The sequence below is a fragment of the Cricetulus griseus genome, chromosome 2 (assembly GCF_003668045.3).
Source record: "Cricetulus griseus strain 17A/GY chromosome 2, alternate assembly CriGri-PICRH-1.0, whole genome shotgun sequence".
NCBI lineage: Eukaryota > Metazoa > Chordata > Mammalia > Rodentia > Cricetidae > Cricetulus > Cricetulus griseus.
In genome coordinates, this window is record NC_048595.1 from 254733535 (window position 1) to 254805623 (window position 72089).

The window sequence follows — 72089 nt, forward strand, 5'->3', positions numbered from 1 at the left end:
TCTTCTTGATATTCAAAACCACAGCATGCAGTGGTCATGGATAAGACAACTCTAAGAGATAGCCTAGAAGGCTTAGTATAACTCTTTGATTAATTAACCAGTCTCTTAAAAAAGCCACGATGGTTTCTAGCCTGTGCACAACATGCAGATGTTTCCTAGGATGGAATAGAGTAAGCAATACAGGAGTCTGAGTGGGCAGTGGGGTTAACAAGACTCTGAGCCCTAGAACTCCAGGGACAAAAGGCCAGCCCCTTGCCTCTGAAACCTCACTTCCCATGTCACCCCAACTGGACCCTGACCTCCAGGGCTCTGACCCAGACCAGCAGGTAACCTAGATTTTGCTTTGTTATAGCTGACTATGAGTCCTGACTCTGATTAGCCTGGAAACTGCAAATCTAGAGCAAGTGCCTGTTGCCTCTGTGCTCATGCCAAAATTAGCCATAGAACTTTGGGTCTTGAGGACAAATCATTATACAAATCACAATGTAAATTTTTATGTAATTTATTAAAAAATGTGTGTTCTTATAAATTGTACTGGTTTGCCAAATCATCAACAGTAAGGTTAGCACAAAGTTCTTTGTATGTAAATAAGGTTTCAGTTCTTAGATCTCACTCTACAAAGCCCCCAGACACACAAAATATGGCTAGTGTATTCTTGATTTTATATTCTTTTAATTAAGATTTAATATTTAAAGCTGATATCCATCTCAGTTATTAAAAAATTAAGAATTTCTAGAACTGAAGTTCTTTTAATTACTACTCTGTTGTCTGTGCAATGAAGTATAAAGGCAGAAAAATATTTCTAATATTAGTAAATAAGTCATAATATTCTGGAAGTATAAAATACATACTGGATTTTGCACATTTCATGAGCATGGTGTCTCCTTAATATTTGGGGATTGTTTACATTTTTAAGTGCTACAACTTTGAATATAATGGGTAAAATAAAAAGTAACAGATATATATATATATATATATATATATATATATATATATATACATACACTCATTGGGGCAGGGCATCTGCCATAGTGGTATGTGTGTATGTAAATCCAGATAATTTGCAAGAGTTGATTCTGTCTTATCATATGCATTCTGGAGACTGAACTCAGGTCACCAGGCTTGACAGCAAGTATTTTGACCTGTTGAATCATCTTAATGGCTATATTTCTATTTATTTTTGTTGTTTTCTCTATTAGATAACATTAAATTACATATCTGACTAGAATTATACTTCTGTTACTCATTGCTGACTTACAGAAATTATAGTAATAAAATAATTTTACAAGTCCCCCATCATTGTGTGTGTCTCTCTCTCCTCTCCCCCTAATCTGTTCCTATCTCTCTCCTTCATTGTGCCTCTCTCAATACTCTGTGATTCTCTCCCTCTTTCTTTCTGTCTCTCTGTCTATGTCTCTCTCTGCCTACCTCCCCCATATATTCTTTATATATATTCTCCCCCTTATATTCTTTGGTTCCTATAGAAAATACTGTGGGAAATTTTCTGACTTCCTATAGCAACACTGGCTGAGCTATGCAAAGCAAAACATGAAGAATTACTCAGGCTCACTTCCCGTCTCAGAAATTTGCATCCAATAATGCATTCCCAGCATCATTTCTTCAACTTCTACTGTCACTGAAGCTCACTGCTGAAAATCCTCCTGAGTGAAATGAAGAGAGCAGATGAATGAACAGAGCAGATTAGGACGCTATTTTCTTCCTCTTTTGTTCTTTGCAAAAGCACCATATGGACACATCACAATGTGCTACAGAAATCTGAATCTCTGGCAAACTTTGTTTTTTAAGAATGACATAAAGTACTCCTGATGAATGAACTTTGAGCAGTAAGTGATGAATGAGTTTTGAAAAGCCATCTTTTTAGAAGTTATATCAATTTTCTAGCAGCATAAGCATCTAAGTTCTGTTTAAGTGGCTCATACTTCAGGTTCCTGAGTAAATCTAATGCTGCCATAAAATCTCAGAGTGGAGCAAAGTTTGCACAGGCCAGTGTTTAATTATGGACATGTTTCAAAGATTTACAAATTAACATTTTAATCAACTGTCAGCCTTTTGTTTTTACTTTGGTTTAAAAAATAACAGCATCATAACATATTTTAATGAGTGTTGCCATTCCTTAAAGACACTGCTAAGCAACATTTCTATAAGCTTGTGGAAGATACTAATTGATGAAATAATATGTTGGTTAAACAATTTATTGAGAGACATTTTTGTTAACTGTGAACACATACATAGGTGAATTTTTAATTATTTTTGTTCCTTGGATATTTTCAGGAATAGGCAATACAAGCAGAAGACACCACTGTATTAGCATTGGAAGGCTTTACACAAACAAGAAGTGTATAGACGTGGTCAATGTGGGCTAAGGTGAGTGGCAGTAAATAAACCTCAAACACTGAAAAAATAGCAGGAATATACTTCAAATAGAATCAATGAGAGTTGAGGCCCTATTTCATTCCTATAATATATTATGTGCAACAGCATTTTGTTGAAAAGTAATTATTCTCTGGGATATAATAAATATGTTAAATATTCTTTAAAAAAACAATAGCTGACTTGACTGAGAGCAACTCTCAAGATATATACGTGTGTGTGTGTGTGTGTGTGTGTGTGTGTGTGTGTGTGTGTGTATGTGTGTATACAAACCCAGAGCAGTAGAGAAGATACTGGAATCACTTTTTAAATTTAGGTCATTTCCTTATTAGCTAGGTAGAATGGGTCCATTTTCTTTTTTTTTCTTTTTTTATGAATCAATGAGTTTGTTTTATTGTGTTACTAATAGGAGCATACATAAAATTGACAGTGTACTACACAATTTACATATTTTATTATTTTTAAATTACTAACAAGCTTGCTTTACATGTCAATCCCAGCTCCCTCTCCCTCTGCTCTTCAACATCCCCCCACTAACCCTCCATAGACACCCTTTGGGTGAGGTTTCAGGTTCAGATATCATCTCTTATAAGGTAAAGGAGAGGCTGGCTTGTGTTCTCTTGGGTTGCAGTGAGAGGATCCAAAGGACAGAGACTGCATCTTCTGAAGCAGAAAGACAGCAGCGGTTATTTACTCTTATCAGTGTAAGTGTTTCCCTAATAAATACCTAATTATCATTTATCTTGGGTCTGGTTGCTTCATTTAAACCCAGCCTTCAAATCACCTCTAAAGAAACTGCTATCATCGCAGAAAAACCCAGTTTCAGGTTTGGGACTACCAGGACAGGGACATCATTACTGACATGCAGTACAGGAACATAGAACTCAGCACCCCTTTCCAGGAGGGCATTTTCACACCCACACCACAAGAGCACTGTGCTGAATGTGTGTAAATGGAAAGTGTTTGTGATGAGGTCCCACATAGCCCAAACTTGCCTTGTATTCCCTCTGTCTTCCTGTCTTTATCCCCTGAGACTGAGACTGCATACATATAGGGTACCACACTCAACTATAAGCATCTTTTAAGTTAGACCATAAAAGTGTGATGGGCAAAGTATATTTTAAATCAATCAAACATAACTCTGTAAGAGAAATGTAAAAACACTCACATAGGTTCAATAACAAAAGAATGAGGGGAGAGAGACTTTATGAACTTGATGTCAGGAAGGAAGAAATGATTCACACATGACGATTGCACAGAAAGATGGAGCAAGGAAGCAAGAGTAAGAGATCTGAACAGTGGAAGCTATGAAATGTTACCCACTTCCACTTAGACTCCTACAGAGAAGCACTGAGAGCAAATAGTTAAAAGAAGGGGCGCTGAAATTTTTCCAGGACCACTCAGGCTCTCTAATCCATGGAATCCAAAAGTCCAACAAGACACATGCATAGGTCATAGGATCCTCAGGAAGAAATTATGTTATAAGCAGCCAAAGAGAAAACACTTACCTGCAAAGGAACTGGCATCTCATCTGCAATTATGGAAACCTTAAAAGTAGGTATGTAGTTGATGCACAGAAAGAAAATTATAAACATGTGTACCTACCAAAATATCTGTTAAGAACAAGGCAAAATTTTTATGATATTCTCATAAAAACGAGTTTATGTTCAGCTGCTCTTCAGTGAAAGAACTTGGAAATGTGGATTTCAGAAAGAAGGCAACTGGTCGCAACAGACATGAGCTCAAGATGCAATGGAGGAAATGGCCAGATGTGTGACAGCTGTCACTGTGCTGAAAGAGCAAAACAGAATGAAAAAAACTAGTGAACTAGTATCAGGGTTTCTAGAGTCAACAGGTCTGAAATAATTTATGTTGTTTGAGAAAAGCAAACAAGGCGTTATGAAATTTAGAATCCTATGTTAAACACACATCATATCATAAAAGCAAACATGGAGTACACACTTTTGGCTGACCTCTGCACCATGCATTCCATATATGGATTCAACCATTGATGGATCAAATGTAATTAGGTTTGCGAGAGATGCATTTGCACTGAAAATACAGAGTCTTCTGTCACCATTTTCTAAGTAATATGGTGTAACTACTCTTTACTTACCATTTACATTGTATTAGGTCTCAATTATGCAGAAATGATTTAAAGTGCACAAGAAAATTGCCTGGATAATATGCAAATACTAGATCATTTTTTATAAGGATGCTGAATATCTGTGGACTTTGTATCCACGGGGGCCCCAGTGCACACTTTAGATCCCCTGTGGATTCTATGCACAACTCCTGCACATCACGCTGTCACACAGATGCATCTGAGAACTTGATGCATGGCAAACCCAAGTCCTACTTTCTGGAAGCTTCTGAAAACATTGTTCCGAGTATCTTCTGTCTATGGTTGGTTGAACCCCCAATTACTTAACCCACATATAAGGAGGAACAAACAATAGATACATGGTTGTATTGGTAAAAGAATTAAATGTGAAAGGACTAAATCTGTTCCTTTACACAATATACTGACAACACAAGTTTTCATAGAAACAAATGCTAAATTTTGTTTATGAAAAACAAACTGACTCTTCCAGGAAGATGGAGCAACCATACTTTCCCCCACTTCTCCTACTAAATGTAGCTATGCAGTCTGGGCATATGTAAACAGAATATAAATATAAGATGACTCTGAAATGAGAGGAACAGACATGGTAGGAACCACCAGCCTTCCTAAACAACAGGACTGAGATTTCCTTATGTTTCCCCTTTGCTTCATGCATTTAAGCATGAAGATGACAAACTGGAAATGTCAAAGGTGAACAAAAAGCAAACCCCAAAGTGGTTTTGAGGATGTACTTAAAGTGCTTGTTTAACATGTGCAAGGCCCTGGGTTTGATCAAGCACCAGAAAAGCAAAAGCAAACAGAAATAAATAAATCTGTTCTCTCTAGCATATGACCAAGAAAGGAACAGCCAAGCAAGAAAAACAAACCCAAAGATAAAACTTTAATTTTAGACAATAGATGTTCACCTCTAAGCAGACACTTGGGGATGATCACCCTATCCATGCCATAAAAAGGCCAAGTGGTGAGCCTCATCTTTAACTCTTATGAGATTCTGCTGAAGTGAACTCCCTGCCTAAAGAAGGGGAGTTAGAAAGTCCAGTAGGGAGTGAGCTTGCCCCCATTCCTGTATGGTCAGCAGAGATCAATGGAAAGACCATAATTACACCCCACTATTTAGTAACCTGTCTTCTCCTCCAGCTGAGTGTTGTCAGAGGAGACCTGCTGCAGAGACAGGTTTTCACAAGTGCTCATTAGCTTAAGAGGATTGCTCCCAGGTAGCAGCAAGTCCTGGAAAGGGAATGATTGCAAATAGTATTCGGGATCTCAGACAGAAATCTTGCCACACCAAGAACCAAGATATTACAATGAACAAAGGACACACCTAAAAATAAAAATATACAAAGTTCAATGCTAAAAGACACAGAAAATAATACCTAAAAACATTGGTTTGTCTATGCAAACTACACAAATACAAACTAGACAAAAAGTAGTAACCTGAGCCAGATGGTGGTGGTACACACCTTTAATCCTGGCACTTGGGAGACAGAGACAGGTGAATTTCAGTGAGTTTGAGGCCAGCCTGGTCTACAAAGTGAGCCCCAGGACAGTCAGGGCTACACAGAGAAACCCTGTCTCAAAAAAAAAAAAAAAGAACCCAAAATCAATTTTAAAAACAAGTAGTAACCTGAATTTGGCCTAAGGTAGTTCACTGAATGGAAAATTCTGAGTTGATCAGAAACCCAAAATTTTAGTCTTCCTAATAATATATCCTCAAAAGTTACAGATATTGTCAAATCCAGAGAGGAGGATAAAAGGTGAGTCTATTTGCTACTGTAGCCTAGTGTAACTTACACTAAAATTTCACAATGGCATGTGTTAAGTCATATGGGAACATTGCTAACTTCTGTAGAAAATGAGTGATTAAGTAATAAATTAATGAAGAAGCTCTTTCTCAAAAAGGTATGGGGGGGCTGGAGAGGTGACTTGCAGGTGAAGAGCACAGGCCACCTGTAACCCCCAAATCCTATGCCCTCTTATCCCTCCAAAGGCATTGCATGCACATGGAACACAGGTACCCAGCAGGGTAAAACATCCATAAAACACACAAAATAAAAAAATAATCTTAAAAGACATGTATATTCACACCAGTCATATTTACACCTCTTTTATTTCTCTTGTCTTCTAGGGGAGGATTTCGAGGTTCACACTGACAGCAGCCTTTCTTTCAGGGATGCAGAGATGGGAGGTATGGGCCTGAAAAAGTGAAGCAAGGAAGCAGGCTATGCCCCATGCTTGTCTGCAGAGTTCGTTGGCGTCATGGTGGGACTTAGCAAATCTTGAAAAATAACATTGGATGTTTCTATGAATATGAATAACATCTGTTAAGATTATGGCATTTTCCTCAGAAAGCACAACAGTTATGATTACAAAATGCTTCCATTAGAATCCCCCATGAATCGGTCACTCAGAAGCAAAACAAAGCTTGAACACCCAAAGTTAATATAACATAACACATTATCCATTATTACGGCTCCCCAGTATTACACCCCGCCAAGGCTGCCTAGACTCCCTTGCCAGCACTAATAAAAACATCCTAACGGGACTCATCACTCTTTCTCTTTCAGGGAGAAGGTAAATGACCATGTTAGAGAATCCAGGGTGAGGCTGTCTTCACCCATCTCCAGTCATTGAAGAACAGCAGCTACAAGCCAAGAGTTCCCACACCTGTTCTCAACTCATTTCAAACATACAAACCCAACAATAACTTCCATTTAACTATCCATCACTTGTTAACACAGACAATAGCTCACGCAGGACATCAACATGATTATCCTCCATGTTCCCACCTCCTGGATGTAGATTTAAGAAAATATTGAGTGGTCAGTACACTGCAGCTCCCAATCACCACCAACAGGGGCACCCAGTTGTCAGGACCTTGGAACTGGAGTCAGGGCCTCTCAAGAGCAATTCTTCACAATAATCCACAGAAACTCAGTTCACAAAGGACTTTACAAAACAGTGACAATAGGAGGGGTGGACCATCGCTTTCAGGACCCCAGAGCCTGGCAGCTGACCTGGCAAGCGTGTTCCTCTCTCCCACCATCATTTCCAGGACACAGAGGGAGAACAGCTCTATTGTTAAAGGGTTTTGTTTTATTTTAAGCCTAAAATATCAATCACACGGAATGTATGTAGTCTTCCTTACCCAAAGACCTTTTATTCCAGGCTATAATCTTAAAGAACTAAAATTCCACTGCCTGCACGGCTGGAAGCTTTTCCATTGAACAACAGTTTTTAAAAAATACCTCTGCATTTTGGTTTTCATCTCCTCAGCAGAGCAAATTACCCTATCAGCCAGTAGAGAAGTGGGAGGTTATTGTTCATGAAACTATGAAAGAGCATAACACAACAATGCAAATGAGAAGCTTGAAGTCAGTTTCACTTGGTAAAGCTTAGCCTAGAAAATACTCACTCTCAGAGAGAAGAAAGGGGAAGATCCTATAGCCTCATTATAGAAAGTTTTAAAAAGAATATTAGCCCCCCCCCTTTTTTTTGAGGAAAGTGAGAAGTGGCTATTCAGCTCTGTTCCCTTCCACCATTCCATGGCTACTTCTTAAGGATGTTTTGTTATCATGAGGCAGAAAGGGTATTTTCTGCCTGTCAATGCCCATTTCTATACCTTCTGCCTGGAACATACTGAGTAAAGGCTGCAAAAAATGCTGACAGATGTTTGCTGCCCAGCATGCAGAGAGGCTCAAACTTTCCTGTTCAGCTCCCTGGCAGACAGTCATGACATCACATTCACTCTTGGCAGCAGTGTCTCCGGTTACAGGTGTAGCGCAGGATCATCTGGAGGGTATGGGGAGAGCCATTCTAATATTTCTGGGTAAGCTCTGGGTGTTCAATGAATTCACCCTAGTTTAAAAAAATAGTGAGTAGTTCAGCTGAGTTTCGATGATGGCCTTGGGTAGATTTTACCTGGAATACTTGAGCTTTCTGGTAACTAGTAAATAGTTTCGAGATATCAAAGCATAAAAGAGATCTTCGCCTTTGAGACCATGTCTACTCCCAGGAGCTTTGTGAGTTCAGGCAGCTTTGAACTCATGAGCTGTTACAAGGATCAAGGACAAAGTCATCCAAGACAACAGCAGAGGTACAGGAGGCTGAGATGTATCCTAGGACATTGTAAGTATATCTCTGAGGTTTTTTCCTACCTCCCCTGCAGTATTATCATAGTCCTTAATATCTGATAGTGTAATGATGTCTTCAATTGTGTTTCCCCCCATAGGAATTTGACTCTTAAAGGGTGGACTCTTGGACTCACTTTTGCTTATATCCCAATAGCTTAGTACAGGCATTAATACTCAGCAAGTGTCTGGAGAATAAATTAAAGCTAGTTTTGTGGATCCTCAACATGGAGGAAACAGAGTATCTATTCTTACTCCCAGGTTGCTTGACCTGGCTGATGAATAATCACATACACAAATTAAATCCAGTCTAAACATAGTTCCCAGCCTCAGTGGGCTTCTGGTAAAACCCAGCAGTTTCATCACTTTTCCTATTCCATGTTATACACTATGCCTCATGAGGCTGTTTGAAGCCTTGAATCTCCTCCTAAAGCTCAACTTTCTTCTCCATCTCCTTGCTTTCTTACATAACTACACTCTCACCTTTTTCTGGTTTCTCAGAGGAAACTGGCATGTTTCTTTCAATTGTGAACTACTTACATATATAAAGATCTCTTCTTCAACAACCTGCAGGATTCTTCTCCATCAATTAGCCACCTAACTGTATTATATGTATGTAGATGTTCATGTGTGTGCATGTACATAAAGAGGCCAGAGGCCAACATTGACTGCTCAATAATTTATCCACGTTTTGTTGTGAGACAAGATTTATTATGGAGCATGGAACTCACTGATTTAATTAGTCTGGCCATTGAACTCCTTCAGTCCTCCTATCTACTTCCCTCCTACTGGGGATACAGAAATATACCTTTGAGCCTGGCTTTGTATGCTGGTTCTGGAAATCGAACTCAGTTCTTCATAATCACATGCATAGCAATCCCTTGTTTTTATACTATAATTTTCTCTATATCCACAGAAAGACCTTTGAAACAAGCATGTTTTCCCAGTGATAACAATTTTTTGGTGTGCCACCATGACTATCTAACACCAGTTTTCTCTTTCAAAGAATGGGAACAGTAATCTATGTCTTAAAAAAAATTTAAGAGAGAATTAAATTATATAGTGTATATAAAGTGCTCAGCCTCAATCTTGGCCACTTAATAAATATAATTTCATTTTCTTTATGTCTTCTCCATCCAAAATTAAAAGACTCTCAAGGCATCTGTTTGCTATTTTTGACTACAACATTCTTTCCTTTTCAATCCTGAACTGTGCATTCAGAGTTCTCCTGACATTGGTCCCTCAGCCCACTGCAATCTGCTCCTCCCTCTTTCCTCTGCTGAAATGTCTCAAGGAAATGAAGCTAAGGCTCTCAAGTACTCTGAATTTCACAGGATTATGTTGTTTTCTAAGAAAGCTGCAGAATGAATCATGGAGAAGTAGACTACATGAATCTATGAATCGATGATATTCCTCCTGCTCTTTTTTTCCACTTTCATGGATTTTACTTTTACCCTTATCACCTAAAATTCAAAGTACCTTGGGAACTCTCTTCTTACACAACTTCCAACATTCCTAAGAGCGTTCTAGGTCCCATTATGAGCCATATTATGGAGCAGAAGCAAAGATTTAGGCAAGAATCTGCCTGTTACTACAGTAGACCCTTCCAGTATGTCTGGCCCTTTGAATTCACTTTTATTTATGAGCTCTCAGAAGTAGTCAGTGACAGTAACTAATCTACATACAAAGGGACTCACAAGAACAGGGAGGGAGCCCTTATTCACTGCTGGTGTGAGTATAAACTATATAGCCACTGAGGAAATCAGTATGTAAATTTATCATTGAACTAAAAAATAGAGCTTCCATGTGATCCAGCTATGCCACTCCTGGCATCCATACACCCAAACAACTCTATATCATATCACAAAGACATTTGCACATGCATGTTTCTTGCATCCCTATTCATAACACAAAAGAAATGGAACCACCCTAGTTGTCTACCAATTGTTGAGGAATTGTCTACCAATTCCTGCGTAGAGCCCAGGAAACTGGACAGGGGACTACTGAGTTGGGGAGAAAAGATTTTTTTAAGGTGGGGAGAGAGGGAGCATAATATAAGTCATGGGACATAAAAATGGAAGAAAAAATACTAGGGATAGAAGGTTTAAGTGTGAGGAGAGGAGATGGGGAATAAGAAAGTGTTAAGTAGCACTAATACAAAATGATAAAACCCATAAGGAATACTTGATAAGCTAGTTCCACATAAAAGCATTTGAACAGAGAATGTGAGTGAATAAAGTTGTACCTGGAAACCAAAAGTCATTAAACAAGAAATCCCAGTGTCAGGGATGGGCAACATCCCCAAGGATTATTGGTAATGGGGGTCTCTATGAGCACCCCACAAAAAGTACAATGGCCACTGTTATTGGTTGCCCACCAAAACTTGGCTATGATACAGAGAAATCATGTTAGAACTAGGTGGGAAGCTTTTTTCCTGTTGGGCAGTCTATATGGTAGTGCAAGATGCCATGCAGCCTGCTAAGAGAGAATTATCCTAAACACATTTAATCGTCAGTGGGCCCTGTGTGTAACAGTTCCAACTGTCTAGGCAAGAAGAGCTCATTTATGTATAGTGGCAAATTTTTTACTGAGGTAACCAAGTATTTTTTTTTACTGGGTTTGACATCCATTTTGTTAGCATAAAAGTAGTTAAGAGTGCTTGTCTGAAAGCTTATAAGCTTCAGTGGTGAAGTTACTGCTGTTGTTTTTAAAAATGTACATCACACCCTGTCAAACTGACTTTTTAAATAACTATGTTTATGCCCATAGACTAGTACTACTGTCAGCTTTGGTCAGAGAAGTTTCATTTTCAAAGTCAGCAGTGACTGCAGAGACTTAAACTGGCCAAAGAACTGAGAATAAATGACTGTTGAATGCCAAGCCATAAAAAGTACATCTATTTCACCAATTCCAAGGCTCAACGGGCATTCATTGCAGAATATGGAAGAGAAAGAGTGTAAAAACAGAGAAAGGTACAGAATATTGACTTCTGGGCATGACATGGCTATTGCATTCTTAACCCATAGCATTTGTGACTGCCTGCACAAGACTGGCCCTGTTGTAGAAAGATGAAGAGCAAACAGGGCCACAGCCCCTCCCTGAGTCTCAACATAAGCAATCTCTGTGTAGTTAACAGTTGATGTAGCAGAAAAAAGAAAGATATTCTCTTTAGGAGTGTACTCAGTGGTAATGTGCCATGTTTCTGTAACAAATTCTCACTCATGGTCCGCTCAAAAACTCCAATGTAACAAACTGTCATAAAATACAAAAATCCAACAAAACACAAAACCCCAGGGCTTCAAAGTGGGGAGGCTAGTTGGGGAAAGAAGGGGCATGGGGAGCGGGTTCCGGTGGTAAAGGACAGAAAGGTAATAGGTGAAGGTGATTGAAAATATTATTTAGACATATGAAGATGTCATAATTAAACCCACTATTATGTATATATTAACCTACCTAATAAATGCATTAAAAATGTCTCATGTTGCTAATCAGAATACTGGAAAGTAGGAGTTTTTCTGGTTGTTACTATGAATCTAGGATTTACTCACCCACAGTACAACCACAGGAACTTAAACGTTAAGGCAAATGTCTTTGCCTTTGGGTTTCGTGTGTGTGTGTGTGTGTGTGTGTGTGTGTGTGTGTGTGTGTGTGTGTGTGTGTGTGTGTTGAAAAAAAAAGTTGATATTCTAGTTTGCTTCTTTGTTGCTGTGATAAAAGACTAACCAAATGCAACTTGGGGGAAGAAAAGTTTATTTCGCTTACATGTTATAGTCCATCAAGGGAGGAATTTGAAGCAGAAGATTGAAAAACAAACCACAGTAGAATGTTACTTACTAGCTTGCTTCCACTTTCACATTCACCTATGAATACTCTATCTCCCAGGCCCTCCTGGCCAAGGCTGGTACTACCAAAGGTGAGCTGCGCATCAGCCCACTTAGCAGTTTGGAAAATGTCCCAGACACCCCTACAAGTCAATCTGATGGGAGAAGTGCCTCAGCTGAGCTTCCCTCTTCCCAAGTGGTTCTACTGTGTATCCGAATGACAAGAACTAACCAGTACAATATAAACGACATAATTCTATATATTATTTATAGCTATAAATAATGCATAACTATAAATAATTATATTTATATATCATATTTTAAAAATCTCATAAATTCAAGTGAGTTGATAGGAAAATACATAAAAATATAATGCATAAATATGCAAGCACTGCAAATAAGTTAAAGCAGAAAATATCTAAGTAAGACATGGAAAATATTCATTTTCACTATTAATGGGAGAATTGGTAAATGAAAGCAATAATAATGTTTTTCTTTCTTGTCATACTAAAGATTTTTAAATGAAAGCCTACAAAGATATTGAATGAGCTAGATTCCCCAATGTGTTTCTTGTAGGAGGAAAAATTGGTACAACCACCCCTGAAAGTAATAAATGGCACCATGGATTGAGTCTCATAATTGCTCATTTCCTCTTTTCCAAGTAATTACTCTTCTGTGAAAATGCCCCAAGGACATAACCAGAAATATAAACACATTTCTATAAAACAAAAGATCATTTATTATATTTTTTTAATAATAGTCCAAATAAAACCCAGAAACAATATGAAGACGCATCATTAAGGAACTGATTACATCTATTGGTGAAATATTGTGAAAGATATTAAGAAACCAAGTTTATGAAGCTTCTTCCACAGAATGAGAAAACAAATGTATTGTTTTCTTTAAAAGACACAATTCATATTTTGATATACTATAAATAAAACCATGAAAACATTCTCCAGAAAATTGAGAAGTTAAAATAACGAGACTTGTTCACATAGAAGTATGAAATTATGAGGGTTGAACAGGAAAAATAATTATGGCCACTAAAATATTCTGAAACTGTCTCTACAAAGGTTTGGCAAAATAAATGCCAGGTATGATGACCGATGCCAACAGGAAATTCAAAAGGAAATACTGACTCAAGCATTTTCATCTGCTCCTCAGAAAAGGTGTTAAGGAATTTGAAAAAAATGAAGAAAAATATTAGTAAATGAAGTAAATATTTCATGGAATTAGAATTTCATATTTTCTTCTCATACTTTCCTTTGCTACTATGTGCACACTGTGTAGCAATTATATAATAAAATAATTAATATACATTGTATAACTAATACATTGTGTATGTTTCCTAGGGCTACCATAACAAAGACCAAGTGGCTTAGCACAAAAATATTCATTTCATTCTACAGGCTACAAAGCCAAGTCCAAGGTGTCAGCAGACCAAGCCTCTCCTCTTGTCTCTGGAGAAGCATACTTCCTTTACTTCTCTAGTTTCTGGTACGACAAGGGGCATTTCAGAAATTTTTCATACCTGATGCCTCTCAGATGTCCATCTTTCTTTTCTGAATCTTCAGACCATGTTTCTTCCAGGTACTGCCATCTCTGTCCAAATCTCCCCTTTCAGTAAAGATGCCAGCCACTGTGTATTTTAATAACCTTGATTGTGTCTATAATAAATTTGAAGCCTTAGGAAGTAAAATGTAAACACATCCCTTGAAGGAAGAAAAAACTCTATTTCAACCCATGATACTTTACAGGCTCCAATAGGAATGTTTTATGTTCAACTATAATTAAGATAAAGTATAATAAAAGCTAAAATTCTTATCTTAAATTTTCTTTTCAACTTATTTCATCATTTTCATTCTGGTGACATTTACAATATTGCATTGCCCACACTTAAACTCCCATCATTCTCCAGTCTCTCCCAGGGCTACCACAATAGTGTCCTTATGATTCTCCACACTTCTGGGGAATCTCCCTCCCAGTCAGATTCTCTTAAACTTGTTACTCTTCTGCCTCATATAGTTGCAGTTCCCAAGATTAGATCTCAACTTCTTGAACTTGGATTCATAATGTAATACATTTTCAGCATTATTGACCATAAATTTGTTCCCACAACTCAGTCTTTCCTAAATCCTATATGTCTGGAGCCATGACCTATTCCATTATGGCAATATGAATATTCCAATCTCACATCTTGGTTCTTGGGCCTCCCATGCCTTTGAATTCATTTGTTAAATTACGCAACAAGCAGATTTATTAGACACCTACCATGTGTCAAGCGTTGTACCAAATACTGACCATTTAAAGTTAAATCACTTCCTTTAACTTTCAGAAATGCAATATAATGGGGTAAATGAAATGTGTACATAGCAAACTCTGAGCTGCTATGCAGGGTCTTTGTGGGCAAAACTATGAAGTGGCCAGTTTTATTGAAAGTTTATGAAAGAGTTCTTGGAACAGGTACCCCAAGACCTAAAAAATATGATCAAGTGTTCTAGAACAATGTCCTGTCTCCTTTAGATATTCGGCACGAATAATAAAAACCTAGAGAGAGACATTAGGGGAGAAAGCTAAAAGATCAGAGAAGCAAAGCAGTAAATTTACTAGAGAATTCTTACCTCTACCAAAGCTCAGACCAAAAGGGCGCCCTGTGCTCAGCAGGACTGCAGACTGAATACACTGTGCTCCTGCCTGTCTCCACCCACTTTATATTCCTCTCTAGTGCTGGGATTAAAGGAATGAACCACCACTGCTCAGCTTCTTTGACTAACTAGTGTAGCTGCTGGGATTAAAGGTGTGTGCCAGCACTGTCTGCCTTGTATGGATGAATAGTGTGGCCAGCTTTGCAATCTGATCTTCAGGCTAGCTTTATTTGTTAGAACATAAACAAAATATCAACACATTATATCCAATAAAATTCTGTCGTTCTATAAATACTAATCTTTCCAGACCTCAGAACACTATTCCCTGTAGTTTTTCCATGAGTGGATGTTTCAGAACATGTTACTGGTGGGTTTTTGTCATTTCTGTGGGTCTATGTCAGTCAATAGTTCTCATTTCAGATGAGTGTACTTGGATTTATGCACAGCTGGAGGTCTTCCTAAGTCCCTGTTGAGATTTGAAAGCTTGGGTATCCCTAAAATTCATAGTCACAAACCTAATCACCAAGATGATGGCAGTAGAAATTTGAGCACTGGGGAAATAACTAGATCATATGGGGTCTGCCCTAATGAATGAGATAAGAACTGTTACAGCAGAGGCTGCTGAGGGCTCACTCCCTTGATCTCCCCCTTGTGTACACATTGAAGGTGCTATCTGTGAGGAACAAGCTCTAACTAGGCCCAGAATCTGCAGGAGCACTGATTTAGAATGTCTAGCAGCTAGAACCATTAAAAAATATTGTTTTAATTCTCTAATGTAGTTCAGTGTGTGATAGATATCTTTTCCAAGGCATTTCATCACAATACTTTCCTTTACTCACAAGATGACTCTGAATCAGGAATATGTGATCATAGCCATCTACAGGCAAGAGACCTCTAGGAATACTGTGTGGACCTGCTTCATGCTCCAAAGGGTAGGATCCCCTAGAGTGTGTGATCAAAGAGCACACAAAGATGTCCCCTTAAAGGTGACTTCTGGGCCTTCAGAATTACATGTGTTAAATTAGCATGCTTCTAGCTTTCTCCAAACCATGTTTCAGGCTAGTTTTTTGCCATATAAACAAACAACCTCTCCTGTGGTGTCAAATACCTTACACACATGACACAACCCAGAAGACAAAGGTCAGTAGTAAAGATCCCAGACTCTCCACTGCCCCATCTGTGATTAGTTCAAGCCCTCTATGACTTGTTCACCTGATGAACTTCTCCAAGCTGCTGATAATATTTGGAGGGTAATCAGCAATTTATTATTATACCACACTTCAGGAACAATTACCTCTCCAATAGTCATTTTTGTGCCTATCAATATTTTTTTGTCTTTCACTGCAGCTATTTTCCATTACAAAACACAAATAGAAATCAATATTATGATCTTTCTCTAATAGTACTCAGTCCTCCCGACTGTCACTTAATAAGTGATCTTTAGTAAATCCAATAAAATCTGTTGTTTCTTAAGACCACATAGATAAATGCCGCACTTAGAAGATACTTAAAATTTAGAAGTGAGCCAATGCACTTCCCAAGGCTGTGTTTACAGTGTGAAACACAGTGTCATGTGTCCCAGCCACACCTATCGAACTTGCTAAATAAAGCTAATCTCACCTTTCCCTTTTTAAATCAGACAGACCCATCTAATTATTTTCTCATGAGTTGTTTCCTTTGCCAAAATCAGCTCCAAAAGTTGTCTTGAGACTAAAACAAAGCACGTTCCCTTGGCACCTGTCTGGGGGCATTTTACACCTTGAAATACACACAATTGAGCCAAGTCTGAAAATATCACAAAGATCCTGATTTGGGAGTGTCAAGAGGTCATTTGTGTTGAAAGCTTTGTCCCAGACATCTGCAGAAGGGAAAGGACAGTTCCCGAGGCAGAATAGGAAAGGAGTCAAGGGCAAAGTGAGTGGCAGGCCAAGCTTGAAACTGGGTTAGCATATGGGGTGAGCTAGTGAACACGTTACAACACAATAGCAATAAGCTGGGCTCTATAGAGTATTCCATAACATGAGAGAGAGAGAGAGAGAGAGAGAGAGAGAGAGAGAGAGAGAGATGAGCTGTGAGATGGAGCTGCCAGTTGTCCAAGCTTCTTAACCTGCCCAGGATCTTCCAGTTGTGTGGCTAAGGAGTCATCGGTAGGATTGTAAATCCCTCCCAGGATTGCTGCCTTCTGGAATGCCTTCTTGGAAGTTAACCTAGACTTCTCTCTGTCTTTCCACCCTGCCGCCTTCACCCTCCCCAGCACCATTTTATTCCCCTTCAGTAGCAAGCAAGCATAGCTAGCCCTGCACCATGAAAATGTTTCTCTCCATGAACAGGCAAGTCTTCTATAGGCCTTTGCATGTCCTGGAGAAGCCAGTAGGTCTCAGCAACTAGGAAAAGGAGGGGACAAGGAGAAAATGCATGCATGGTGCAGGCACAAACAGTTTAACATGACTTCCCTCTGCACACATTGTATGTCACATGCTGCCCATACCTCCCTCCCCGGGGGAATCTGATCACAACCCTGTGTCATAAAGGGGCATTCTGGAGCTGCCCATTTTGCCTCCCTTTCCCACCACTGCATGAGGCTGGCATCAATCCAGGCCAGCACACATAGCTCTAAGCTGAAGGTTCTATCTTCTTTGTACTTTGCTGACCCTCAATACCCAGTGACATACACTATGAAGGTTGTGCCTGCCAAATCCCGAGAAGCTAAAATACTGCGTGCAGTAGGATGCTCTCTACCTCCTTTGCAAGGTGCCCAGTTACTTCTCACAGTCATTGCACGGATGGTGTTGAATTCCCAGCTGCTGCCCTTCATCAGCCTATTACAAGATCAATATCTAGTCATGCTGCATGAAACTGTCCTACTCCTTTGACAGGAAATTAGTACATTTTGATTTCGTTGTCTCCCCTGTTTTGATGTCTGGGCAATACAATCAGAACACAGCTGAGGAATAATGATTCCTCCCCTCCCTAAGTGCATCACCAGGATGGATAACCACTCCCCAAACCCCTCAAAAGCAATCTGGTTTAGGCAAAAGCGGTCTGCAGAAATGACTGCATTGTTATTATGTGACAACAACAGAGACCATGCCTGCCTAATGCAGCAAGTGCTGGCAGGTGAGGCAGAAGCTCTGTGTCCTCTGCTCCAGGGAACCTGGATTTAAGGAGACTTCCAAGTCATGAGTAAAAGCTATTTCACAAACAATTGATGTGCAGCGCAAGTTCCGTGTCCTCCTGAGGTCATTGCTGCCCCATGTTTATTGATGAGCATGCTCCACTCTAATCAGTATTCAAATCAGAGTGTTTGCCTTATTCTCAACTCAATTTTACATATACTGTGGTTTCAGGAGTTGTTTTAAAAGATGAAACCTTTGCTAACAGTGGGGGAGAAAACAAGCATGCAGGAACATGAGGTTCTGCAAAGACTCTAAGAAAATGGGGGGAAATGCCAGTGATTACTCAGGAAAAAAATTCATTGCAAAACAGCCTGTGCAAACAATTTCTGCTGATGTGTCACTCCTTGCAAGTTTTCTATGAGGCATCCGTGTCTCTTTAAAGAAACATTTGTCAGGAAGGGTGAGTTCAAGATGTGTCATCTTAATTATTACATGAGTAACCTTCAGATTCAAGATGAGATTTTGATTCACCCACTGACTAAAATACTTAAAAGCTAACCAAACTCCTTTTTTAATATTACTGAGATTTTCTGCTCCTGTGACTTCCAATCCAAATAGCCTAGCAACACCAGTGCAGAGATAAGTCTAATAGTTAAACGCCATTCTCTGAACCATGAAAAAAATCAATAAAAAAGTGTTGCTAGCTTGATGAGAGTGAAGATATGACTGTCACCTGTGCTGGTGTCACAGACAGGCAGGTTAAGCCTCTTGTGGGTATCTGTAATCATGGAAGAACTCTGATGCTCTTCAAGGCTTCACAGGGTTTAGCAATCTACTAGAGCAGGACTGTGCAGAAATACTGGTAGCATCTTCTATTTGTTTTTTCCGACTACTGTGACCTCTAACTCACCAAGATGCTTGTTAGTATCTATGAATCATATTGAAAGGCAATATGAGTTAGATACTATTATGGTTTGGATATGAGGATTCTAATTTTATCAATGGATTCATCCACTGATAAATTTATAGCTTGATGGCCCAATTGGAAATGAGGCTTGCATGAACCAAGTAGGTCACTAGAAGATTGCCTTTGAAGGGTCTCCTAGATCTCCTGTCATTCTTTCTTCTTCATGGCCACCATAAGGTGAGCAGCTTTGTTGGACCATGCCCCTCAGTCATGATATTTTGCCTCACCACATAACGGGCCTACCAATAATGGAACAAAGTGAATACGGACTGAAATTATGAGTCAAAACAAGTCATTACTATAAGTTCTCTTGAGTGTTTTGCCACAACAAGGAGAAACTAAGTATCACATCTATCTATTTGCATATTTGCTCATTTGAGTTAATATACTACAATGGGAGCCCAGAAAGAGCAGTCACTCAGATTCAGTACTGAAATGAGGAGATCCAACAGAGGAGTCTCCACAGAGGATGCTCTGAGAACAGGACAGTTGACAGAAAGTCAATGTAAGGGAGAGTACAGAAGAGTCAGTCAAGTATGAGTAAGAAATTCCACAGAAAACTAGATTGAACTGCTGTATTCTAGAAAGAAGAATCCATCCAACCCAAGACTCTGTACACTCTTCTATTATATCCATTTAAGGAGAGAAAAGAGTGAACCTAAATGCCTACCACAATCCAGGTGTAGACAAGAGCACTGGAAATTAAGACTTTGGTTCTATTAGCAAAAAACTCCAAATATCTTTGAGTTCTCCAGTTTCACCACTAAAAATTCAACAGAAATATGTAAAACATCCTGATACAAATTCTGTTTGTTGTAATTTGAAACTTTCCCCCCATATATAAAATGTTGCATGCTTATCCACTGTGTACTGAGAAGACAACTGTGTTAATCTGAGTGACTGGCCTTCAACCTAATTTGTCTTGAACTTTAAGACCTACAGAATTAAAGTCTACAATGTAGGGTCCTGGAATCCTATATTTTCTTAACAAGCACTTCAATTGACTCTAAGAATCATGAGAGTTTAGGAAATGGTTAACAGAAAAACATGCAAGATGTTTGTATCAACAAGAGACTACTTGGAGCCTAGACAGAGGTCTCATCAATTAAGAGATATTTCTGCTCTTACAGTGTTCCCATGGCTGAGTTCTAATAGTTATGCTAGGCAGTTCATAGTGGCCTGTAACTCCAACTCTGAGAGATTCAACACCCTTTTCTGACTTCTACAGGTATCTCTTTTCTACAAATGTCTAACTATATGCATGATACAGATATAAATTTGATACAGATATAAACTTGCTTTTTAAAATCAATGGAAACATTTTAGGAAACAAACTGGTTATATGAAATTTCCACCAGGAGAACTCCATGTTATATTATATAATTTTGACTTGTGTTCTATGGGTCTTTATAAGGTAAAAATATTATTGTGTTTTTATATGAGTTTAGTTTGTTTGTGTGTGTATATGGGTAAGTTATATTTGTGTGTGTATACAGGGAGAGTTGTGTTTGTGTGTGTATGTATATGGGGTGAATTGTGTTTGTGTGTGTATATGGGGGAGAGTTGTATTTGTGTGTATATGTGAGGTTAGTTGTGTTTGTGTATGTGGAGGTGAGTCTAATTTGCATATGGGGTGAGTTGAGTTAGCGTGTGACTCAGGGACTGAGTTTTGAAGACTTCACAACACACTCTTTTCAGAGCATCTTACAAATAAGAAAAGTACTTATCAAAGAAGAAAGCATATATTCTGCTCCCATGGAAGAAGTCGTTTCCCAATTCTGCTGGCCAGACATCTTCCTAGGAAACATCTTCTCTTAAATGTTGGTTGGCCATTGCAATAACAAATTTGTTCATTTGTTTTCATTTATTTTGACACCACCAACATGACTAAAAACCAATGGTACCAATGTTTATTCATTTTTAAAACAATTGAACAAACAAGATTTATGCTTGAGTAGGCTGTGGAGAGACTGAGATGGAGCCCATCTGCTTTGAGCCCTTCCATCTCTTCTACTTTGGTTACCATGTCATCTTAGGTCTCACAAGTTTACATCTGATCGTCCTGCTCACCTAACTTTGACATACTTTCTCCACTTTCGTCTTTAACATATATTTTCACCTTCTTCTTGCACAACTAACAGCCATAGTCTTGGCCTTCCCAGTCCTCAATATCATCATTCCCTCCCCACTCTTCCACTCTCTGCTCCCCATGAAAATCAATGTGACAATGACACTGAGAAATGTCACATGACAATGACATGATACCAAGTAGCTTTCAGGATGCCTGAAGCCATGACATGGGACCTCTCCTGGCATATTCACAGCAGTACCTTTTATCTTCACAGCTCAAGAAAAAGACAGAGGGAAATTGACCAGTTTTTGAATATACAGATGTTGCTCTAATTTTCATGACTCTTCATACCCCAAAAATGTCAGAAATTCGGTTCTAAATGAGAAGTTTTGTTTGTGAAAGCTGTCTTTGTGTAAATGGCTCATTAAGGAACAAAGTGAATGAGATCCTTGCTAGCAGTGACTGTGCATACATTAAGAGAGGAAGAAAGGCCCAAAAGCATTCCAGATGCTGCCACATTCTCACTTCTCTCAGAATGACAAATTCCTAGTTTCCATTGAGATTGGGCATTTCACAGGTTCTGTTTCACCAGAATCATCTGGAAATATTAATTTTAAAAGTTCTGTTTGAGATTCTATGATCAAGACCTAGAGATGGACCACTGAATTGCTGTGATTTTAGAAGAAGAATGAAAACCTAGGTCAATAAACCTCTCGAAAACTTATAAGCTTATAGGCAACTCAGAGATGATCATTACATAAGCATTATCTAATCTATTAATTTATTCATTCAATCACCAGGAAGTCATTCAACTAATACTTGTTTCACAAACTCTTCCTTACTATTCTCTTAACAATCATTATTTGATGACTTTAAGTTTTCAAGAATTATTAAAACTGATTAGTATGATAATACTGGTACTTCATGTTATGTGACTACCAGGAGGGCAAAGTGGAAAGCTGATGGGTTTAAAGAAGAAAGGAACAATAGATAAGGGCAAGGAGGCTGCAAACAAGCAAAGAAATGAGAAAGAAAATCAATGTTTATTTAGCTACCATGTTCCAAGAATTGTAGAAGGCAGTGACGTGGGTTCAAGCCCTTGTTCTGCAAGCTAATGGCCAAATGACTTGAAATTGGCTCAGATCCTCTTTGTCTTCAGCTCCAAAGCAAAAATAAAGAAATTGCCTATTTTTGCAAAACTGCAGTGAAGACTAAATGAGACAGTTCATTTTAAAAGTGTTTTATAAACTGTGACAGTAAATAAATGTTAATTGTGGTTTTTATTACATGCAGTTGCTTTCTCTTATGTGAGTTTGAAATTAAAGAGCAGGAAAAAAATGCTGAAAATCCCCATTGCATAGACAGAACACTCTGAAGTGGCTGACTGATTTGATTGGTGAGGGAACAACATCAAACAGAGCTTGTCCTGAGAAAAGGAAATAAGACTAGAGAGAGGGCCACCTTCACCTATAGGCAAATACCATGTGCCCATTTGCTAGAAGGATGTGACAGCCTTGATGAGTGTCAATAACTATTTCTATGTTTTGGATCCAAGGCTATCCCCCACCCCCGACAGAATGGCTCAGCCTTTAAAGGTTAGGCTCACAAGCAAAAATATAAGAATCTCTTTCACTGGCTAGCTATCTTACCGTTGCTTATCTCAATCATTCACATAAAGAATTGGAAAGAATCTCAGTGGATAATGGACCCTAGAACACACACTGTCTTTTAGAAAACACAAGGAGAAGCCGGCAGTGGTGGTGCATGACTTTAATCCCAGCACTCAGGAGGCAGAGGCAGGCAGATCCCTGAGAGTTCGAGACCAGCATGGTCTACAAGAGCTAGTTCCAGGACAGCCTCCAAGCCACAGAGAAACCCTGTCTGGAAAAAGAAAAGAAAAGAAAGAAAACAAGGAGACTGACTCACTGGCTGGGCTGGTCACCAAGAAAATCAGGTGTGGTCTGCATGGCGCTGCTAAAACTATTTTCTATCACTCCTTTCCCTGAATTGTAGTGATAGCTTTGAGTTTTGATACTTCTAGAGACTTCTCGAATGAAGCTGTATTTACTTAGAGTTTGTGTGAGACATAGACAATAATTCTCTGAGCAAGTGGAAGCTCAAGGGAACAAGCATAAGACTGAACCAGGCACTCTGAACGTGAGTGTCAGTTGGGGAGCTTGGGCAGTCTATAGTTCCCTAGCTATCAGTCTGGAGTCATTGAGTTCCCACTTACTCAGGTCAGCTGTTTCTGTGGGGTTTTGCAGCATGCCAAGGTTTGTTTTTATTACCCATTTAGCATTAAAGGAATGCCTCACTATCCTCATCTGCAAAATGGAGGCAACTGCATGTCTTCACATACCTACTGTGAAGTTTATATGCAATAGTTCTTACAAAATGTGAAAAGCACACCTGTATTTCCACAAACTTTAGGTAACAGCATTATTGGTTTTTATTGTTACAAAATGGGAAGAAGGTGAATTGCTGAGTGCAAAGCCTCACAGAATGGAAGTGAAAACATCTCATAGAACAGCTACTTAGCTTCTGCACTCATGTGAAGAGAAGAAGAAAAAAATATCTCTACCATATCTTGAAGTCTGAAAACCATATTTCAAATTGACAGGCTCAATCATGCACTCCTCCAACTATTCAGGGAGGAACAAAAGGAGAATTTTAAACACAAGTTTAAGGCAGGAAACACGCCAACCACATTAAATTCTTTGAAAACTGTGAAAAGTTCCATGTGTTGATAATTATGGAAATCTCATAGATCTAATTGTGTCAGATGAGAATGCCTGAAGGTTAGTTAGCCTATGTGGTTTCCAATATTATCAGAATTAACAAGCGTCTCTCTGGTGTCCTGAAATGACCACAGGAACTGAGGAGTCCATGGAGTATTTTCATTGATAAATAAGATTTATGAATTAAAACTACCCCCAAACCATCTTCAGAGCACAAATGCTGTAAGATGGTCTTTGCAAGGAATACAGACCAGAGCAGTATTTTCATGCTGTGAGAATATCTCACTCTGAATCGAAGACCTCAGCAATCCACTAGAGGACCAGATATATGGTTTGCAGAAAGTTTAAAGTGAACCTTTTGCTCAATTGTCTTTATAGCCTATTCTGTTCATCAGAACATGTTTAATACCAGAGTCCATTTATTTCAGTTCCCCTGAGACATACTAAGGACTTTTCCCTTCCTTTCTCTTACCCATTTGCTAACTTAGTTAGTTATATCACCAAATAAGCTTTTTTTTTTTAACTTTCCCATGCTCCCCATTGACATTTCTCTGGCTCATTTGGAGTAATATATAATGTGTAAGGATACAAGAACAAAGGCCATGTTCAGATTGCAGTCCTGTCAAGTCTTGCATTAGGATCCATTGAACATATGAGCTTGAGCTTGGCTGCTCCTTGCTCAAAATCCTCCAAATCCTTTATTTGCAATAAAGAGCAAATTGCTTAGCATAACAGCTAAGGTTATCACCTGCCACACCTCACCCCGACTATTTCTTCACAATTCATTTTATAGTTAATACTGGTGTTTCCAATACAGCAATGTACACTGTTGACCCCCACCTCATCTATGTTACAGTACATATAATTCCCTGTCTGAGATTTCTGTGCAAAAGCTCCTACTCACTTACCCTTCTAATTCTAGTTCAAATTTAATCTTTTCTTACCTGATCTTTCTCTTTGCTTGAATTTCACATTCAGATCTGTCCATGTGAGCTGCTCGTCTTCAATGTTTTGCTAGTGTGGAGCATAAGTACTCTGTGAAATCCTCCATTCCCCAAGTAATAGTGTATGCATTTTCCTTGTATATCTACAGTTGGTGGCCTAAAGGAATTCAAAGAAGAAAACAGAACACAAGCAGGAAGATAAGTCGACAGAGTAAGGGAAGGGAACTGGGGAGCTTCAAGCAAAATTTGCAGATCATTCTTTTCAAAGGCAGCTTCTTGGATTTAATGCTCATGGTCTTCTGTTAACTATCATTTTATTGACATTTCAGGCTTTACTCAGTGGAAACTTCTAAGACCTCATACATTGGTGTTGTGTGATATAAGTGTTCTGACAAATAAAGCTTGCCTGGAGATCAGAGGGTGGAGCTGGTTTTTCTGGTCCGACAACTCAGAGAGGTAGGAAGTCTCTGGTGGCTGCTGAACTGCTTCTCTGATCTTTCAGCTTTTACCCCTGCTATCTGACTGCCAGTTTTTATTGATTAAGAGTAATTAGATTATCGATTCACATTGGTTTTGATCTCTTGGGGAGAGCAATTTAAGAACGGAAGAGACATTAAAAATAGCGAACATTGCTCAAAGGTGCCTTAAAATGTCAATAAAGCAGATTATATTTTACTGAACCTAAGTAAATAAAATTTAACAGGTTTAACAGCATATAGTTTGATAACCTAATGATCTTCATTTTTGTTAATTATCTTGCCTGTCCTTATTGTTTTAAGATGAGATTTGAAAAAGACAAGACATGAGGATTTCATTTCTTCACAAGTCCAGATCGTGGACTAACAATTCTGTTGAATAAAACTAGCCTGTTTTGTAAAGGTACATTGCCAGTAAAAATGATTTTCTTTCACCCAACAAAAGTTCTCTTAGTGTTAGTACCTAAGTTGGCTGAATGGTGAGGACATGCTGTACTTCTTAATAATTCTCCTTCCCTAAATTTTGCATACTATAAAAATAATCTTAGACATCTTTACCAATCTTGAATTCTGAATTAAAGAGTTATCTCTCCAAACTTTAAAGATTTAACTTTTGATGCTTTTAGGTATACAGCAAGAGAATATCACAAAGATTTAAGCTATGTCTCTACAGATTTAAATATTCAGCTCAAGTCTAAAAATATGGTCCCCAGTCTTAACAAGTTTACAGTCTAGAAGGAGAGATGAGGCACACTCATAAATCATGATAATGGAAGAAAAAGGTAGGATCCATATTATAATAGAGATATAAATAAATATGGTATAGGATCACAGAGAGACAGTGATTAATTCTACCTGAAAAGATCATAATATGCATAAAAATTTATGTGCAAGAAGACTATGATGCATTCTCCAAAATTTCATGACTTAATTTAGATGTCAAAACAACAACCTCTATGTCCAAGATTCAGCTTGAGATATTTCCTTCATAAATTCGGTTTGGGTGGAAGGTGGTATTTTGTGTGGTTAAAAATGGATGCAGATGGCTCAATACATCATTTTCCCTTCTCCTTCTGGGAAAGGCTCAGATATGCACAGGGCCTCAGGTTGTGTAAGGAGAGAATGAAAGGGATGTATTTGCCTTAGGGGAAGTGAGAAGGGGGAAGAAAAGGATGTAAATAGTTTATCTACAGGCTGGCCTGTGAGCTGATTTTAATGTATATATTTTTCTTTTAGTAGAAAGACAATTGGACTCCTAAAACTGGTTTCCACTGAAGCATTTTTTTTTTTTTTTTTTTTGCAACCTGGATAAATAGTAACTGGGCAAAAAAAAAAATTAGTGAAAACCCAACAGAATCATTCAAGAGAAGTGAATGGAAGTAGAGATGCATCAGCTGCATGATGGTTGATCTATGTTCTCAACTTGCCTGGATTGGGAAACCCCAAGGAGACACACTTCTGGGCATCTCTGTAAGAGTGTTTCTAATGGGGTGGCCAGCTGTGAATGCTAGCGGCATTCTCCCAGAGAGCGGGGTATCAGACTGTAGATGCAATTCAACCAGCACACACACTCCTACTGCCTTCAATTCTCTTACAAAATAGTAACTAACACCTTCGAATAGGTATGAGCCAAATTAAACCCTTGTTTTGTTTGTTGTTTGTAACAATAAGTCTTTCCGCCAAGCTGCCTGAATCTTGCTGCCTGTGGGTGCTTTCCGCCAGGCCGCCCAAGTTCTGCCCGCTGCCACATTATGGTCCCAAGTAACACACTGAGACTTATATTAGGTACAAATTCTGCTTGGCCAATGACTAGTATTTCTCTTCTGCTAACTCAGTCTTAATTATCATAAATCTATATATTTTATAAGACTTATATTTTTTTTTGTTTTTTTGAGACAGGGTTTCTCTGTGGCTTTGGAGGCAGTCCTGGAACTAGCTCTTGTAGACCAGGCTGGTCTCGAACTCACATAGATCCGCCTGCCTCTGCCACCCAAGTGCTGGGATTAAAGGCTTGTACCACCAACACCCGGCACGACTTATAGGATGCCAGCAGAAGCATCTTGTCTTCCCGGGCTCACATGGTGATTCTGCCCTTTCTCCTACCTTTCCCAGAATGCTCCTTGACTCCTAGTCCCGCCTAACTTACTTTCCTATTAGCCAACAGTACTTTTTTTATCAACCACTAAGACAATCATATACACAGAAGGACATCCCCCATCATTTGTTTGTTTGTTTGTTTGTTTGTTTTAAAGTTGATTTTGCCTGCTGTTCTGTTACCTCTGCAACAACAAGAATACTAATAAAAGCCCTGACATTGTTCTCTATTAAAAACAAAACAAAACAAACAAACAAAAACCAAACAGGCAGGGGTGGAAGCCTATAAATGTTCCCCTCTGTGCTCTTCTCTCTAGAACACAGATGGGGGATTCAGACTCCTATGGAGCTTTGAAAGATGTAACACACTTTAGCATAGAAAGAGGTATTTTCCAAAAGAAATGGGGATAGGAGCAACTCAGCTCTGGGATGAGCAGGGTGGAAGTCATTCAGAAGGTCTGATTGATTGGATGATGACAGTTCTGTGACAATGCCTGCTCTTGAGAACCCTGGGAAATTACAAAAGTGCTCTAGTGCTGTCTGGAAATTGCCAGGTCTGATGCTCAGGTTGCATTATTCAAGCCCTTTGTTGCAAACACGCAGGCAAGCTGTGGGGCACTGGCCTGGCATCAGAGTCAGGCACACCTGGTTGAAATCCATTTTCTCACATTAAGTGAAGCTAGTAGTCTCAGCTAACTCAAGTTTGCTGAGCTTTCATTTCTACAACCACAAAATGGGGTACCTACCTTGAAGAATTGTCACTAAAACTAAACAAGACACACAACTGGATAATACAGATATAGTTCCTGATTGGAATTCATCTACACATTGCTATTTTTGTCATGATTTCTTGAGTGAACACGAGAGTAACTGTTAATAATCACTTTTTAACTGCATTTACTCTAGCTTACATTTTTAACTACAAAACCCCAACATTTTAGAGCTAAGGGTTAACCTCTAAATTACCTCATTTAACCTTTTCATTTTACAAATAAGAAAATGTGGCATTGAATAAGTCAAGGTCCCATGAAAGTCAGTCAGGTAATTGGTGGAAGATGCAGCATGAGAACCCAAGGAGCTCCTTGTTCTTAGTTTTATCCTCAGGTCTGTGTCTCTTGTTCTAAAATATAAATCAGTGTTGAATGTATCTTTCACACTCAGAAGCCAGGAAATTTGTGAACAAATAATCTCAGGACCCCATGTGGTTCAGACACAAAGTCAGATTCAAGGCAGCTCAGCCCAGTGAATGAAAGTACACAAAAAAGAAACCGAGGCTTCCCTGACATAGCAAATAAAATTTAAATGACTTAATTTATAATCCACAGCACGTCATAATTTTTTTTTATTCTTCTTCCACACTCTTGCCTTCCCACTCTTCTGAGTTGTCTCATCTACCACCCAGAAAGGGTTCTGATGTCATTACCCCAATTCTCCAGCATTGTGTCCTCTGTGCTTTCCTGCCTCTCTCTCCCTTCCTGTTGTCCCCTATTTCACTTAACATCACTGTCAGAGAAGGAAGACACTAGGGGGCTTTCAGCCCCCAACCCCCAATCTCCAGCCAGTAGCTTTGGTGTTTGGAGGTGCCCTTCACCTCCTGTTCTCCTGTTCTCCTGGGCTTTCTCCTCATTCTCTCTTCCCCCTGAGCTGCAGTCCTCTCTCATGAGATACACTTGTGAGCATTTTCTGGTGAGTTCTTCACCTCATTACAATTTCAAATAGCAACTGTTACATAAAAGTACAAGTCTCACCTTATGTTGTTAAAAAAGAGTATCACCCCACATTTAGTAGCTAGAAAACTAAACATTTTGTGCTGTCTTTGAGATTCTCAATGGAGTATAATTACCCACAAATCATTCATGAAAGAAAATCTCTGAAAGGGTGGCCTTCTTTATTTGAATTTCCTTATTTGGAAGGAATCCATGGGACCAGATGAGGAGAAAGTCAAGTCATCTCAGTAAATCAATCAAACTGAAATGAAGTTCAGGACCATGGGTGTTCCACCATCTTTACATCTTAGTCTTTTTGTTATTTGTGGAACTTTAAAAAGAATACATACAAGCCAAGTGTTATGTGTATCAGTATCAAAAGAGTAATACTAATTTAAAATAGGGTAATTAGATGATCAAATACACACAAAATGGTTTGAGGAAGCTTTTTCTCTTTTAGTAGATAGAAATTCGACATAGTCTTGTTCTATTGCCAGGCAGCAAGAGACTAAGACAGCTTGGAGCTGAGGAAGGATTTAGCTAGGCTTTTTGGAAGGGATCTTTTTATTTGGGTAGATAGATAGTCATACCTTCTATTGGGTGTATAATTTCAGTTTCTGTTAAAAGCTTTACTGTTCACTTTCATTTCCACTTTAGACCATAACTCCTTGCTTGCTTGCAAGCTCTCAGTCAAATCTAAGTGAGTAAAATGATCTGTCTCATGTCAACAACATCTCCCAAGGCTATTCATCCAAGGATGAGAGATATTGGCTCAGAAACTTAACAAGGAGATTAACAGTATCAGCCTCACAACTTCGTAAACAATAGCATGCACCCTTTATGTTTAAGCACTGTGCTGCTTTTTCAAGTTAATAAAAGCACTGCCTGATAGATGTGAATCAGATATGTTTCTACCAGGGTCTTATAACCATTAGCTGTCCAACAAGCTCAATGATAATTAAAGCAATCCTCTTAGAAGAGTGGTGGTTAGAAAATTTGCATTCCCTGCAAATATTTTCCTCCATCTAAAGTATTTACATTAACTTGTATGCTGCCAAAGGCTTCAGATCATTTAGAGAATTCAGACTCCCGCATGCTACAGCTGTTACCTTCTGAACAAGCTTTCCATTCATTGATGATTGTCATGACCAAGTGTGCCTACCTGCAGGACAACTTGAAAAAAGAAACTTAACCCTACATGTTTTATACACCCCAAAGAGGGATGAAAACAGTAAGGAAACAAAAAGAGCCCTGAAAGGAAAAAGAGCAGTGGAGAATGAAATGAATGGTAGCCCTTCTGACCCACTAATGGGTTCCTGAAGAAAGACTCTGAGGAGATTAATTTCTAAAGGGAAGGAAAGTGGAGCCCTGCGTTGTTAACTTGTTGAAGACTCATTGTGGAGTAATAGGAGCTATTTTCTCAGCAAATGTGTTGCCAACAGTCAAGAGCACTAATGTATTTTCAACAATTTCCCATGAACAATTTGTAATTATTCAAGTATAGACTCCTTCCTCTTCCCTGGCCTCTTCACTTGATCCCCCCCATTCTTCTTCAATGCTCTGCCTTTCTTTTTCTTTCCTTTTTTTAAGTTTTTACAAACAGTCCTTTGAAGATGGAAGTCAAAAAGTGCTTTAATCAGGATTAGCAATGGAATTATGAATCCAACTCAAGAAAACACGAAAAATGAAATCTCCATCTCACACATTTATGTTTTCAAGTCAGGTGTCCCTGAGCACAGCAAAGTGGATTACTAACATTAGTGTTTGGTAACCACTGACTTGTTGATATCCAGGACCGATGCAAACATTAAATGGTTCTTAGTCTTTCAATTTTTATTTTTTGCATGGGTTTTATTTGTTTTACCCATAGATAACTTCTGATGAAGTATAGATGAATAATATATGATGAATCCAAATCCAGTATGTACCCAGGTAAGGTTAAAATGGAAATGCGTGCACTGGTGAAGGCACAGATAAATTCACGAACTCAAAGGTGAGAATAAAGAGGAAGAAAAGGTAAAATTATTGGGAATAATATTCACAGTCATATTAATAAGACAGGAATTGAAGCATCTGTCATAAAGATTAACCATATTGTGAGGTTTAATGCTGTGGATACCTTAATGTTGGAATGACTTCCACTCAGAGTGATGTCCCTGCCCATACAAGTTTACAATGAGAATGTGATACAAAGTACATACAGACTGGAGATCAACCAACTCCAGATTAAAGTTGAAAGGTTTTCAAATCTTGAGAGTAAGGAACCAAACTAGTTCATACATTTGTGTAGGGTTTACTATTCCCTAAACCTAGGGGAGAATCAGGAATCAAGGGGAAAGCTGCACTGTATTGTCCTGGGGAATGGCAGAGCATAGTTAAGAGCAACAGAATTGATAAAACTGAGGAACTCAATAATGAGAAAAGCCAACAGCTGCATAGAATCTCAAATCCTCAGCTGATTCCAAGACAGAACATGGTGGGACAAGATTCCAAAGCCATTATCTCCAAAAGTAGCTGGAAATTTGACCCAAATGTTTACAATTTTCCCAGAATAGGATAGAGATATACTTTGTATTTCATCGCTTGTTGACTTAACGTAAGTTTCCATTGAAAAGAATAAACCATTTCTTAAAAGCCAGTGGCTCATAAGACACAGATATGTCTAATAAAGCATGAAGTCAAGACACTGTCAACTAAAGTACCTCTCAGTATTTAACTCTCACTAGAAAAGGAACCTCTCTTAGAGAACAATAATGGCATCTAGAGTCTTCACAACATGTCACTTCAAAGAAAATAGAATTAAGATGTTAGCAATGCCAAAGATCAAATCAATGAAATAGAAAATGAGGAAGAAAATAGAAGGCTATTGATAGTGTTAGAGCAGGGGCCTATCGTGCTGGAGTCCTTTGGTACAATATTCAGTAATGCCAAAATGTAGAAAGCGGAAATTCATGAAGATCAAATTTAGTTTCTTGAAAAGTTTAATATATATCTCTCTTCTCAGAAAAATGTCAGTAAAACAAACAAATTATCACTAGCTAAAATGAAAGAGGATAGGAAAAGATTGGTCAGTGTATACAAAGTTATGGTTAGAAGGTGTAAGTTTTTTTATTTACACAGTGGGGTATATACATGGGTGACTATATATTTAGTACTAAAATATACAAAAGATAAAATTTTGAATGTTTTCATGAAGAAATGGTAAACCTCTGATGTAGTGCACATGCTAAAAACATTTATTTTATTATAAAACAATATATACATGTATCAGAACATAAAAATATACAAATGTACTAATTAAAAGCAAAAGAATGAAAAATAAAATATGAGTTTGAAAGTCACAGAGATAGAAAATACCATAAAAAATTATAAAACTGAAGCAAATGGATAAATTTTTTTTAAACACAAGAAATTCCTAGGAATGAGAAAAAATAAATCTAGATTGCATTATTTAAATTAAAGCAAGTATATGTAGAATTGAAAATCATCCCAGAAAGAAATTTTTGCCTAGAAAGCATTCCTGGTGAACCATCTTAAAATTTTAAGAAAAAAAAAATCATAGGAATCTCACATGACTTCAGAAAAGAGAACAGAAAAAGGCAACTAAATCATTTTGTAAGACAAACACAAAAAACATAACGCAAACTCAAAATACTCAAAAAAAAAAATGTGAGCCTTGGTCTATTTTGTTTCTTCCACTCTTTCTCTCTCTTTTGGCTAAGAGTGTTTCTATTTTATACTATTTCAACTAGAATGCTTTGCGAAGAACATATTGTGATCATGTTTCCTCTCCCCCAGTTCCTCCAGGATCCTCTCTGTCACCCTAGCCACACAAATAGATTTTCTCTCTCAAACAACAAAAACAAAATACTCAACACAAGAATCTAAACAAAAAAACTAATGAGACAAACAAAATGTCAAATTAAACAAGTCCAAACAGAAAACAAGCAACAAAATAAACAAAAAAAAAGAGTGTTTAGTTTCTGTTGGCTCCTGGGCATGGGACCTGCCTCAGAGTGTGGTTAATATACTCAGGGAGAGACTCGTTAGCGACAAGTATTTTCTCCTTGACCAGCGGGTGTCAATTTCAGATAGCTTCTTTACTAGTGGTGGGAGCTTGTCCTAGTTAGAATTACTATTGCTGTGATGAAATGCCATGGCTAAAAGCAACTTAGGGAAGAAAGGGTTTATTTGGCTTACACTTCTATGTCACTGTTCATTATTGTGGTAGTTTTAATGTAATTGACTCCTGTAAACTCAATGGGAGTGTCACTATTAGGAATTGTAGCTTTGTTGGAGGAAGTGTGGCTTTGTTGGAGGAAATGGGCTTTGAGATCTCATGTATGCTCAAGCCATGCCCAATAACTCAGAGACATCTCTTGTTGCCTGCAGATCAAGATGGAGGAATCTCAGCCCCTTCTCCAGCACCATGTCTACCTGCATGCCACCATGTCACACCAGGATGATAATGGACTGAACCTCTGAACTGTAAGTCAACGCCAATTAAATGTTTTCCTTTACAATAGTTGCTGTGGCCACGGCATCTCTTCACAGCAATAGACAGTCAGCAAAAGAAGTCAGGACAAGAACTTAAACCAGGCAGGAATCTGGAAACAGGAACTGTTGCAGAAATGCTGCTTATTGGATTGCTTCTCGTGGCTTGCTGAGACTGCTTTCTCATAGAACATAGGACAAGCAAGCCAGTGGTGTCCCCACGCACAATGAGCTGTGTTCTCCCCCTTATCAACTGCTAATTTAGAAAACGCCCTATAGACCAGCACACAGCAGGCTCTTATGGAGGCATTTTCTCCACTGAGGCTCCCTCCTCTCTGATGACATTATCATGTGTCAGGTTGGCATAAAATTAGTCAGCAGGGGGGACAAATACACTTCCCTCCTTCAGTTCTAGGACCCAAACTGGCTTGAACACAGGCAGGTTTTGCGCAAGCTGTCAAAGTCTTCTTGCTTTCATGTGTACATCAGTCCTATTTTGTCTGGAAGACACCATCTCCTTGAAGCCATCCATCCTCTCTGGTTCTTACAATATAACACCTATTCCACATAGATCCTTATGACTTAAGGGTAGGACTTTGGGGAAGACATCTCATTTAGAATACTGAGTATTCCAAAGATTCTCAGTCTCTGCACATTGGCCAGTTGTGGGTTTCAGTGTTGTTCTCATATACTGCAAGAAGAAATTTCTCTGATGATGGCTGAGTGAAGCACTGATCTACTGGTATTGTATTATGCCTTTAGGAATCATTTTACTGATACGTTCCTTCAGTGGAATAATAGTATTAGCTTCTACCATCAGCCTATGTTCTTTCTTTAGCATTGTCGGGTATGAATTCTGTTTCATGGAGTGAACCTTAAATCAAATCAAAACATAATTGGTTACTCTTGTAACATTTTTGCCACTATTATACCAGTATATTTCCAGGCATGTCTGTAGTTGGTTGTTTTATTCTTTGTTTACTCTTTGGGGTGGCATTCCACCCAGCTCCCAAATAAATCACATGGGTTCTTGTTCTTCTTTTTTTAATGAATGGCCTCAGCTTGACTTGTGTCTAGCCAGCTTTTCTTAACTTATATCTCTATTCTACATACCTTTCTTTACTTCTTACTCTATGGCTTGCTGTATAGCTGGGAAGCTGGCACCTGGCATCCTCTCTACTCCTTTTCTGGTTAATCAATCTCATTTCTCCAGATTCCTCCTCCTATTTATTCTGTCTGCCTGCCAGCCTTACCTACCCTAGTTCCTGCCTAGCCATTAGGTGTTCAGCTCTTTATTAGACCAGTCAGGTGTCTCAAGCAGGCAAAGTAACTGAGCTTCACAGAGTTAAACAAATGCAACCTAAAAGAATGCAATGTATCTTTGTATCATTAAACAAATGTTCCACAGCATAAAGAACTGTAACACATCTTCTACCAATATTCCACACCACAAGTCACTTTTGTAGGTTGCAGGGTTTTTATCTGGGTGATATTGGTGATCAGTTTCTCCTAAGGTAGTCTACAGAACAACTTCCAGCACCATAAACATTAGTCTATAGAGGTATAGTTTCTAGTAAGCCATGCAGCTTGTCATTTCCATCCTTGATAACATCAGTAAGAGTTGTCTTTAATAGTAGGATCTTACTACCATATTATAGAGGACAACCAATAGCCTTGACAATAGCCTGTGATAATTTGGGGGTTCCATGGGACCATTTTGGCCAATGACTCAACAAGACGCAACACATTGCTAGCACTGGAGTATTTACTTGATTACATAAGATGTCTAGTTTGGGTATTCTGCCCCCTTATTATTTGGTAGTCATCTCTTCATAACAGTAATTTCTATTTGCCCTTCCTTGGGAGATCCTCTACTTCCTCATGGTCCCTATGACAGTGTTATTTGTTGAAATGTCATCAGTCTTTCTTCTATTGAACTGCTATTTATCTCTGTCAAAAAGTCAGTTGTGGGGAATTATCACTGTATTGTCTAATCCAATGATCTGTGACTCTGTCCTTCCACCAAAACTATGGGTAGTTGTGGTAGCTGTGTACTATAACTTAATATTGAGTAGAATGGTTATTCATACTTCTATTTGAATACTAGACTGTCGATGCTCACAACAATGTTTTCCTATGTAACTTTAGAAAAGAACAAGTCTGTATCTATAAAGAGGATTCATGGATTTGGATAGAAGGGTCATTAACCTTGTGACCAATTTGGAGAAAGCCAATATCTGTATAATGTTTCTTTCCAATCTCTGATCACGATATGCCCATGAAAATGATAGAAAAAAATGTCTGCATTTGCTTATATATCTTTCTTCACTTATTTATAAGTACATGGTAATTTTTAGCATATAAATCCTGCATGTTTTATTACTCTTGTATATAACATATATTCTTTGAGGTGATTGTATTTTATTTTTAATTTTGTTCTTTGTATGCCCATTGTTGTTATGTAGGTATATGATTTATTTCTTACGTGATATTAAAATGCTGCGTATACTAACAATATGTCCTTTCAATCTACTAGTAATTAGTTTAACATCTTTATTCAATGTTGAATTATTTTCACTCTAGAGGCCTTTTATCATTTTCTTAGATTTATTACTAAATATTTTCTGATATTATTATGAATTGGATTTTTTCTGCTTTCTTCCTCTGTTAGTTAACTATTATATTGTATATTGACCCTACCACTTTGCTGAATTTGTTACCAAATGATCAAGAGTCTCATGGTAAGAGTAATGCCATTTACAAACAAGGATAATAGAGATTCCTTATTTCCAATTCATAATTTTTCATTTCTTCCTCTGGCCTGAATGCTCTAAAACTCCCTCAAAAGTATATTGAATAAGAATGAAGAAAAAATACCTTTTAGCTGAAATTCTTAAGGATAAAAGGGGAATGTAATAATGTAGTTAAAAACACTCAAAATAGCTTCAAAACCCAGATTATTATTTGCAGCAAAATTATTCTTCAGACCCAAAGGAGAAATACTTTCTAAGATAAGTATGAATTAAATGAATTCATCACCATTGAACCACTGTTACAGAAAATAAGTGAAGAATCTTAAACCCAGCAGAGGACATAAGACTTTATCTTGATGCCAAACCTGTGACTCCTTTTTGTTGGTGCTAATTTATTTAGCAAATATACCCATCATAGATGCACCTTTAATTCATTCCTTTTGGGGAGGGTTTTGGGCTTGGGGGAAAGGATTGTTGTTGTTTTTGTCAAATTGCAAAGTTTTCAGTCATTGCTTGCAGTTCTCACTGTAAATTTAGCTCAAAGCAGCCAATGATACTCCAGGCACAGCTTTACTGTCTTAAAAGCTCCTTTGGCAGATAAAGTGGCATATCATTTTTATGATCAGAGTACCACAAAGGTACAAAGAGTAGACAAAATCAATAGAGAGTCTTTGCTGTGATATAATCAGGAGCCTTGAATCTGATGAATAACAGGGTTTCCATTTCCACGTGAAACATCCTGAGTACAGACTTTCAGGCCCATATTTCTTGTTTCACTGTGTATTTGTTATTTTCAATGATGTGTATATGTGCCTGATTGTGCTTATTTGCATGTGAGTGCAAGCGCTTGCAGAAACCAGAAGCATCTGATATCCTGTGTCTGGCATTACCAGTAGTTTTGAGCTGCCTGATGTGAATGTTAAAACCTGAACCCCATCCTCAGCAAGAGCAGCATGCACTCTAACAGCTGAGTCATCTCTCCAGTCCCTTGATCCACATTTCTATCAGCATCTCCCAACACGATCACTCATTAAACTCCAGTAGAGGCACTTTAGACTGCCTCTAACCTACTTTTTCATATTCTCCCAAATTCATCTCATATTTCAATGACAGAAGTTACGTCATAGCATCTTTCATATTTACAGCAAAGCACACGTATTGGTGCCAAGTTTCTATGTTAGTTAGTCTTACACTAGTATATATAAACATCCAAGCCAAATAAGCAACAGTTTAGATGTATGTGTTGTGATGGACACTGCACAGTCAGTAGAATCAGAGAACTAAAACATCTGCTGAAGGATCATGTCCTCTAGGTTTTCAGAGCCAGAGAAACAGGTTGTCTGCCACAAGACAGGTCTTCTGTATATGACAGAGAGATATTAGTTATGACCATAAAATCTTAACAATGTTCTCACAAACAAGACCTGTAAAATAACAGCACCCATTCACACCCAACATGTATGTGTGTGTATGTATTTATATATGTAGGTATATACACACACACACACACACACACACACACACACACACACACACACACACACACACAGAGCCCCAACCCTAGATAAAGAACTACTGTCAATCAGTGACTGATAAAATGAGAAGCATGATTTGTCAGGGGATAAACCCACTCATAGTTTGCCCAATACCAGAATGCCATCCCTAAACACATACACATGTGAGCAATACTAAATGGAGTCAACATGTTGTATGCTGTAGTGTGTGTGTGGTGTGTGTGTGTGTGGTGTGTGTGTGTGTGTGTGTGTGTCTGTCTGTCTGTCTGTGTGTGTGTGTGTGCGCGCGCGCGCGCGCGCGCACATGCATAATTAAAGAAGATGAGGAGAAAATTAGGAGGTCATGATATTGGGCTTGAGTAGGAATCCAAGAGAGAAAGTGGGGGTGGAGGGGGAAGTGTCTGGTGTAAATAATGTACACACAGTACTCTTCTGTAAAATTATCAAGAATAATGCAAAATAAATGTTTAAAAACAAGTAGAAAAAAGAAACAGCTTATTTTGGCTCATATTTTGAGACCTTTCTGTACAAAACATCATGCTGCATCTCTCTGGGCTTCTAATTCGGTCACATACCACAGTAGAAGCATGCAACAGAGCAAATCCACCAACATCTCCAAAGATAGAAAGAGCAGAGCAGGAAAGAAGAGCAGAGTCCCACAGTCTCCTTTGAGTAGTGCCCCCCAGTCACTTAAGCACTTCCCACCAGATTGTCATCTCTTAATGGGTTATGCCTCCTCCTAGCAATCTGGGCCCAAGGCTTCAACTGGTAGACAGCTGAGAGATGTTCAACACATAAACCATACCAAGTGATCTGACTAATTGTGATTTTGTGGTACCACAAGAATATTGGGGTCCCTTTCCCTTGTATGTAAAACTGCCATTGAGATTTCTCTAGGGTTTGCATTAAATCTGCACATCACAGTTAGTGTAGATACTTAAACAATACTAAATATTCCAATCTAAAAAGATAACTATTCATTTCAATGTCTTGCCATGTGTTTTCCTTATCTTAAATTTCACACACACACACACACATACACACACACACACACACACACACACAAACAGAGGTGGGGAAGAAGGGTGTGCTCTTTAATATATTAGAATGTGTGTGGCTTATATACCAGTAATATACTTTTATAAATGACTTCAGTACCAACAGATTTGATATTCACAGGATGTAGTAGAATCAGCCCTTCATGGTTGCAAGCAACCATGGTTTTCTTTTAGTGATGTCTGTTTCACTTCAGTATTAGATTACTAATTTCAGATAATGAAGACTGAAGTGAAGCATTCTTTTAAGTTCCTATGGAAGATCTTAAGAAGGATTGTCATTCATCCTTTCAATATTTAGTAGAATTCAAAAGTGAAACCATTTCATATAGAAATTTCTTGTTGGTAGATTTTTATTACTGATTTATTCTGCTTAATAGTTATAGATCTGTTCAAATTTACTATTTATTCATTATGTGGTCTCATCAGGTTGTTTGTTTCTAGGGACTCATTTCTTCTAAGTTATATAATTTGTTTTAATGTATTTGTTCATAATAGTCCCTTATGCTCCTTGCTATTTTTATGGCATCAGTTGAAATCTCTCCTCTGTTGTTCATTATTTTATTTCAGACCTTCTCCTCTGTTCTCTCTTAGGTACTCTAGCTAAAGTCATGTCAGTTTTTTTTTTTTTTTTAATCTTTCAAGACAACAAGTCTTAGTTGCATGGATTGTTTTTCTCTTACTTCCTCTTATTTTCTTTTTTTTTTTTACTTTTTTACAGTTTTTATCAAAAATTTCATGCATGGATACAATTAAGTATGATCATACCAAACCCCATCCCTCTCCTCAGAGTCCCCAATATGCTCCCTAACACATCTACTTCTCAACTCCATCACTTCTTTGTATAATCGGCTAAATCAAATTGGGGCTGCCTGTATTTGAATGATTATGGGGCCATCTATTGGGGCATAGGAAAACTTTAATTAGGAATATACTCACAATCAAATGACTCTCGTCCACCTGAAGATATCAGCTTCCCATAACTTGTCAGTAAAAGTTGAGGTCCAGTGAGCAACTTCACTAACTGACATAATATTGGCTAGCTTGATCTTGTATGGGTCTTGTGTAGGTAACCATGTCATTAATGAATGCAATAGCCACATAATGTCCAGAAGATAGCATTTCACAGTTTTTCTTTCCATCATTCGGCATTTTCATTAATTCTGTCTCTTCTTTCATGCCATTCCGTGAATGTTGGTAGTAGGGTAAAGGTGCCTCATTTAGTAAGACTCTACACTCACAGCCTCCTGTTCTCAGGATTTTGACCAGATAGACATCTTTGTATTGATTTCTGCCTACCTCAAAAATAAGCCTTTCTGACCAAGACTGAAAACAGCTCAGCACTATGGCTATAAACATAAACTATTCAGAAGACAATTTTACAATATGGCTATTGAACAAAATAACAATACCAAGTTCTACTCTAGGGCTTCTCCACCCATGAACTTTTGACCAAGATTATAGTGCCAGGAATTAAATTCCCCAGTGTGGAAGGCCTTAAATCTAGTCAGATAGTGATTGGTTACTACCATATTAATCATGCCACTACTACAGTGGATACATCTTACCTGGTGGGTCAGTAATATAGCATGCAGGGTTCAACATTTGGTAAGACATTGATGTCAGTCCCTGCATAGCAGTTTCTAACACACACACACACACACACACACACACACACACACACACACACACACACATACTAGCCAGCAGGTAGGAAGTTTCCAGGTCAGTTTGAAATTTATTTACTTACGGTTAAAACCAAAGTGTATTTTAACTTTATAGCATATTACCTTGTAGTTATGTTGGATAACTGTCTCAGTTACTTTTCTATTGCTATGACCAAACAACATTTCCAAGGCAACTTATAAAATAATATATTGAACTGGACTTATAGAGTTCTTGGTGGCAAAGCAAAGGAATTGCGCAGGAACAACTGAGACCTTACATCTTTACCTGCAAATAGGAGGCAGAGAACACATAGAGAATGGCAGGAACCTTTTGAAAGCTCAATATCTGATCCCAGTGACACACCTCATCCAACAGATCTGCATATCCTATCCTTCCTAACAGTTGATGGCAACGAGGGACCAGGTATTCAAACATATGAGCCTGTTGTAATTGTTGACAGATACTTTCAATATATCATCCTAATTCCCTCTGGTCTACAGTGTTTCTGTCAGGAAATTCACTGAAAGTTTTATACTTCCCTTGTACCTAACAAATCATTTTCTTCTTGATATTTTCACAATCTTTATTATCGTTGACATCTGATAGTTCTCAGTGCTTCTCAGTGTAAATTTCCTTAGATACATCCTACTTCATGACCTTTAGGCATCTTTTATCTGAACACCCACTTCTTTCCACAGATTTAGGAACATTTTTAAATGTTATTTCTTTCGGTTACAATGCTTTATCTTTTTGAAATTCCTCATAAGGCATATGTTGTTTGGATTAATGTTGTTTGGTAAGCCACTTATGTTCTCTTTAATCTTTTAAATTATTTTATTGCTCTTTCCTTCCTCCTTTAAGTGGATTATTTCCACCTTGAGTTCACTGATACTCTTTCCCATTTGGTTTGGTCTGCTTTTAGTGAACTTTTCAATGCAAGCATGAATTGTGTTCTTCAGCCCTGTTGTTTCTGTTTGGTGCAGTTTTTAATATTTTCAATATCCTTGGTAAAATTCTTTATTCATGCATCATTTTCTGACACTCTGTATGCCTCTCTGTGAGAATTACATTGGATTCTCTGTTAAGTAAGTCATCTATCTCTAGTCTGGAGTCTGTTTCTGAAGAATTATCTTGTTGCTTTGTTTGCTTAGCTTCTCCTGATTTTTCCATTTTCCCCAACTCTCTATGTCAGCCTTTGTGCACCAGGCAAAGTCTCCATTCTGGTCTTAAATGCTGGCCTTATCAAGAGGAAAACCCTTACTAATCAACTAGGAACTCTACAAGTCTCTAAAACCTTGATGGTAGTTGAAAACTACCTACACTTACATTATTTTTTGCACTTCTCAGGAGTCTAAAGTATGTTGGTTCTCATAGATGGCATAGAAAAAAGGAGAGTCAACATACTTAGGCAACCCTCATAAAATTTAGATCACTATTTCTAGAATTCCTTCTTAGAGGGAGATATAAGCAATATCCACCCTTCTCCTAAATTCTCAATGACAAACTGAGGCACAATTCCACTAGAGTTTACTCTGTGAAACCAATGGGTTTATTGGGCTTTCTTGAAGACTATAGGTAAGAAGCTACTTCTATAAATAAGGATATTCCTCTCCCAATACGACATACCTAGAAATCCTTACACTTAGATGAGTCACATAGATGAGTCCTCTTTCTTTACTGTAATTTTCCCTGGCACATACATACTTGTGTGTGTGTGTGTGTGTGTGTGTGTGTGTGTGTGTGTGTATCTGTGTGTCTGTGAGTGTGTTTGTATGTGTAGGCTATTCTTGATTGTCAGCTTAACTATATCTGTAATGAAATCTAATCCAGAAAAGGACAGCACACTTGTGATCCAGACATTAAGGCAAGAAGACAACATGCCTTTGATCAGATCTTGAGGCTGAATGATACATGCCTTTAATCCAGACCTTGAGGCTAGAAGGCACACTTTTAATCTGTGCCACACCTTCTGTTGGAAGGACAATGGAAGACAGAAGTGGGTGTGTTCATCCTTTGCCTGCTTGTCCTTGCCTTGTCAGCATATCCATTTCTTCACTGGCATTGGAATCTACTTCTTAGGGATTCCATCATATACTGAAAGCCATCTGAGACACCCAGTCTCAAGAGACTAAGTACAACTACCAACTTCTTGGAATTTTTATTCAGAGATGGCCATTGTTAGATTGCAGCTTATAAGTCATTCCAATAAATTGTCAGTGTGTGTGTGTGTGTGTGTGTGTGTGTGTGTGTGTGTGTGTGTGTGTGTGTGTGTAGAATTTATTGAGCAAAGCAACCAAAACAAATAACTAGCATATTCCAAAAAGAGAGAGAGGAAGGAAGGGAGAGGGGGGAGGAGGGAAGAGAGAGAAAGAGAAGGAGAGGGAGAGGGGGGAGGAGGGAGCTGAGAGAAAGAGAGGGAGAGGGAGAGGGAGAGGGAGAGGGAGAGAGGGAGAGGGAGAGGGAGAGGGAGAGGGAGAGGAGAGGAGGAGGGAGAGGGAGAGAGGGAGGGGAGAGGGAGAGAGGAGAGGAGAGAGAGGGAGAGAGGGAGAGGGAGAGAGGAGAGGGAGAGAGGGAGAGGGAGAGGGAGAGGGAGAGGGAGAGGGAGAGGGAGAGGTTTAGTCTATAAGTTCTGTGACTCTAGAGAACCTTGATTAAGTTGGTACCAGGGACTGGGGTGTTGTGATAGGCCTGACCATGTGATTATTTGGAATAATATGAACTTTGGTACTTTAGGTTAGAAAAGCAGTGGAATGCTTTAAGTATTGCTTAATGGGCCATACTAGTAGAAACATGGAAGACAGTGGTGCTGAGTGTGATTTGATGAACTGTGGGGGAAGGAGGGCTATCTCAAGAGGTTTCAAAGGAGAAGAATTTTAGTATGTTGCCTAGAGATTGCTCTTGTGATATTTTGGTGAAAATTGTGGGTAATTTTTGCCCTTGTCCAAATAGTCTGCCTGAAGCTAATGTGAACAGTTTTAGATTAATTCTTTGGCAGAATAAATTTCATAACAACCTAGTATAGACTCTGTTTTGTGGTTATTAGCGGTAACTCTAACGAAGATTTATAATGAAAAGGAGCAAGCTGAGCAAATAAAAATACAAAATCTACAGGTTGAGAAAAAGGGCACCAGGAAGTGGAACAGATTTAAATCCTGTGTTCAGGGAGACAAACAGATTAAGAAATTAAATAAATGGAGTGGTGACCTCAGGGCAAGATCTCCCCAGCTAAATCTCCAATTTGTGAAAAGGAATTAAAGAAAAAACTTAGAGCTGGGCATGGTGGTGCACATCTTTAATCTCAGCACTCCATAGGGAGAGGCTGGTGTATCTTTAAATTTGAGGCCAGCCTCGTCTATAGATCTAGTCAAGCTTAGGAAGTGAAGGAAACTGTGGAAAACAGAAAGCTGTGTGAAAATGTAAGTGAATGAGGGGGCTATGTCCTTCCAGCCCCAGCAAGCAGCAAAACTTGGCATCTCTAGCCACTTGGTTCTGGCTTTAGAATTAAGGATAGAAGAAACAGGTTATGGAATTTGCCTCCACACATAAGGAAAGCCCCTGAGGCCAGGCATATGGCAGGAGTGTCCCTGAATGGAACTTAGAAAGGACATTACGTGAAGCTATGAAGTTGAAGCATAGATTGCCTTGGAGACCCCAAGATGTTAGCGATGCCAGAGCTGTGGAATACCTGTAGAGGAGAGCTGCTAACAGGGAATTGAACAAGCCCAAGAAAAAGAACTGTTTTGTGGTCCAACAAGGCTGAATGAAGCTATAGATCTGAAGAGCATTTTGACATGGAGATGCAGAGTTTGTAATTTGCACAGCTCTTTTTTGGTCTTGCTCTGATCTATCATTTCCTTACTATACTCCCTTTCCTACATTTTGGAATGGTAATGTTTATCTGTGCCATTATATGTTGACAATATATGATCTAGATTTTTGTTTGTTTGTTTGTTTGTTTTTTGGTTTTGGTTTGGGGTTTTTTGCCTTTTCCTTTTATAGTGATTATTTATTTATTTAAATTGGGATCTGTTTTTTATTTTGATTTTATAGGTGATTACATTAAGAGATTACATGAATCTCAGAAGAGACTTTGAACTTTGGACTTTTAAATATTGTTGAAACTATGGTAGAGTTTTAAAGTTTTAAAGTTGGATTGATGTATTTTACATTATGATATTGTTATAAGTTTATGGGGGCCAGGGAGTGGGGTGTGGTAGTTTGAATGTAATTGACCCCCATAAGCTCAAAGGGCACGACACTATTACAAGATGTGGCTTTGTGGGAGAATGTTTATCACTGTGGGGGCAGGCTTTGAGGTCTCTTTCGTTTAAGCTTTTCTCAGTGTCATAGTGTATTTCCTGATTCGTTCTTATCAAGATGTAGCCAGCATCATGCTCTCTGCCATGCTTCCCACTATGGTGATAATTGACTAAACCTCTGAAACTATAATTGAGCTTCCTCAGTTAAGAAGCATAAGAGTTATGAGTTGTAAGACTTATAAGAATTGCTGCAGTCATGATGTCTCTTCAAAACAATAGAAACCCTAACTATTCTAACAGTCCCAATAGGTAAGAAAGGAGCAGCTGGACACTTTAAGGAGGTTGTGTATATAAACCACTAACAAGCCCAGCCAGAATGATCTTTTGCAAAGGGACACAACCAAAGGCCCCAAGATGGTAGTTTCTTAGTACAGAGAATCACTTTTCTAATAGAAGATCTAAGAGGGGAGAGATATGTCCACATCTTATGTACGAGTGTGAGAGCAGAGTCTATAGCAACTATGTCTCCAAATCTCCATCTCTGTTTTAAACATTCTCTGGATGGATCCATTCATTATTCCTGGTCCCTTCAACATTCAAAACCAGGAAATTCAGAAGCTAGGACTCTGGTATACATCTGGGGAAGTTATGCATTGAGCAATTGAAGAAATTTTTTCCCTCCTCAGGGAAAAATACACAATGCTGATTCATATTTCTTTGCTTTTTACTGACATGGGGGGATGACTACATATAGCACTCATACCAGCCCACATTGACTTCCCTTTTTTCTTCAAGCATTTAAATTATGCCATTCATATTAGCACTATAAAAATAGCAGACAGTTGTCAATTCTTGAGCAGCTCAGAGGAACCCAAGCCAATGTATACAAAGATCAACTCATTTTTTTTTTTTACCCCAAGTGGAATCTGAGAGTTGGAGTCATCTGTTCTCTCTGTGCTGGGCCAATCAGAAGGAGTTGTAATATCAAATTGCCTAAGACAACACATTCATTCTCCCCCAGGTAGCTAGACTGTGACAACCTCAAAAGAGTAAGACTCATATTTACACAGGGTGTAGAGGCATTTCCCTTAGTTTCTGACCCTATATCTGTCAGTTCTACAGTGTGTTGACTTCTTACAATTTTTATTCCTTCAGAAACTTGTCTGAAATTTTCAACTTATTTATTTGGCTCAAGAATTCATAATGTTATGAAAGTCCCCCCCACCCCCCGTGTCTGCTTAAAAGTCCTTGTTAAGTAACTCCATCTGATGCATGTCAGTTTTAGTGTGTTTAGATTTTCATTTTCACTCATATCATTATTTTCCTGGTTTTGCGGTACAGTGAGTATCTTAGTTAGGATTTCTGTTGCTGTGAAGAGACACAATGACCATAGCAACTCTTACAAAGGAAAACGTTTAATTGGGGCTGGCTTACAGTTTCAGAAGTTTAGTCCATTATGATCTTGACAGGAAACATAGCAGCATGTAGACAGACACGGTGTTGGAGAAGGAGCTGAGAGTTCTACATCTTAATCCACAGGAAGCAGGAGAATCTGTGTGCTGGGACTAGCTTGAGCATATAAGACCTCAAATCCTGCTTCCCCAGTGACACACTTCCGCCAACAAGGCCACACCTATTTAAACAAAGTCACACATCTTAATAGCGCCACTTCCTATAGGCATTCAAACACATGAGTCTATGGGTGCCATACCTATTCAAACCACCACAGTGAGTAAATTTAAAAGCTCCTAAAGGCTCCATCAAAAATCATTTGAACTGATGTACCCAGCAAAAGAGCTGGGTACAAAATTGATATACAAAGATCAGAAGTATATATACTAATAATGAATTTTTTGAGAAAGAAAACAGGAGGAAAAAATCACTAATCACAAATAATAGTTTCAAAATTGCCCAGGAGGGGCTGGAGAGATGGCGCACTGGTTAAGAGCACTGGCTGCTCTTCCATGGACCCAGGTCAAGTCCCAGTACCCACATGGAAGCTCATAACTGTCTGTAAGCCCAGGTCCAGATTAACCAATACCCTCCTCAAGCCTCCACAGGCACCAGTCATGGACATGATGCAGATATTCACGTAGGTAAAACACCCATACACATATAAATAAATAGATGGATAGACAGATAACTTTAAACTCATTTTAAAATACATAGTAATATACTTAACCAGGGAGATTAAAGGCCTCTAGAATGAATACATTATGATTGTGTAGATATACATTTCCAAAGATACCAGAAGATAGGAAGACCTCCCTCATTATTGAATAGGCATAACTGATATTACAAATTGGTCTCTCAATTATCTACAATCTAGCATTCTACAGATTCAGTGCAATCACCATCAAAATCTAAAAGCATTCTTCCAAAAACTAGGAAAAATAACCCAAAAATTCACAAGGAAACACAAAAGGCCTTGAGTGGCTAAAGCAATCCTTAGCCGAAAAGGCCACGCTTTTGGAGTTACTGCAATACCTGATCACTTATTTGGTTAAAGGTCTAACAAATATACCACGGCACTGGTGCAGAAACAGACGTGGAGATACATGGGACAAAAAAAGATGACAAGAAAGAAACTCAGATAAAGACAACCTCTTTAACAAACAGAGTTGGGAAACTGCATATCCACATGCAGAGGAAGGAAACTAGATGCATTTATCCCACCCCACGCAAAAATCAATTCAATAGTTTAAGAAATTAATATAAGATCAGAAACTTCAAAAGCACTAGGTGAAAAACTCTGAAAATAACTCTAATAGCACAGAAAACAGCCCCAAGAACTGACAAAGGAGATTACTTGGAATTAAATTAAATTAAAACTTCTGAATGTCAAAAGAGACAAGTATAGGATTGAAGAAAAAGACTGCAGTAAAATAAAAAGAATCATTGCCAAGCAATCATAAGAAGGAAAGAAGGGCCCTTATCAGGGGGTGTAAAATAGAAATGACAATACAGTTGAAGAGATAGGACAGTAGAAGGAAAACCTGGGGGTGGGGGAGCCTGCGAGTGGGGAGGGACTGTGGGGAGAAAAGTGGAGGAGGAGGAGAATGAAGGAAAGCAGAGTACAATGACACACATGTATAAAAATGTGATGATACAGCCCATGACTTTGTATACTAACCTTAAATAAGAATGAAAGATGTAAAAATGCCGCTCCAAAAAGAATACTAGGTAACCCCTGATTGTACCACTACCACCCCCACTCAAAGCTCTGCAGCCTCCCACTCAAGCTAAACAGAGAGGATCACTTCTCTTTGAGAAGACAGAACTAGAACCTCTACTCATTGCCCTGCTGCCACAAAATGAGGGACAGGACACAGGATTGCCAACTAATCCTATTGGGACCATCTTATTCGAACTCTAATCCCAGGTACTAGTGCAGGCTCAGCTCCCCACAGAAGCTATGCTGGTAATGTGGGATGCTGTTACCTACCTTTACATGGTCTTCTCACTGTGCTGTATGAAGTGAGTGGGCAAATGGGCCAACTCAACACTGGAACCAGTCAACCCTAACCAGACAGGGAGAAGCAGAGCATCATGTCCTGCTGCCTGGTGAAATCAAGGTGTGTATCCCATCACCTCACTAATAGTGCCCTAGGAGGAGACTCAACAGGCTGACTCCTTTTGCTAGGCTTGGAACTGAAGATCAGTTGTCTTGCCTCCACTGTGCCAGTAATACCTCACCCCAGGAATCAGATCATTTCTGCCTACTAAAAATAGCTTCCAGATGGATCCTATCAACACTACACAATGAGGTTACCAAGCCATGCTGCCTTCTTCTGGGAATGGGCAGCAAGGGAAACTTGTAGTTAATAAATGACCATCCAGGTGACTGCCCTGGAAGCGCCAGTAAGCAGAGGGCTGATTTTCCACAGTTGTTTGGCTGATATATGGCAGCTTTTTACCAACAGGGGGTACTGGCTTTAACACACATGTTTAAAACTTTCACTTAAAGGAAAAAAATCAGTTTTTGGAATTGTTTTGTCTGTCTTGCCACTTTTAGCTTGGAGGCTTCTGCATGTCACATAGAAATACATGGGAAACAAGAAAACTTGAGGAACTTGCCCATGCCACTCCAAAGCATCTGAGATTTCTGGGTTGTTCACCTTCTGCTTTCCACCATTCAAAGTAATCTTACACTTGGGTACTTTAAGTGAGAGTTTTCTAACTCTGTGAAAGAGAACATGAGAGGAAACTGGGCAAGTCCACTTTGTGCAAAACCAGAGGCATTCCCCTCAAGATAATGATAAAAAGATTTTATTGAGATATAATTCAGACACCATAAAATTCACTGGCTTAAAACATATAGCTCAGTGATTCTTTTTAGTGAATTCACAGTACAGGGTGTCACCATGATCAGTTTTTAAACACTTGTCATTAGTCAGGAAGAAATCACACATTACCAGCCATGTTCCATCTCCCAACTACTGTCTAACCTTGAGCAATTACTAATCCACTTCCTATTTCCATCTGGTTGTCTGTCCTAGACTTTTCATATGATTGACATTACAAAATCCTGGCTTCTGTCATGTAGTATAGCTGTTTCTGTGGGTTTCTCCAGCCTGGTCATGACCCATTTGCTCATCATTCCTCCCTCTTTGCAATTGGATTCCAGGAGTTCAGCTCAGTGTTTAACTGTGGGTGTCTGCTTCTGCTTCCATCAGCTACTGGATGCAGACTCTAGGATGGCATATAAGGTAGTCATCAATCTCATTATCAGGAAAGGGCATTTAAGGTAGCCTCTTCACTATTGCTTAGATTGTTATTGGAGTCATCCTTGTAGATCTCTAGTAATTCATTCACTTTTAGGCCTAAAAACTGCATGTCTATATAGCTCTAGTTCATCTTTATTTTTTAAAGATTTGTTTTATTTGTGTGTGTATGTGTGTGTGTGTGTGTGTGTGTGTGTGTGTGTGTGTGTGTGTGTGTCTGTGTGTGCTTGTGTACCAGGGCAGGGGTGTTCAAAGACCAGAAAGGGTGTTGGATTCCCTGAAGCTGGCATCACCATGGTTGTGAGCCACATGAAGTCTGTACTGCAAATTAAAATCAGGTCCCCTGGAAGAGGATTAAGCACTCTTATACACGAATCCAACTCTCCAGATCCTGTACATTTTCTTACCATTAATAGAGGGGGCATTTGTGTTATTTCCTTCTTTTCTCCCTTTTTCTTGTGAATAAAGGTTCTGTAACTCTACATACAGTTTTGTTTGGTTCTGTGTGAATATGTGTGCTATTTTTCTGGAAGTCAAAAGCATCAAGCATATTGTCATCTACATATTGCCAATTTGAGTATCTTTAAGATCTATATTCATTCAGAAGGTCATCTGAATGTGTTTACCAGGGTCATTTATATATTTATGACCAATTGTAAGATTCTTTAGATATTTCAAATACAGCACCTTTCCAGATAGACACATGCTTTGTAAGTAATTTCTCTAGTTCTGTTAGTGAGATGGTTCGGTTGTTAAGGGTGTTTGTTGTGCAAGAATAGGATCTGAATTGAAATACCAAACAGCCACATTTTTAGAAAGCCAGCCATGGCTAGGCATACATGTAACCTCAGAGCTATGAATAGTAGAAACACAAGTATTACTATAACTTCCAAGCTGTCAGGAAGACAGGAGACCTTAAAAGAAGACCTTGTCTCAAGGAAATGAGGTGCAAAGATACAGCAAAACACCCAAAATCTCTCTCTGGACTCCATATGCATACAGAGAGGTATGCATACCTGAACATACCCGAGTGCATACACCCCAGACACATATGGTATTTTTAATTAAATTCTTTTCATTTTGATGAAGTATATCCTGTTTTCATTTTTAGTAGAGAAAATGTCATTGTAGTACATTTGCTGGATGATCTTATTTATAAGTAAACATCTAGGAAATAATCAAAATAACATTTATTTTTCTAATAAACAGGCAGATCTTTTCCCTTTGTTCTAGACCATTTTATAACCTCTTTAAACAGCACCTGCTATTGATAAAATTGGAATGAATATTATGCCAATTCAGCCATGTGGTTGCTTTGTAATTTTGCTTGTCCTTCTTTTTCAGCATCTTTTGGGGACATCTATGAATGTTGAAAATAACCTCTGATCCATCCATTTATATTTCACCTATCTTGTGCAGGGCAAGAAAGAAACTTGTTCATCCTCACAAGCCATCTGTACTTAGAAATGTATCACAGACCTGAAACTAAAGGCTGACACTACCTGGACTAGACTTGGGGCTCCAGAATGTGTCCCACATGTTCCTACTCTCTGAGCCACCATCTTGTGTGTGGCATAAAGACACTACACAAATCTTTACACATGGTGAGCAGCCCAATCATCAATAGTCACATTTTTGTGGGTTCTTTTTTAAAGAAAAATAAATGCTAAATAAACTGCTTTAAAAATGACAAGGATTCAAAAAAATAAAGGCCTATAGGTCAGACCTAAAATTATTTTCTAAAATAATTTTACAGGAGCATAAAGGTCTAGAATTATGGCATAATATGTCATATTATTTTATAGTCTAAGATATTACTTTAGACATTGCACCTTGTTCAGTAATAGCTTACTGAATATATAGCATGTGAAAAGATAATAAAAGCATGAACACTATAAAACACAGAAGAAGGTTCATGCAGTCCCTCACAGATATTTTTACAAGTATAGTTAATCAGACAGTATTTAACAGTGACTTGTATAGGGTGTTGCAATTTATTGATCATGGATTAAACAAACTATAAAACAAAGTAATTAGCTGAACTCAAGGAAAGTAAATCCTACTTGATATCCAATAAGCTTACAATTCTGAGATTGCAATTACTTGATATTATGTAATATTTTAAAATATTTCAATGCCCAGTTAATTGTAGAGTTATGATTTTCAGTTTAGTGAAATATCCCACAATCAGTTTAGCTGACCAGTTAGCTAGTGCTTGCAATCTGCTATAGAACTGTAAAGACTAAAAGGGAAGAAGCAAGGAGTGTTTGCATGTGAGTTTCTTAAAGGACTAGCTCATGAAATGCTGCCTGTACATGCATTGCAGAGGCATAGGGCATTGTCAATGGTCGGTGGAGTGAAAGGATGGACAGTAACATCAGTGCCCCAGAAATTGTCCAATAAGCCTTGTCACATTAACTCAGAAAGTCATTTGTACAAGTTAGGAAAGTGTATCAATTATAAAAATTTTGAAACAATACAAGATTATTAAATAAAAATTAAAAGATTCACCAACCCACTTTCCACACATGTTTTTTCAAAATTAGTTTCCAAATGCTTTTCACTGTATTTTACATCCACAACATAGAAGGAGCACTGTTCTTTACAAAATAGAGTCATATCTCCAGTATTCTGCTAAAATTCAGTTTTTAAAAAGTCTGCAAAGAAACACAGCTAACAGTGCCAAATATTTTATTATATAAACAATAATTGTTCACCAAAATCAGTTCTCCCACACTGTATACCTTGGAGCAGTGCCATATAGCATGACAGTAAAGGCTATTACACAGTAAAGAACAGTCCAAAGAAAATACATAATGTCAAAATTGATCAAAGTCCCAAAACAGTTTCCTCTCAGGAATGCATGAAGGTTTTCCTCAGAGCTTTTTAAAGACAAATATTGTTTAGTTTCAGCTTATGTAGCCTCTAAAATTTACCACAATATAATCCAGAAAGTCTATACAAGAGAATCATAATTTACAAGTGAAACAGCTCTACAAGAGCAAGGTACATTGGATCTCTCAGTAAATAAGTCTATTTTATGATATCCAAGACAAAATATACTTTTATGTAAAATTCAACCAAGTGGAGATGGAGCATTATTTTAAAATCTGCTGTTTTCTTGGTATCCTTGCAACAGAAAAAGTAAATGCATGGGTAATTCTTTATAGCCTGGGTAATTTATAATATAATCCCAATTATTAATCAAATGTATTTACTTTGGAGATAGGAAAAAATGTTATTTAAAAGATCGAATATATTTTCTGAGGGAAAGAAAAATAAGATAGGGTAGAACTATGTGAGTTGAAAAGTAAGTGTGTGTGTGTGTGTGTGTGTGTGTGTGTGTGTGTGTGTGTGTGTGTGTGTGTTTACTCAAATGAGACTTTCTCAGTTCATTATTCTTTTCTGAACATTCCCTTCTTATCTCTCATGAAGTAGTTCTTCAGTAGAATGTATTGAAAACATGAATACTGGTAGCCTATGAACCCATGGATTTGGGTAAAGACATAGCAAGGAGTTTCAAAAGAAAGATGTTTTATTTGCATATGCTTCATTTTTGAAACTCTTACTAATCGTTGAGCTGTAAGAAGTATCTCTGATGGTTGCAAATTAATTCACTGCATGCAACAGACATAGGAGCACCATCCCCTATGGAGGTTACACTGTCAGAAACAATCATCATGAAACATGAGGAGATTCAGCTTTTGTTGTCACGGTGATAAAATGCTTCTTTCGTGGGAGAGAAATAGAGTTGAAACAGAATGAATTAAGCACCACCATCTTTGGGAAAGTAACATTCAAAATCATAGGACTGAAACTAGCAAGACTGAATTAGTATTGTGTGGGTCTCTAAAAGAAATCCAATGGAGTAGCTGAGAATGTGAACTCATTGTGATTAGCTATTCCTTTCCATTATTGAGTGAAGAGTGCTTAGAGAAAGATGGACCATTTTGAAGAAAGGGACAGTAATTGCTGGAACTAAATAAATAAATAAATAAATAAGATGAGAACCCATGGGTTCTCAATTAACTTGGGTTATCAACTAATTCTGACATTTCCTATTCTGAAATCATTAGTTTGGTTCTAAAAGTTCAAAAATTTGATATCACAAACAGAATTCTGCAACAGTTTGTTCAATTTCCTGTGAGGGGTTACAAGTGTGGACTCCAACAGAGAATTATCTCTTCAATAGAAGAGAATGAGAAATGTCACATTGTTAAAATCTAGTATTGAAAGGGACTATGTTTAATGAAGGTATGGAGAGAAAAACTAAAGAGACAATATTCCCTGGGAGTTTTCTTGGGACTGCTCAAGGATATGAGGACCCAGTGGTCCTAGCCGGTGGTCTAGAGACCCTCCGTGCAAATCTTGCAGTGATGCTTCAGTGCCATCTGACAACAAGGGAATGTGAGGCAGGTTGGCAAACTGCAGAGGATTTCTCAATAAACTATGACACAGATGCAAATATGCGAAAGATAGTTGGAAAAGAAATAAGCCTCAGCACTCCATGCCATTGCCCCACTGGCTTCACCTCTGTGCAGTCCCTGCTCTTCCCACATCACTTCGCTGTACCTTTTAGCTGGCACTTCCTAGGTTTATGTAGAGAAAGGTGTCATTTTTAATACAAAGTAAGGAAGTTTAAGAAGGGCTGAGCTATAGGTCTTGAATTACTGGCATTTTCAGTGGCAGTAAGTGAGACTTACAAATCACAATTACACAGAGGCATCTTTGATTAAACTGTATTTTGTTGAATTTAAAACACCATCATTTGTAAAAATAAAATAAAAAGGTTGATGTTTCATATACTATTAAGAAAGAAAAACTACTGCCAACTAAATTCTGATGTGCCAAGGATCTTGAGCTGCATCTCAGTTTCAAATACTTTAAATCATGGCAGAAAATTGCATGTCTTTGGGTCAATGAACTAAACTATTTCTGTAAGTATACTGAATTCTCAAACTTCATTTTTATTGACAAGAGAAACCTTATCATACTACTTCAAAGTAAACCAAGACTTCTGTGATTTCTTTTTACTCAGTTCCATTCAAGAAAACAAGCAATATAGAATTCTCTTAAATAATTCAAAAAGAAGGGACTGTTTTTCAGATTCAAAAGGAGGAATTCCCTTGTCTGCTCCAGCCACAGTACCTCTGTTGACATGTTCATCTAACTGCTGTGGACACCCACAGCACCTCTAATGCTTTTATCCATCTGGCCCTTGTGTGTTCTGTGTTCCACATGACAAAATTATAGTGTTTTCCAGTACGAATGCTGTAGAAGGAAGTTTCTGTCCTGCCCAGTCCCACAGCAATTTAAGTCCCAAATAAACACACAAAGCCTTACTTTAGTTATAAACTGTTTGGCCAATGGTTCAGGCTTCTTATTGGCTAGCTCTCTCTTAACTATCAACCCATTTCTATTAAACTGTGTATCCCCATGTGGTCTAAGCTTACTGGAGAATGCCAGGGCATCCTATCTTCCTGGTAGCTACATAACATCTCTCTCCTGTGGCTTATTCTCTGCATTCCTCTTCCCAGAATTCTTCTATACTTCCTGCCTGACTACAAACAACTTTATTCATCAACCAATAAGAGAAACATATATTCACAGCACACAGAAGGGCATTCCCCCATCATCACTATAATGTCATGACATGACTTGGTAGCTGGAGTCTGCAGGATCCCTAGCTCAAGTCTAGCTTGGACTACATAGCAAGACCCTGTCTTCAGTTGCTTTTCTAAAAAGCCTACAGGAACCCTACAGTCTTTCAGCTGTTTGGCCATTACTGGGATCTTCAGGCAACCCCATCTGCTTTTCCCTCCCTACAGGGAGATGGAGAACCTACCAACTTGTGCATCTCCATCTATTATACTTCCACTCCACCAGGTCTAGACCTGGGACTTCTTAGAGGAACACATTCTGCAAACAGTTTTTATGTTTTTGTTGTTCCTTTAATACAAAGGACTTCCACCTTGGTAGGACTCCTCCATTTCTACAGCCATTCTTTCTTTCCGTCAGCTGGCTTCATCTTTGTTCCTAAAGCCAGAACAATCTTGCTAAGCCTCCAGATTAGTCTAAAGTTCATGTCAGAATCAAAGCTTTTGATATTGTGTAAATGTCTTTTTAGAAGTCGAAATGCTAAGGGCTTGTCTCCTTTCCTGACTCGTGTAATCCTTTATTCTAAAGATGGGGAAAAGAAAGGAACTGAGAACAAAATCCTACTTAAATTGAAAACACAACTCAACCACAACAATAATCCTGTGACTCCTGGTCCAAACCACATGAAAGGTTTATGACTAATAGTGCCTTGAGTTATACTTATAAAGAAAATCAATAGTTGGAGTAAGTTACAGTTAGTAAGGTATGTTTTATTGCTTTAAGGGTATGTTCCAATAGAGAAGACTGAAGTTGGCCCTACTCAATGACACCTGACGCCAGAGGCCTGCTCACGGGATCCGAACTGGGCCAGCAGGCTCCAGCACACCCAAAGACTGCCAAGGCCCCAATAACAGTCCTGCCTCCATCCAGGAGAAGAAGACAGACACCAGGGTATTGGAACTGTTTGCATCTACCAGAAGGGAACCTTGGTCCTGTACATACCAGGAGAGGAAGAGATTCCTGCTACACCCACCAGAAGAAATGATGGGAAGAAGACAATATAAAAGCACATTAAACAACAGAAAAACCAATGTAACACCAACTGAGACTAGGGACCACACAACAGCAAGACAAGAACATCACAATGCACATGAAGCCGAAGAGAATAACCTTAAAAACATCTTCATAAAATGATAGAGGACCTCAAAGAGGATATGAGAAAATCCCTTAAAGAGATGGAAGAAAAAAAAAGATATCAACAAATATTTCCAGGAAACACTCCAAGACCTAAAAATAGAAATAGAGATGATAAAGAAAGCACAATCTGAGGGAATGCTAAAAATAGAAAAGCTGGACAAAGATCTGGTACTATAGATGTAAGCATAACCAACAGAATGCAAGAGATGGAAGAGAGAATCTCAGAGGTTGAAGATACACTAGTAGAAATAGACTCATCACCAAAGAAACTCTTAAGTCCAACAAATCCCTAACACAAAATATCCAGGAAATACTGGATACTGTAAAAAGAACAAACCTAAGATTAATAGGTATAGAAGAAGGTGAAGAAATCCAACTCAAAGGAGCAGATATTCAACAAAATCATAAAGAAAGACATGCCAATGAAAGGACAAGAAGCCTACAGAACACCAAATAGACTAAACCAAAAAAAAAAGTCTCCTCACCACATAATAATCAAAACCTCAAACATACAGAATAAAGAGAAAATATTAAGAGCAGCAAAAGAAAAAGGTCAAGTAACCTATAAAGGCAAACCTGTCAGAACTACACCTGACTTTTCCATGGAAACTCTGAAAGCCAGAAGGTCCTGGATAGATATTCTACCTACAATAGGAGATCACAGATGCCAGCCCAGACTACTATACCCAGCAAAGATTTCAATCATATAGACGGAGAAAACAAGATATTCCATGACAAAATCAGATTCAAACAATACATATCCACCAATCCAGCCCTACAGAAAGTTCTGGAAGGAAAACTGCAACCCAAGGAAGTTACCTGCAACCAGAAAAATATAGACAATAGATAATCCCACTTTACCAACACCTAAAAGAAAAAAGGGATGGAAACCCACACATAAATTCACCACCACCACCAAATCAAAAAGAAACAAGAATGAACAATCAATGATCACTAATATCCCTCAATATTAATGGTCTTACCTAGCCCATAAAAAGACGCAGGTTAGCAGAATGGATAAGAAGAGAGAAACCATGCTTCTGCTGCATACAAGAAACACACGTCAATGTCAAAGGCAGATGGTACATAAGAAATAAAGGTTGGGAAAAGATTTTTTCCAATCAAATGGAAAAAAGAAACAAGCTGGGGTAGCAATCCTAATATCCAACAAATTGGACTTTAAACTAAAATCAATCAAAAGAGATGAAGGAGGTCACTTCCTACCCATCACAGAAGAAATCCTTCAGGATGAAGTCTCACTTCTGAACAATTATGCCCCACATACAATGGCATCCATGTTAGTAAAAGAAACATTACTAAAACTCAAATCACACATAAAACCACACATACTTATAGTGGGAGACTTCAACACCCCACTCTCACCACTGGACAGGAACACCAGACAGAAATTTAACAAAGAAACAAAGGAACTAATAGAAGTCATGGCCCAATTTGGCTTAACAGACATCTATAGAACATTCCATCCAAATACAAAACAATATACCTTCTTCTCAGCACCACATGGAACCTTCTCTATAACTGACCACATACTTGGCAACATAGCAAACCTCAACAGGTACAAAAGAAATTAAAATAACCCCCTGTATCTTATCAGACCAACATGCTTAAAACTTAGAATTCAACAACACGAATGGAGAAAAATTACAAACTCATGGAAATTAAGTAGCACCCAATTGCACAATTCCTGGGTCAAGGAAGAAATAAAAAAAGAAATTAAAGATTTCCTAGAATTCAATGAGAATGTGGACACAACATACCCAAATTTATGGGACACTTTGAAAGCAGTGGTAAGAGGAAAGTTCATAGTGCCCACATGAAGGAACAGCAGAATAATCACAATGGAGAATTAATAGCACAACTGAAAGCTCTAGAACACAAAGAAGCCAAAACACCCCCAGAGGAGTAGATCCCAGGAAATAAACAAATTCAAGCCTGAAATCAATAAAGTGGAAACTAGGAGAACAATACAAAGAATCAAAGAAACAAACAGTTGGTTCTTTGAGAAAATCAACTAGACAAACCTTTATCCAAACTTACAAAACAGCAGAATGAACATGCAAATTAATAAAATCAGGAATGAAAAGGGGGACATAACAACAGACACAGAGGAAATCCAGAGAATCATAAGGTCATACTTTGAAAACCTGTATTCCTCAAAATTCAAGAATCTAAAGGAAATGAACAATTTTTCTGGACATATTTCACTTACCAAAATTAATCAAGAACACATAAGCAACTTAAGTAGACCTATAACCCCCAATGAAATAGAAGCAGTCATCAGAAGTCTCCCAACCAAAAAAAGCCCAGGGTCAGATGGCTTCAGTGCAGAATTCTACCAGAAATTCAAGAAACAGCTTACACCAATTCTCCTCAAAGTATTCCACACAATAGAAGCAGAAGGGTCATTGCCCAACTCATTTAACGAGGCTTCATTAACCTTGATACCCAAGCCACACAAAGACACAACTAAGAAATAGAACTACAGACCAATATCCCTCATGAACATTGATGCCAAAAATACTCAATAAAATACTGGCAAATCGAATCCAATAACATATCAGAGAAATCATCCACCATGATCACGTACGATTCATCCCAGGGATGCAAGGATAGTTCAACATATGAAAATCAATCAATGTAATCCACCATATAAACAGACTGAGGAAAAAACCACATGATCATCTCACTAGATGCTGAAAAACCCTTTGACAAAATCCAACACCCCTTCATGATAAAGGTCTTGGAGAGATCAGGGATAACAGGAACATACCTTAACATAATAAAAGCAATATACAGCAAGCTGACAGCCAACATCAATTAAATGGAGAGAAACACAATGCAATTCATCTATAATCAGGGAGAAGACAAGGCTGTCCACTCTCTCCATACCTCTTCAATATTGTCCTTGAAGTTCTAGCCAGAGCAACAAAAGGAGATCAAGGGAATACAAATCGGAAAGGAAAAAGTCAAACTTTCACTATTTGCAGAAGATATGATAGTCTACATAAGTGACCTGAAAAACTCTACCAGGGAATTCTTACAGCTGATAAACACCTTCAGCAAAGTGGCAGGATTCAAGATTAACTAAAAAAAAAATCAGTAGCCCTACTATATATGGATGATAAATGTGTTGAAAAAGAAATCAGAGAAACATCACCCTTTACAATTGCCACAAACAACATTAAATACCTTGAAGTAATGCTAACCAAAAAAGTGAAAGATGGGTACAGTAAGAATTTTGAGTCTCTAAAGAAAGAAATAAGATAACAGAAAATGGAAGGATCTCCCATGTTCTTGGATAGGTAGGATCAACATAGTAAAAATGGCAATCTTACCAAAAGCAATCTACAGATTCAATGCATCCCCATCAAAATCCCTGCACAATTCTTAATAGACCTTGAAAGAACAATTCCCAACTTTATATGGAGAAACAAAAGACCCAGGATAGCCAAAACAACATTATACAATAAAGGAACTTCTGGAGGCATCACCATCCCTGACTTTAAGTTCTATTACAGAGCTATAATCCTGAAAACAGCTTGGTATTGGCACAAAAATAGACAGGTAGACCAATGGAATAGAGTTGAAAACCCTGATATTAACCTACACACCTACTGACACTTGATTTTTGACAAAGAAGCTAAGTTTTATGATGTTATAAAGAAAGCATCTTCAACAAATGGTGCTGGCATAAGTGGAAGACTGCTGATACAAAACTTAAGTCCAAATGGATCAAACACCTCAATATAAATCCAGCCACAGTGTACCTATTAGAAGACAAACTGGAAAATACTCTTGAGTTAACTGATACAGGAGACTGCTTCCTGAACATTACACCAGTAGCACAGACACTGAGATCAACAATTGATAAATGGGATCTCCTGAAACTGAGAAGCTTCTGTAAGGCTAAGGACACAGTCAGTAAGACAAAACCCAGCCCACAGAACAGGAAAAGATATTCACCAACCCCACATCTGACAGAAGGCTGATCCCCAAAAATATACAAAAAACTCAAGAAGCTCTTCTCCAAAACACCAATCAATCCAATTAAAAAGTGGGTACAGAACTAAATAGACAATTCTCAATAGAGGAATCTAAAATGGCTGAAAGGCGTATAAGAAAGTGTTCAACATCCTTAGCCATCAGGGAAATGCAAATCAAAACTATTCTGAAATACCATCTTACTCCTGTTAGAATGGCTAAACACCAATGATAGTTTATGCTGGAGAGGATGTGGAGAAAGGGGAACACTCCTTCACTGCTGGTGGGAGTGCCACCTTGTACAGCCACTTTGGAAATCAGTATGGCGGCTCCTCAGGAAAATGGAAATCAATTTACCACAAGATCCAGCAATTCCACTCTTAGGCATATACCCAAAAGATGCACATTCATACAACCAGGACATCTGTTCAACGATGTTCATAGCAGCATTATTTGTAATAGCCAGAACCTGGAAGCAACCTAGATGCCCCTCAACTGAAGAATGCATAGAGGAAAATGTGGTACATTAACACAATGGAGTACTACTCAGCAGAAAAAAAAAAAAAACAATGGAATCTTTTAATTTGCAGGAAAATGCATGGAACTAGAAGAAACCATTCTGAGAGAGGTAACCCAATCACAAAATGACAAACATGATATGTACTCACTCATATGTGGATTTTAGACATAGAGTAAAGGATTACCAGCCTATAATCCACACTGCCAGAGAAGCTAGTAAACAAGGAGGACTGTAAGAGAGACATACATGGCCCCCTGGAAAAGGGGAAAGGGACAAGATCTCCTGAGCAAATTGTGAGCATGGGAAGAGGGGGAAGGGAGCTAGGAGAATGAAAAGAGGAGAAGAGGAGGGGTGAGGAGGACCTGAGGGAGCAGAAAGTTTGAGTCAGGAGAAGAATAGAAGAAAACAAGAAAGGAGATACCATAATAGAAGAAGTCAGTTTAGGTTTATAGAGAAATCAGGCACTAGGGAAAGGTCTGGAGATCTACAAAGTTGACACCAACTATCTAAGCAACAGAGGAGAGGCTACCTTAAATGCCCTTCCCTGATAATGAGATTGATGACTGACTTATAAGCCATCCTTTAGCCTTCATCCAGCAGCTGGTGGAAGGAGAAGCAGACACCACAACTAATCACTGAACTGAACTTGAATCCAGTTGCAGAGAAGAGTGAGTGATGAGACCAGGCTGGTGAAACCCACAGAAACACCTGACCTGAACAATGGGAGTTCTTGGTCCCCAGACTGATAGCTGGGATACCAGCATGGGTCTGCTCCAGACCCAAGGAATGTTGGGTTCAGTAAGGAGACCTAGGAAATCTATAGGACCTCCTGTAGTAGTTCAGTATTTATCTCTAGCATAAGTGTGGACTTTGGGATCTCAACCCACATAGAGGGATACTCCCTGAGCAAAGGATGTGATAAACTCTGTTGACCCCTAGGGAAGGCCTCACCCTCCCAGGGGAGCAGAAAGGATATGTGATTGTTAGGGATTTAGTTGGGGTATGGTAGGGGAGGGGGGAGGGAGTGGGAACTGGGATTGACATGTAAAACAATCTTGTTTGTAATTCAGATAAAAAATAATAGCAAAAAAGGTAGTAAAAATAAAGAAAAGTAATAGTAACTCCAAAAAAAGAAGACTGAAGTTATTGTTTCAATAGTAAGGAATTTCAATGTATTTTAGATTCGTCCATTATCTTCAGTAACAGGCAATGGGACCTCATTTAGCCACAATCTCCTGTATGCCTTAAATGCAACTGTGGTCCCTTCAACCAAAGATCGTAGGAGACCCACCTGTAGAAACCTGTAGAATTAACTCCATATCATATTCTCAAATGGTAGCAAAATGTTAAGGAAATGTCTATATTATGTTAGGAAACTGGCTTCTGGGAGTTTGGGATTGTGGAGTGATCTCAAAAATGGAACAATTCTGTACTTGTTTCTTTCTGTCTACCCATGCTTTTGCAATTCTTTTATTGAGCATCAAAATTTGTTTCTCTGTCCTGGAATGTAGGCTGCTCTGATTGTTTGAGATGCTGGATAGTGACAACCAAACGCCTGGTACATTTCTTCTTTCATTTGTCCTGCACTGTAAGGACAGTCTCAGACAGGTCTGCTACATAACTATGTTTTCTCTACCAGCCAAGAACCCAACCCCAGACATTGGATGTCAGGCAATCCCCAGATATTTTACTGAGGGACTCACATATCTAAAAACCCAATCTGTATTAAACCTACCAAGCCAGTCTATAAACTTGTGAGAAAAAGTATAGAACTGCAGATTTTCTTGTTACTCTTGTGGGAGTTACTATGTTGCAATATCAAAAGAATATAGAAATTAATTCAAAGGAGGGGAAGTTGCCTTAAGAAACATAAGACATACCATTGGCTTTGGGAATGCATAAGAAGCAGAGGCTGGAAAACTGAGAGCAAGCTGTTAATAATGAAACCTGGGAGAACAGTGTGGAGGGCAGCACCAGGGGTGAAAAACTGTGAGCTAGATTACAGAATAGTAGAAACAGACAAAGCAGTTTTCTGGTGTCCTCAGGAGGTGAAGGAAGTTTCTAAATCAGCTTTTAAATTTGAATGAGGAGTAGGCCAATTGATGAGTGAAAGTTTTCTAGCTCTGTGATACAATGGGACAAGGAGATGAGTTGAAGACCACAGTCTATAACTGGTTTTGGACAAAAGAAATGTCTTTCTCTGCCAGTGTCCCCAGGACAAAGATTACACCAAGGGTTAAAAGAGCTGATAGAATTGGAGAATACCTAATTGGTTTTCTATCTTAGTTAAAAGGACTATAGGAACCATAAGACTGTGGTTACACAGAAGCCATCGAAATGTAACAATGCTTTGAGAGGAAAAAATATCAGAAGTAGTAGTCTTTGATTCCTCATTCAATTCTTAGGAAGATCACAGAGGTTTTTCAGGAAGCATCTTTGAGAATATACTACCATTATGGGCTAAAGGGGACAGAGATTTTTAAAATTTAAAAATATCCCACCTTTGAACTCTCTTATAGGCAGGAATCCAGTACAAATAACAAAGTAGCTGGCAGACCTAACTGGTCTGTATCCTCCGAAGCTGGTGAGAGGGTAGAGATAAAATACAACCCGCTCCACCTGCAGGAGAAACAAATGGGGAAAGAAGAACCCATGGAGGAGGTCCGTGATCCGAGCACAGAGTCATCCTACAGCCCAGGACAGGGCAGATGTAATGTGTCCCTGGCAGAGTCTGCACTGGGCAAACCATCAGTGACTGTCTCCTTATTTCCTCCAGCCCATGGATGCCATTTGTAATTACCTTACTCCTATTTCCAACTCTATGCTGGGTATTTGGAAAAGTCTTTAATTTGTATGCCTCCAAATAAAAAGAAGATATAACTAAGGGGCCTTAACTCATTCTTTTAATATTTTTTGTTTTGGTTTTTCGAGACAAGGTTTCTCTGTGTAGCTTTGGAACCTATCCTGGCACTCGCTCTGGAGACCGGGCTGGCCTCGAACTCACAGAGATCTGCCTGCCTCTGTCTCCCAAGTGCTGGGATTAAAGGCATGTGCCACTAATGCCCGGCCATTCTTTTAATTTTTATGACTCCAAATAAAAGACATATCAAGCCGGGCATTATAGTAAGAAATTACCAATACGGAGTCAGGTAGAAATACAAGGGTATTTAATAGGGAAAAGCCTTACTTACAGAGCGAACCAGCCAGCCGGTGGTAGTCTGTCCAGCAAGAAGCAAAGAGAAACCGAAACCGAAAACGCAGTCCCCCTACTCACTCTGACCACGCCCTCACAAGCCCTCAGGTACTCTTGTAGCCAGCCCCTAAGAAGGCGTGGCTACAGCTTCCCCTACAGGGCATTGGTGGCACATGCCTTTAATCCCAGCACTCGGGAGGCAGAGGCAGGAGATCTCTGTGAGTTCAAGACCAGCCTGGTCTACAAGAGTTAGTTCCAGGACAATAGCCTCCAAAGCCACAGAGAAACCCAGTCTCAGAGAAAAAAAAAAAAAAAAAAAAAGGCATACCAAATGGACAATATCGAATGACATATTCAACTCTGGAATCCATGCATGATGCTATGGCTAATGAAAACTTATGAAAAATCTGGAATTAGTTAATAAAATATATCTTTAATCAAACGATGGTGATTTTTCTCCCTGTACCTCCCCAATTATCTCTATCCTTTTAAATGTGTATTGAGTTCCTCCAACTACTGGGGCATTTGTTCTTTTTGTTTGTTTGTTTTATTTTATCTGTCCAATAGTAGGGAGCAGAAGTAATGATATTTTACTCTTGAGCCTAAGCTTTAAGAGATCCTATAACTATTTCTCCTCTCATCCCTAGAGAGCAAGGTTAGCCTAGCCAACTGGAGAGCCTGAGGCCTAGTTGTCCCTCTAATGATGGAGAATAGATGGGTCACCCCAAAATTGTCAGTTATGCTAGCTAATGACAGATGGACAGTTGTACAAGAGAAACAAGCAAAGATCAGTGAAACCAGAAATATCAAAGAGTCACCCATCTGACCTACAAACTCATGATAAACAACAGAATGACTACAGCTTAAATTATTACATTTAAATGGCTTCTGAACAACAATGGTTAACAGATCAATTATCATTCTACTTAGAAGACTATAAGGAAAATGTCAAGGTTTTCTGCTAATTCTGTAACATTTTTTATTTAAAAACTTTATGGGCCAACAAATTGAATCAGCGTATAAAGACACTTGCTGCCAAACCTGCCAACCTGGGTACAATACCTAGGATCCATGTGGAGGTGAAAATTTTCTGTGTCTCCACCAAAGTAACAAGTCAGATCAGGCTGAATTAATAAGTCCAGATTTAATCTGACCAAAGCATATCCGGGTGGTCCCAGGGGAAGAAGAGAAAACCATGAGGAGAAACCACAAGGAGGAGTCTTTAAGTGCCCTCTGGGGATAGAACTGCCAGTGGTGGGCTTTTTCAGGGGTGGGGTCTGGAATGAGAGAAGAGGGGCTGGGTGGAGCTACCCAACAGGATGAAGGAGAGAAGCTGTTCCCACAGACAGGATATTTTCAAAGAAATATTTATCTGGATTTCAAAACAATTCCATCATTTTGTTTTTCTTCAGTCAAATTCATTTTTCAATCTTATATGAAATCCACATTTAATTTTAAAATCATGAGCAGAACTACAGCCATGTTTTGTTGTGGAAAATTAGTTTAAGATGTGTTACCTTAATCTATGCTGCTTAATGATGCAAAATTGTGTTGTATTCTTTAATGCTGCATTTGTTTAACTCAATGAAGCTATGTTATTTTGCCTGCCTAAAACACCTAATTGGCCTAGTAAAGAGCTGAACAGCCAATATCTGCGCAAGATAGAGAAGTAGTTAGGACTGCCAGGCAGAGAGAAAAAATAGGAGAAAAAGAGACAAGAGGGAGGAGAGAAAAAGTAGAAGGAGAGGAGTACTCTATAGGCTAGCCACCCAGCCACACAACCAACAATGGAGTAAGAAGGAAAGGCATATGGAATAGATAAAGGTAGAAGTCCAGAGGCAAAAGGCAGATGGGACAATTTCAGTTAAGAAAAGCCTGTTAGAAACAAGCCAACTAAGGCTGGGCATTCTTAATTAAGAATAAGTCTCCTTGTATTAATTTGGGAGCTGGAAGGTTGGCTGAAGTGAACAAAAGAGAAAAAAACTACAACCTTTCTAAATTATTCTTATTATTCTACATATATCCTACATGATCAAGAGACAACTGGAGCCTTGCCAGTTGAGTGTGTTTATACATCAGGATTTACAGTCACTACACTTATAATGTGTTAGAGTGAACAAGCAATCCACTCAGTATATTCAAAGGATCATTTAGCATTGGTGGGACTAAGATTTATAAATATTTTGTAATAAAATATACTGATTGACCTATTCAATGAAATCAAACCATAATAAGCCCTATCAAGCCCATTCTTTCATGAAAAACTACAGTATAATAAGACATACATGGTTACATTTTCCCAAAATTCAGGGAGGGGGAGACAGAGCACAGAAAAGTGTGAAACTTACTTAACTCTCTGTTAGACTGACATATTTTATCTTGACAAACATTGCTAAAACAAACAAAAAGATGATCCAAATGAGACTGTATTTGTTTCCTCTAACACTGGAGATTATGTAATCAGATTATTTGAAGAAGTCTCAGAAAGCAATTTAACAATAGAACAAGTTGAGAAATTCAGAGAAAATCCCTGAGATATTAACCTTGTTTTCTTTTGTTTTTCTAGTGTTTCTAGAATTGTGTTTCTAGAAAACACGATTATTTTCTTTTCACTGACCAAGAGAGATTAAGAAATCCTCAAATCCTTGGAATCAATTAGACTCATAAGCTGTGCATGATATTCTTCTAGATTTGTAGATACTTATAAAAAGTAGATAACTCACTTTTTTAAAAGGATGTTTTCTTACAATATATTCTGATTGCAGTTTCCCAATTATTCCCAAATCCTCTTCACTTCCCCCACCCCACCCGAATTCACACTCTTAATTTCTCTCTCTCTCTCTCTCTCTCTCTCTCTCTCTCTCTCTCTCTCTCTCATTAGAATACAAACCATCATCTAACAACAGTATTAAAATAAAAACAGACCAGACTAAGACAAAACAAACACAACAGAAGACAAAGAGCCAAAGAAAAAGCTCAAGAAACACACATTGTCATGAATGGAAATCCCATGACAACATAAAACTAGAAACCACAATATATACAAAAAGGACCTGAGGTGGAGGGATAAGTCATTATGAGACAACGGACCTCTAAATATCCCATAAATGCCATTGAGTTTGTTTTGTGTTGGCCATCTACTGCTGGGTATGGGTCCTGGCCTTAACAATGGTATGTATCACCAGTGAGATTCTATTGGAGAACACTAATTTTTCATTTGCAAGAGAGATGGTGTCTGGGTTAGGGATGTGGACTTGTGTCCACTTCCACTCTCAGAACTGGGGTTTCCATCTGGCCCAGACCTATGTAGGCCCTGTGCTGGATGCCACAGTCTCTGTGAGTTCTTATGAGCATCTGCCATGCTGTGTAGAAGGCCTTATCTTATTTGTGTCCTCCATACCCTCTGATTCTTACAATCTTTCTGCCTCATCTTTCTTCTAAGGGTTCCCCAAGCCCTGAGGGGAGGGATTTGATGGACACAACACATTTAGGATTGAGTGTCCAAGGTCTCTCCTCTCACTCTCTGCCCATTGTTGAGGGGTGTACCTCTGTATTTGTTCCCATCTAGGGCATGAAGAAGCTTCTCTGATGATGGCTGAGCAAAACACTGATCTATTAGTATAGCAAAATTTCATCAAGAGTCACTTTATTAATAAGTTACCTAGGCAGAATAGTAGTATTTTATTTTCCCATAGGTTCCTTTACATTCTAGTCTGAAGGTCTTAAACAAACTTGAATTTTGGGCTATGGGTCCCATCTCATGGATTGAGACTTAGAAAGCATTATCTATGGGTTGGTTCCTCCAACAAGCTTTGTGCCACTATTGTACCATAACAAACTTTACAGGCATGTCACCATTGTAGATCAAATTGTAGCTGGGTTGGTATTTACCTTTCTCCTTAGGTGGCATGCATAGTACTTTCTAGTACCAGGAACATTAGATAATAGGTGTGAAGGCACTAGATAGGTACCAAGTCAACTTCCCATGTTCAGTGACTTGTCTAGGTGTTATCTTCAATAATAGGGCATTACCAAAAGTTTTTTGAGAGCATCAATTAGCTTTGGCAATATTTTTGGTTGTTTGGAGGTTTCCATGTAGTCCTATTTGCCAACAACCCAATTAGATGTAACCAATCCAGGGACTGGAAGCTTCATTTGGTAACAGGAGATGTCAAATAGGGGCTCTATATCCTGTTATTTGGCAATTTCATTTAGATCATCTTCATATGTGTATAAATTTTAGGAAGCGTCTACTATATTAGGCTTCCATCAACTCCTCAAATGGCCCTTACCTTTAGCTGTTCCTCAATGTATTCCTTCCCTCAACCTCTCTCTCCCCCCTCCCATTCCAGTCACCACCCTCCCCATCCTTCTTTCTATTCTATTTCCCCTTCCTAGATAGATCCATCCACATTCCCAGTACCTTAATCTATACTGAATTTCTGTGGTTCTGTGAGTTATACCCTGCTTCTTGAAAATTTAAAAGCTAACATTCATCCATATATTAGCAAATACATACTGTATTTGTATTTTGAAGTCTGGATTACCTCACTTTATATATTTATATATAAATGTTACATTTATATATATTTATAATTATTATATGTGAGTATACAATAAACATGTAATATATCCATATACCTGCAAATTTCATGATTTTACTTTTGTTAACAGCTGAATGATATCCCAGTGTGTAAACACCCCATTGTAACGATAAGTCTTTACTCCATCCACCCAAACTCCGCCACCACATGGGCTTGCAGAATAACACACAGAGACATATATTAGTTTACAATGCTGCTGGCAAATTGACTAGGGTTTCTAACATGCTAGCTCAGTCTTAATGATCATAAATCTATATATTTTATAAGACTTGGTGGTTCTGTAGAGAAGAGAGCAGGAGGAAGAGAAAGAGCAAGAGGATGATTTCCTGTTTGTCCCTGCTTACATTATGAGTCTCCCTGCTATGTCACTTCCTGCCTGGATCACAACACTTCTTTACTACATTTCCCAGAATCCTCCTTAAATCCTAGTCCTGCCTAACTTGCTTCTTCATTGGCCAACAGTACTTTATTCAACAACCAATAAGATAAACATACACAGAATGATATTAATGTGGATAGCAATGGAGTCAGAGCATGTTTGATGAGCAGATGTTTATTAGGAAAGTACTCATGCAACAGAGTCAGTCTTGTTCAACCAGGCAGGTCAGGGAACAGAGAGAACTGCATGCATGTGATCCTCATATTTAAAGTATTTTACGTCACTCTGACCATGCCCAAGTGTATATGAACTGCATCACCTGTGCCAGCCTCCAAGCTGGCATGGCCAGTATTACCCCTACAATTCTCCTTTTAGTCTAAAAGAGGATTAAAACTTAAAAGTGTACATTGTTTATCATTAACAATCATAAGGATGAATTACAAGAAGTTACAATAATCTACTAATGTCACATCTAAACTGTACCTATTCCAACTAAACCTTAAAGTCATCTGAAAGAGATGTCCAAGCTTGACCACCTCCTTCCAAACTCAACCTTAAACAATAGGAAACTAGCCCCAACTAGGTGTCAACAGTAGGGAAAGGGGGTGTAGTATTCTCCAAGCTACTTCCTGCTGAACTGGGATGAAAACAGCCTCGTGGAGTCTTGTGGGGAAAAATGTTAGTGTAGAGAAAGTACTGAATGGGTTATATCTACTCCATATCTGTGGGAGATGTTTGATTGAAGGTCCAGGTTGAAATTCTTATCTTGATTGAAATTCTTGTGTTGATCAAAGTCAGTACCTGAAGTTCTGGCTGGAGTGTCAGCTGAAAGGAAGCAAGGTGGATCCAGTATACTCAAGGAGTTGTGGTCCATTTTCTTTTCAGAGTGTCCAGGGATTGCTGTCAGGCAGGTCTTCAGTGTCTGTGAGGGACTGAAACATAAATGTTAGCAGAGAAATGTTTGCTTGTATATTTATGCATGCTTGGAAAGGCAACAATGGAAAAATAACAATTATGAGGGAATGTATATTTTGAGAGAAAGCGCCAAGAAAAGACAAATGACAGTCCCTAATTTTTCTCCTATTCTGTATTACATCCCCCCATTTTCTTTATCTAATCATCATTCACCACCAACTAGTCTGTTTCCAATTTCTGGCTATTATGAATATAGCAGCAATAAACATGGTTGAGCAAGTGTCTCTCTAGTAGGTAGAGTCATTTGGGATATAAGCCCAAGACTAGTATAGCTGGATCTTGAGGGAAATCTATTCCAAGCTTCCTGAGGAATAACACTGATTTCCACAGTGCTGTAGATATTTGCACTCCCACCAACAGTGGAAGAGTGTTCCCTTTACTCAACATTGTAGCCAGCCTGAGGTTTGTCATATGTTTTATTAATGTTGGCCATTCTGACTAATATAAGATAAAATATCTAAGTAGTTTTCATTTGCATTTCCCTGACAACTAAGGATGTTGAACAGTATGTGTTTCTCAGACATTCATGTTTCCTTCTTTGAAAGGTTTCTGTTTTAATGTATGCCCCAGTTTACTAGGTTGTTTTTTGGATGTCCACATTTTTGTCTTCTTTTTTTAGTTATTTTTACATTTTAGAGATTAGCCCTCTGTTGGATGTGCAGTTTGAAAATCTTTTTTTCCATTCTAGAGCCTGCTGCTCTGTCAATGACGGTAACTTTGCCATGCAGAAGCTTTTCAATTTCATGAGGTCCCATTTATTAATTGTTGTTCTTAGGGCCTATATAATCAGTTGATCCACCCAGAAGCTCTGTTCCTGTGCCAATCTGTTGTCTTTCAGTTTGTTTATATGGCGGATTATATTTACCAGTTTACATATGTAGAACCATCCCTTCATCTCCAGGATGAATCCTACTTGATCATAGGAATGTTGTTTTGATGTGTTCATGAATTCAATTTGCAAGTATTTTCCTGAATTTTTTTGCATGTATGTTCATAATGAACATTGGTCTGTAATTTTCTTTCTTTCTTGAGTCTTGATATGATTTATGTATCTACCAGGGTAGTTGTGGCCTCATGAAACAAACTGGGCAATGTTCCTTCTGTTTTTATTTAGTGGGATAATTTGAGTAATATTGGCATTAACTCCTCTTTGAAATTCTGCTATAAATCTGCACCCAAACTATCTGGCCCTCAGCCTTTTTTGCTTGGGAGACTTAATTATTGCTTCTACTTCATTGGGGGTTATAGGTTGGTTTAAAGTGCTTATCTGATCTTGGTTTAACTTTGGTATGTGGTGTGTATAAAAAAAATTATCCATTTCTTTTAGATTTTTCCAATTTGATGGAATACATGGATTAAAGGGGTTTTTTAAGTATGTCCTTATTATTCTCTGGATTTCCTTGGTATCTGTTGTTTTGTCTCTCTTTTCATCTCTCATTTTGTTAATCTCTATCCTCTCCCTACACCTTCTAGTCAATTTGGCTAAATGTCAATTTTATTGATTTTCTCAAAGAACTAAGTCTTGTTTCATTGATTTATTTTATTGTTTTTGGTTTTGTTTGTATTTTATTGATTTCAGCACTTAATTTTTTTCTTGCCATCTATACCTTTTGTATGTTATGTCTTCTTTTTGTCCTAGAGCTTTCAGGTGTGCTTTTAAGTTATCAATATGAGATCTTTACAGTATTTTTATGTAGACACAGTGCTATGAACATGCCTCTCAGAACTGACTTCATTGCGTCACATAATTTTATGTATGTTGTTTTTCCATTTTCATTCAATTCTATAATGCTTTTAAGTTCTTTTCTAAGTTCTGTCTTAGCCAAATTTTCATTCAGTAGTGAGTTGTTCAGTTTCCATGAGCTTGTAAGCTTTCTATTGTTTCTGTTGTTGTCAATATCCAGCTTTAATCCATGATGGTCAGATAGTG